Source organism: Gossypium raimondii, chromosome 2 (assembly GCF_025698545.1).
Source record: "Gossypium raimondii isolate GPD5lz chromosome 2, ASM2569854v1, whole genome shotgun sequence".
Classification (NCBI taxonomy): domain Eukaryota; kingdom Viridiplantae; phylum Streptophyta; class Magnoliopsida; order Malvales; family Malvaceae; genus Gossypium; species Gossypium raimondii.
The window spans coordinates 44996173-45068261 of record NC_068566.1 but is presented as its reverse complement, the minus strand read 5'-3'; the positions used below and the strand labels follow the sequence as shown (position 1 = coordinate 45068261).

Here is a 72089-nt window from a genome sequence, read left to right as displayed (position 1 = left end):
ACATAAAAGATCAGTTGTTTGTGATTGAGAAATTGAACTCAGGCATGTGTTTCGTGAAGGGAACCGATTAGTAAATCAAATGACGGTTATAGCTTTCAACCTAGAACTGGGTATTTGTTGTTTCTATCAACCACCGGATGCAATTCTTCGGATTCCACATGAAGATTTTGATGGTTTTGTGGTGCTTAAAATGATGACAATTTAATTCTTGTTGTTTTAGCTACATTTACCCCCCCCCCCCCAAAAGTACTAAGATATTACGATGAAACAAGTTTTTTTGATACTAAGGTATTATGATATCTTAATTCCTAAAGGTAATTTTATTTTTATATCTAAAAATAGTTATTTATCCAAATAAGCATTTAAAAGCCAATTCAAACCAATTAAATTATAAATTGCTTAAAATCGATAAATATAAAAATAAAAATTTATTGTAAAAATCAATAGTTGAATTAATTTAATATTTTTAAATTTTTATACAGTTTTAACTATTTATTTTATTATTGTTGGTTTAGTAATTAAACCGATCAAATCAATTGAATTGGAAATTAGAGGTCCGATTGGTTCAACTACTGGTTCGATTATTAAAACACTTTATGTGACAGTCTAAAATTACACCACATTATCATCTAAAATTATATTTTTTAATTTTAGAATTAAAATGAATTTAATGATCAATTTGAAGGATTAAAGTAAATAAAAAATACAAAAAAATAAAGTAAAATTAATTGCCTCGTTCAAAGAACAAAAAAATTATATTATCCTAATCATAAACTAAATAATAAAGCTTTCCCCCGATATATTTAGTCTAAAACTTATTGGCCTAATTTTCAAACAAAAAAAAAAAAGTTATTGGCCTAAATTATGTGACACTGATACATCAAATCTAGAGGAAATCCAGGCCGTCCGAATTGCCAGTTAAGCCCCCTTCTACTTGGACCCACCACATCATAAAAATCTCATCCTAAAATCAATCAATCAATCCTATTTATACTAAAAAAGCTTATGTGGACGGCCGGCAAAGCGTTTTCCGTGAGAGAACGTTGAAAATTTGTCAAAACATCAAGCGGCTGAATGAAGTGCAAACGTGCAGGCGCGTAGTAGAGAATCAAAGAGGATGACATGCAAGTGGGTCCCACCTTGGCATGACCGGGTCAAAAAGATCCTGGGTTTGGTTTTTTTTTTAATTTCTCGAATTATCAATCGGAACGGTTTAATGCTGATTTTTCGTATTTGGTGGATTCATTAAAAAAATAGATATTAGTTACGAGTTTTAAAATTATTTTATTTCAATGATAAAAATTAAACCCTCAACCGCTAATTAAAAAAAAACAACGTGATTCCCGTAATTTAAGTTACATTTATTTAACTATTAACGCTGCCCTGCGTATCAGGGTTTTGAATTTTTCATTTTCAATAATATATATTTTAGGGAAAATGAAGACTAGGCTTAGGCTTCGGCTTCGGCTTTGGAGGGCTGGACTTCGTCTCCATATGGTAAACAACTACCCGGTCCTACGCCACGCTCTAAATATGCACCTCCCTTCAATTTATGTCACCCTTTATTTTATTTTTTTTATAAATTCCAAGTTAATTTAGGTATTCCTCGTTAAATAAAAAATATTTAAATGTTAAATTTTATCGACACCAAATCAAAAAAAACCAGTTATTTTATAAATCAATAAATTGTATTAAATATGATTATTTTTATAAAGACATTCGCGACGAGGAGATTAGTAACTGTTGTTTGTCGTAGATATATTGAACTTGAAAAAAATAGAATTTTAACCATGAGATGTAAAATGATAATTGCTCACCTCATTCCTTACTCATGTGATAGGGGGTTCGATCTTCGGGGAACACTCGCGACGAAAGAACTAATTACTATTATTAATGATGGATCGAAAAAAATTCAAATATTAAATGTAATTATGGTTTCACAATAATATTTTTGTATTCGAAAAATACTTTTAACCTTATTAGTATATTTTATATTATTTTGTATTGTTTCGTATAAAAGATAAATATGATAATTAGATGTTAATTTTTGTCCCAATGCAATGAAAATTTAATTCATGTACACATTTAGTGATATTCGATCTCAAAAGATGTCATATTTCTTTCGTGTTATATACATTCTCATTGTGAGAATGTATACATACAATCTTGATATTTCTCTCTTTACAGTTTAAAATAAATTTAAAATTATTAATATTTAAGTGTCAAATTATTGAAATTTTCTTTACTAATTTGAAATAAAGAAATATTCGACCAAGAGGTAAAAATTAAGTATATAGGCTCCGTTTGTTTGGTGGAAAATGTTTTCTGGAAAACATTTTCCTTAATTTCCAGTGTTTGTTTCGTGGAAAATGAATTCCTATAGGAAATCATTTTCCAAAACACGGGTAAAACCAAAATCAATTTATGGAAAATGTCTTACCGAATTGGAAGCCGTAAGATATTTTCCCTTCTCTTCTCCCATCCTCTCTGTCCATCATCTCCGTCCATCGTCCCTTCTCTTCGTTGGCCTCACTGTCATCAGCAGCCACAGTCAAGAAAAGAAGACCCAGAAGGTTCCCCTCTCTTCGTTGAAGATTCTCTAAGTGCTTGTACTGAAATTGTTCGTATTGAACTGCGATTGTAAGTGTTAGCTAAGTGGGTATCCACAATTTATTCTTATATCCCCTTCAACAATTTTGACTTTGTTATAGTTAGAAGTAAATCTAGATGAAGCCCAATGTCATTCCCATAAACTTTGGGGTTTATTGTGAAATTTTTTCCATTTATGCAATAGGAAAAGCTTGCAAGTATTAGGAATGATACACTGTTGCTATAGTTTTTTAGATTAAAGTTATCTTATTTAAACTCGATTGAGTCTTAGGTTTAGTTTAAGAATGTTTCTCAAAAGTGTTTTTAGGGAAAATAAATATTTTTTGGGAGAAGTTAAAATTTTCAGCTTATCAAAAAAGTACTTTCGGACCAATTTTTGGTTTGGGAGAAGCACTTCTTCTCTTAAAAAGCAGCTTGTTTAGGAATGTTTTTATCCAAAAATATTTTTTTTATCCAAAAGTACTTACTGAAGCAATACTAAACACACCATTAGCTTGATTAGAATGGACATTATGTGTTGAAACGCATTATCCTCCTATTTATGAGTTAAAAGAGACTATGGGTAATTCTAAACAAAAGAGTCGGTCAGATCGAGAACCAATGGGTATACTACTCCAAACAAAAGGGTTGAACCAATCAAATTGAAAACTGCTCGAAATCGGTAAAAATTAAAAACTAGAATAATAACTAATATTTAAATAGGTTGAACTGGTTTAATAATTTTTTTTTCATTTTTTATGATTTTAAATTATTTATTTAATTATTTTTGGTCTAGTAATTGAATTAAGAATCAGTGGTCTGACTCATTTAACCATTGGTCCAATTATTAGAGCACAATATATGATATTTTAAAATTATACCACGTTATCACCTGAAAATTTATATAAAGTTGATAATTTTTTTTGTAGATAAGGAAGCTAAATACATTTAGCCATAATAGAAATTATATCTGACACCGACATTGTCTTGTAGAATCTCCATATCGATCATCTGAGGAGGAATATCATATATTCTCAAACCAAGAGGAATATTTCTTCCTAATGCTGCCATGAAATTTACAGCCATATTCGTTGTGTGTGGAATGAACATTACTTTTACATGCCAATCCCTTACTAACAGCTCCCTAACAATTAGTACTCTTAATTTTCAGATGATACTGCGACACAATCCCGTAATCTTGTTAAGAATAATTCTTTTAGATTTGTAAATTGGGAATAAAATAAAAGAAAATCATAAGAGTGTCATTATTTTGAGATTTTCTTACTTTTTTTTTTATAGAAAAATAATTCTTTGTGACATTTTCCAAAACTATAGATAAAAAGGAATGGAGTGCAGAATCTAGAAAAAGGAATTAAGAAAAAAAAAACAGTGCGAAGTGCCGAGTCAGCGTCCCATAGAAGGAAGAAGAATCGGTCTCCGTCCCCGACACTCTACTTTCCATTATTTTCTCCCCCTTGTATATAAACCCCTAACATCCCTTTTTCTTTTTTATCCTAAAACGCCTCCATTTCTCCCTTCTCTCATTGTCTTTCCTTGATTCCCCAGAAAATATTCCGACGAAAAATGCCGGCGACCGATTACCAAGCCTCTTTCTTGGGGCGAATCAGTATCAGGCGAAACCAAGTTATAGCCATGGACGGTAATCATGAGCAAGAGCTTCAAGACTTGGAGCTCTTCTCGAAGCATGTCTCTGAGCGTTTCGCTGAGCTTTTATCGTCACCAGACGATATCCCTTTCGATGCCCTTCTCTCGATTTCATGGCTACGCAAGCTACTTGATTTTTTCCTTTGTTGCGAAGCCGAATTCAAGGGGATTTTAATGATGGGTAATGACCCATCTCAGATCTCTAAACCCCCTCTCGATCGCTTGATCCCTGAATTTCTAGACCGGTCCGTTAAGGCTTTGGATGTCTGTAATGCGGTAACTAATGGGTTGGAATCGGTCAGGCATTACCAAAAGTTAGCAGAGATTGTTGTTTCGGCTTTGGAACAAAAACCCATTGGCGATGGACAATCGAGGAGAGCTAAAAAGGCCTTGACTTCATTGATGTCGGCGATGAACGTTGATGATAAAGAATGTTCCGCTGCTAAAGCGACGGAGAGGAGTTGGTCGTTTAGTCGCCGTGGTGTTAGTAGTAAAGATCGTGTCCCGGAACATTTCAGGTCTGTCAGTAACCAAGTGGCGAAGAATTGGTCGGCGGCGAAACAGATTCAAGCCATGACTAACAACCTCGTCCCACCGCGTGGGGCGGAGGGTTCCGGTTTGGCTTCCCCTGTTTATACAATGAGTGTGATTATGGTTTTTGTTATGTGGGCATTGGTTGCTGCGATTCCTTGTCAAGAGAGAAATGGGTTATCGGCGATTCATTTTCCGGCACCGAAGCAATTAAATTGGGCTCAAAGCATCATTGGGTTACATGAGAAAATCGGTGAAGAGTGGAAGAAGAAGGAAAAGAAAGGGACGGCGGGATTATTAGATGAGATGCAGAAAATGGAGAAACTGGGAAATATTTTGATGGATTTCACTGATTCTTTTCAGTTTCACGGAGATATAACAGACCAGAAAGCGGAAGAAGCGGCGGCACGCGCGGCGGAATTGGCTGAGACCTGTCGGAGAATGGAAGAAGGATTGTTGCCTTTACAGATGCAGATTAGGGAAGTGTTTCATAGGATTGTAAAAACCAGAACTGAGCTTCTTAATGCTTTGGACCAAGTTGGGAAATCATCACCGCCACTCTTGTAAAACCATGTCGGCCGTTTTTCACTTGTCGGTCTTTGGTCCGACAAGCCCTTGAAGTTCATACATTTTAAAGGTAAATGGGTTTGATCTTCCCCGGTTCAGTTTTCTTCAGGGGTGTTTCCTGTCTCTATTTTGGCCCTTGAAGATTAGAACCGATAAGCCATACCAAGGTGGGTTTTTTTGGTGTAATTATGGTTTTAGTCCCTCTGCTAAAATATGGTATTTTACACTGCACTTTAATTTGGTTATACTTAGAGTAGAGAGATCAAATATCAAATTTTAGAATTGTAAAGGGACTCAAATTAAAATTAGATCTTTTTTAACAGTCTTCAGCCACTATACTTGTGGTGAAGCAAAAGCATTCCTTTTTCCTTTGTTTAATATGTTAAGACTTGTAATTTGATTAGTACATAAAAGCTTTCTATTTTTTATCTTTCATATTTATTTAACATTTCACTCATAAAATTGGAAATAAATAAATTAGTTAATGTACTTGGGTTAAAAAGTAAACTGAGTTCTGTTAAAATTTTATTTATACCGTTGAAAATTTATCTTTATATGTCAAGATAAGGTACATATGACATTGTCTAATTATTCTATAAGCCATACTAGTATTTAACAGTAATAAAACCTTAACAAAAAGGATTAATTTATTCTTTAATCTTATATACAATGATCAATTTACCTAATTTTTGAGTAAAAAAATAATTTAATTTCTAATATAATATCTCTATGGGTTCTTTTTTTCTATTTGACTTGTTGAGTGTTTTCGTGAGTATCCCATGGAGGTCAATTTCTCTATTTATAAAATACGGTCTCTGGATGTGATGTACTAGGTAGGTCTTATGCATATCAACACATATCATATTTCAAGAACAACACGTGTCCTTAAGTATCGTCTGTATGATAGTGTGAACTCGTATAGATAAACTGTATTGTTTAACTAACTATGAATCTACGAAGGTAAAAGAGGATTGAGTTGATCTTAACCGGATAACGGATCGGAAATGACAAAAACCATTAGATGACACTAAGTAACTTGGTACTTATACACCATCTTCATATGCTATTCATTGCATGACTTTCTTTTAAGCTTTCTTGGCCAGTTTTGATTGGGAAGTGAGAAAAATTTATGGTTGCCAAGTGTCGATCAATTGAATAACAATCTCATAGGTTTATCGGAATAGGAAAAATGATATTAATGTTTATTTGACTGGCTGCTTTAGCAATTAGCGCGTTTAAGCAATTGGAACCTGGGGATGACAATCAGCCAAACAAGGAATGAGTTGACTGTATCGGATTTGGATACTATCACTATTATGTTAGACAAATATATATATAAAAAATCTGATATATTTATAGGATGTGGGACAGACATTTCGAACCTTACACACACAAGAAAACAAAGCCTCAAACAAGGTTTGGTAATTATACAGTTAAACAGCTGTGTCTTTGACAAGTGGTTAACTCTCTAACTTGCAAAGTGTGGTGGAATCTATAAAAATCTACTTTTGGGTTATATTTTTTCACTTAATAAAAAAATTATAGGCATAATTAATTATCCTAAAATAATCTATAAATAAAAAGAAACTTACAAATTGTCCAATAAAAATATTAAGTAACATTGCATTTTGTTCCTTCTACTAAAAAATAGATAAATTAGTTTTTGTACGTTAAATCAAGAAACAAACTAGTCACTTTATTGATAAAAATTAATCCTTATACATCAGCATGATGTACATGTGTAACTATCTGATTATTCTATCAACCACACTAGTTTTTAACAATAAAAATGACTAGTTTGCTCTTTGATATATATAATGACTAATTTACTCATTTTTAAAATAAAGAAATAAAATACAATCTAATTCTTAATATAAGAACCTCCGTAATACTTTTATTTTAACTTTTTTTTCGTCGATTGAGTCTTAGCTTGATTGGCATGGACATTATTGTCAATGCAAGAGACGTGGATTCGAGTTCGCTGAAACGCATTATCCTCCTATTTATGAGTTGGGACATTATCCTCCTATGAGTAGTTCTAAGTATTAAGTCAAAAAAAGCAGATATGACCAGGATTTATAATGAGATTATTAATAATAATAATATTAAGTTTTTTTTTAAATTAACAAAGAGAATAAAAGTGATTAAATAAAATTATATATAATTAAATTGGAGCATTTAATTAAGAGGGTCCAAGCCACCCTTGCCTTTGCCCCTAGGCGGGGATGACAACCATGTAAGTCGGTGGTGTTTTTTTTCCAAATTTGATATGAATTTTTATTTATACATATTTAGTCTATTTTCTCTTGAATTTTATTTAATATTTTACCACTCATTCTGAATTTTTAAATGTTTTATTATATTATATTATGTTGAGATTCTCTTTTGGTCATCATCTCCTCTGAGAGCAATCCTTCCATATTTATAAGACACAGTTACCTGATATGACATGCTAGAGGTCAATTAAGTGTTCTATACATGACATGTTTTCTCAACTAGGTGCCATGTGTATGACATGTTCCCCCTTTATGCTCGACACATACCCTTAGATATATCCTTTTCATAGAAAGGTATTGTCACAGAGAGCGAACAGCGCTCGTGCTCCACCTAGCGAGGTGGTGAGGTCTAATGGGATCAACTCACATGATGACTGCCTTACGAGGTATTGATGGTGTGTGTGGTGCTCACACATTATATCCTCATACTTATTTGGCAAGGTGGTCTCGCGAGGTGGTGGGGTGATCACACCCCGATATCTCGCGAAGTGGTGAGGCGAGACATTGGGTGCGTGTCGCTCACACACCTCACGTGACATCGATGACCTCACGAAGTGGTGAGGTGTAGTGTGTGGACCTTGCAAGATGGGTCAAGTTTCAGGGGCCTAAGAACGGGTTGAATTTCGAGTTGTGAAGTACATTATATTATATTAATGTCTACAAGATTAAATAAAATACATGTGATTAAAGAAGAACACTTGCTAAGTTGGTTATGATTTTACAATTAAAGTTCCAATTGTTTCTTGTGCTTACTGAACAAATTTGTTAAGAGAATGTAAATGGAACTAGAGCCCTAAAAATTCTGTTAGCTTCAATATTTATTGAAACGGATTTTGTTGTGGATGTTTAACGGTCGATGCCAGTGCTAGTGTCGATATCGATGTGATGTCAATAAGGAATATCAGCTCAAGATGAGTGATGAATTAGAGCTGGAGGAATGTGAGGATTTTTTAAAATAACTAATTTTTCAATAATCGGATCAATAGTCGAATCAATCAAATCACCAGTTTTCAATGTAACTAATCTGATTGGTTCAATCGTCCGACAATAATTAAATAAAAATATAAAATTGATTCAACCGCCGATGTTTGTCACATTTTCTAATTTTTATTGATTCTGAACAATTTGCTTAGAAATCGATTTAATCCTTATGTCCAAATTAAAATATTATCTGATTTTCGATCCAACCAAGCTGTTCAGTCCAATACTTATAACCTTTGGAATAAAAAGTTATTGGCATAATGACTTATGTGACCCTCCAATTTTACAAAAAAAAATCATTTTAGCTTTCCATGTAACTTTTTGCCTTTTTAGCCACTAAATTTGCTTATTTTGTCAAATCACTCCAAAATGAATGAAAAAATTAGCGCTTTTTTAACTTTGCTAACATTGCATACTTGTGGATTGCCATGTGGATGACACATCATCATTTAATTAATTTTAAAAATTCAAAAATTATAAAAACTATTTTAAAAATTAAAAAACATTAAGATCATTTAAAATTTTATATAAAAATATTTTTAAATTTGAAAAAATAATTAAATGCTAATAAGTCATTTACGTGGCAATCCATATGTATGCCATATCAAGCAAAATTAACAAACGTTAACTTATAAAAGAATATAAGTAAAATGAGTAAAAGAAGTGAAAATTAGAATAATTTTTTAATAAAGTTGAATGGCAAAAGAATCATTATACCAAGATTATTGGCTGAGGGTGCTATAATTGAAGTACAAGTAACCGTGTTTAAGACTTAAGAGTGAGTCAAAATAAATTAAAAATTATTTTATTCACCATCAAATCCTTCTAAATTACTTTCAATTATCAACAAGAAAATGATAGTAGCTTTTGAAACAAGTGTATGATTTTTCCAACCCTTTTTGTTTTTTTAATTCCTCAGTGATTTCCTTTTGTTTACTTGTTCGAGTAGTTGCAAGTCATTTTTGGTTATGTGTCATTGACCATTTTTTAAGGCATATGTTCTAAAAATTATAATTTTCCTATAGGAGACGTGAGTTGATCGTCAGTCAAGCGTATGTAGCGTGAGAGGATGAAGACCCTAAACCAAGAAAAGACAAACCAGATTGATGTTGCATTCCGTTCAATAGCTTCATTTCCTCAAGCAGAGTGGACTCTGCCCCTACATGAACCAAAGCTCCTTGTTTGATCTTCTCTTCAATGACACAACCCATCTTCTCTTTTACTATACACACCAACCATAAGAACTCAACGCAAAGACCCCACCGAGTCTGAGTCCCCACCTTTGCTCCATCTTTTACAGATGGACAATTTAGCAAAGGGAAAAAAGAAAAGGCCCGATTGGTCAGAAAAGAGAACCTTTTAGCCCCTCTCTCACCCTCAACAACAACAACAGGCAACAGCAGCGGTAACACTAATTTTTTTTTTTTTTATAATTTAGGTTTATTACATGTAATTTATTTAGTAACACTACTATCCAGTGAATATTTTTTTTAAATGTCACACCAAATAATTTAACAGTATTAACGATTAGAATGTTTTGGAACAACACCAGAAGTAATATAGATTATCCGATATCGAAGTTCTATTTTCAAAAAGCACTGCAGAAAGAAATTGGTTTTATCTCTTTTTTCCCCTCATTCCGATTTTTTAATTTCAGTAAACAAATTGGTTTCCACTATTTTTTTTTACCACGTTAGCATTGTAACGATCAAAGATGAAAATTATTAGTCAAAAAGCTTAATTGATGCAATTTGAGAGTTTGAGAATTGAGTGCGTTTTCTTGTGGAGAGACTTAATTGATTTTTTAACTAAATTTTCGAAGCTTATATACCCTGTTAGCCTAAAATAATTATAAATTATAAATTTAAAAATTGAACCATGTTGAATAATATTAAAATACAAGAAAAATTCCAAATGCAAGGATGAGGCCCAAATCACTTCAAGGCCCAAGTCTAGACCAAGTTTAAAGGGCCCAGAGGTCCAAAATTTTCAAGTTCCAAGTGAAGGTCTTTTAAGGTTAGTTACTATTTGAGTCCTTATAAACTAGTCATTAGGATTAATAATTAGCAATATAACCAGCACTCTCTATAATAATTGGATCTTTTTGACACAATATTAGGGGTGGGAATGGGGTTACACGGTTTGAATTCGTGTCAAACTGATGCCTGACAAGAGTTTTAACCATCAATCCATACAAGTCAAGGCCTATACAATAGCTTTAACCACCAACTAGAAATTAGTTCCACAAATTTTGTAGCTCAGTTCAACCAGTTTGTATTGGTTCAAGGCTCAACTGGCTTTTTATCTCTCATCAGACTGATATCCTAACTGGTTTTCGATCCAACCAGTCCTACTAACTGGTCTGGTTTAGATAATATTGAATTTTGGAAATCTTTTTATATTTTTAAAATCATTTTTTTAAATTGTAATTTTTATTTTGAAAAAAAATATTTTATGTACTTTAAAGGGTAAGGATCACATAGACAAAAAAAATATAAATGTTGAAGGCTAAAAATATTATTTTATCTTTGACATCATTATCTTTAATTGCAAAATTAAATGGAGGGACCAATATTTATAATTAAAAAATACATAGATTCAATGTCTCAAAATTAAAATATAGGGACTAAATTTTAATTTTTTAAAAAATATAAAGACCTTTGACAGATTTAACCTATTATTTTTTACGAGGAGAGTTGATATTATGTGGGATCTCATTTTCAATCCCAAATAGAGAGAAAGAGAGAACCTAGAGAAAACGTGTACAAATAATATTCAGAAGTCGATATTTTTTATTTTTCATGTTTGTTTTATAGTTATTGTTTGGAGTTCGTGACCATCTTTCTTAATAATGTCATTATAAAGACTCAAGTCAATGTGCCTTATTAATGCATCCATTCCAACACTTGTTGGCTTTTTACATTTAACTTTGATTTAAAAAAAAAATAGAATTTTCAAAACTACCACGTCGATATTACTTTATTATTGCACCCATAAGTACCATGTCAATAGACGAAGTAAAAGTGTAGGTATACCTACCAAAATAGATTTTTTCAAAGTAGAAATACCACATTAGAAGATTTGATACGGTACATGGGCCAAATATCATTAATTCACTATAATCCCTTTTTTTTTTCAATTTAGAAATTTTAATTCAATTATTATCGTTATGGGTAGCTTTTTCTAAAATTTGTAAATTTAATATTTATTTTTCATCAATTATGTAACACGGCACATTGTAACAACTTAATCAACATGCTAATTTTGTTTTTGGTAAATAAAATTTAAAAAAAAAATTTAAGCTAAGATTACATCAGAACTAATCGCCATCAAACAATAGATATGTAGCGCAATGGGTATCATCATCTAATAAACCCCTCACACTCTTTGGTGGTTCCTCATGAATAATCAAGTGATCCATTTCGCCTAGGGCCTCTTTCGCGACACGATCTATCACCATATCACTCTCTCTCATTATTTGCCGAAATTTCTCTTCCCAATCCTTACAACACCAATCCTGAATGAGCCCAACTTCACTGCAAATATTGTTTGTTGTTAGCCCATTTTGTATAATGGCTACCGAAATCGAATTATCATTCTCATCCTCAAGCTCCACTCTACTGTACCCTTTTGCCCAAGCAAACTTTAAGCCTTCAAGTAATGCTCGAGCTTCAATCTGAAAGATATCCACTAATCCCACTACTATTTCGAAACCCCCAATCCGATTACCATTCAGTCATCTCACCACTCCACCTATGGCCGCTCTTGATTTAAAAGTCGACACTCTACCATCTATATTCACCGCTAAAATTTTAATAATATATTTACTAATTTTTTTCATTCAATAATATAAATATAACATTATATTAAAAGTGTTAATGGAATTGATATAATATGTTAATAATTATGTACTTTTTATTAAAAAATATTTTTTAAAAGTCAACACCCAATTAGATGGAAAAGAAAACCAACCTCCAATATGACTAAGAAATGAATGGAAGATGATGGATTAGGGCGGATGCATTGCAGTCCAAACTGAATTATTGACTTAATTAATAATAAATAAATGATTAATCACATATTAATTAATTAATTTTTTTTTATTTCTATATATTTTCAAATTTATCAAAATGACTCACTAATGCCATGTATCACTTTGGACTATTCCATTCCTACTCCCTTAATTTCATATTATATATAATTATTTAGTATTTTCTTTTTTTTCTATTTTTTAGTAGTAATGCTTTTCAGACATATCTAGAATGAACCTTTTTTTTCTAACATGAATGTTTTGTTTATATGTTTTGACTTAAAATTTTACTTAAAATAAAGAAATAACGTCATTTTAAAGATTTTTTTATTAATTAAATAAAAGGAAAATTAAAATAAAAAATAGAAAAGAAGGAAAGGTCCTTTTGACATGATCCAAGGTTCCAACGTCAACCACGAACGTAGTTCCTTGTTGCATAAGGCTTCAATTTTTTAATATAATATAACTAGTTTGAGTATATATATAATTAAGATTTAACTTTTCGCCTATTAATTATAAATTTATTTAGTTACGAAGTTATTTTGCTATAGTATCATGATTAAGTTCTCTCTAATTACATACCATTACGAAAGCTATTCGATCAGTGCTAATCTAATGACCTTATCATAAGTGTGTTATCATCATAGGATATCATTAATCTATTTGCTATAATCCGTTCTCCCGATACGATCTTATTTCATCTCGTGGTAACCATTATATTCAGGGTCGAAGCCAGAACAATTTTTTAGGGGCCGAATGAAATTTTAATTTTTTATAGTCTATATCTTTATAATTTTTAAATGATTAAATCGAATATTTATAATTTTAGTGAGGCAAAGTACAATTTTACCTTTACTAATTTAAAATTTTAAAAAAAATTAGAGGCCTAAATGATAATTTTTCATTTTAGGGGGCCGGAGCCCATGCCAGCTCCCCTAGAATCGTCTCTGATTATATCTTCCTTCATGAAAAGTCAATTACAATAAAATAGTAATCAAGTCGTTTATCACAAAGACAAATGACCTGTGGCCACATTTATTTTTCATCTATCATGTAATGCAACAAGAAGATATCATTTACTCATTTCTTGGGTTTTGAATTCCATTATTGCAAATGATGCTACATACCGCAGAAGTTGTATACCCAATGCACCAACTTTCGGTTCTTTATCTATTTGAACTCAAGCTTTTACTAACATCTAAGTATATGAGTCATGCATATATAGTTCATCATCTACTCATGATTAAGGTATGTCACACTATGAATGTCATAAGTAAATAAATTCATAAACGGATTCAGGATCTATTTTGCTTGGGTCCTATTCGATGTATTGTCAGTCCAGTGAGTCACATCTATATCTCTATCTTTTAGGAGTCATACGCTCCGATGCTCAATACAAAGCATCTCCTCAATTGGACTTGATAAACAACATATTAGTTTTTCAATCAGTTTGTTTATTTCCGATTAGACTAAAAACATGTTTAGATTCATCTACTAATTATATAAATTGTCTTTCTGTATTATGATCCGACCACGTAATACTGCTTAGTATTAGTTAGACATTAGATAACTAGTAAGTCAATATTTGCTTTTATTTTGTTTTGCGTGCAAAAACTATTGAGAACAATATAGAAAGTGTATTAATGTAATTTATGGATAATTTTATTAAATTAATTTGTTCGAAAAATAATAGTACACAAAACAAATATATTACAGTTAGGGCACTAGATCTAACACGATCATCTTTCCATGTCTTGTAATTGTGCTCGCGAGGTCTAGAAGCATGTCGGGCTTCAATTAACGCGGCTTGATTTGCGTCAATTTTTTCTTTCTTTACTTGAGTCTAACGAGATCAATAGAGTTTGCCAGATCCTCACCATTTTATGTAGTATTTGGTTTCATCATAATTTTCTTGTTTGGAAAGGTGAGGCTCATTCTCCGCAGCATGTTAATTTTGCAAATACCTTTACTTTGCAATGGTTGGAGGCCCAACCTGTTTTTGGTTCTACACAACCAGTTACTCATTAGTCAGACTTTACGACTCCCGGGTTGAAAAGACCATCTGTAGTGTGGATAGTGCTTTATTTTGTGACGAGCAGTGTTCGAGTTTTGCAAGATCTTTTGAGACATAATTGTGCCTTTGTTAAAGGGTTGGTTGACCATGTTAATATTTCTTGCGACCTTTATTTTATCGAGATATTTGCTAGTCATGAAACATTATTATGACAATATTATGATTGAATTTGATTGCCAAAGTATGGTCAATGCTTCTAATCTTCCAAGTATTGATATGTCTGAATTTGATTTTCTTGTTAAAGATTATGTTCATCTCAGTTCTTTGTTCTCTAATTTGTCTTTCCAATAGACAAAAAGGGGGCTAATAAAGCAGCTCATCACCATGCATAGATTGGTTTTATCTTATGCCTCTTTTTATGTTTTTGAGATAACTATGAATGTTCTTTTACCTGTTTTTAATAGGTCTGGGTGTGCGAGGTAAGCTTGGTGACTTGGGTTTAGCATGTTTCCTTCTTGTGTTTTATCCTTTTAGTCTATTAATTTGAAGTGCGCTTTTACCCTAAAAAAATATCATGTATTAAGTATGCTGATGTGTAATTCCACATGTAAAAATCTTTTATTTTTGACTTAATATGCCATTTGGTACTCAAGTTGGATTTTTTTTTCTTTCTAGTATGGTACTTGTGTTATTTTTTGGTTCAATCTGGTATATGTATTTGACTTAAAGTAATATATCTTAGTACCCAAAAGTAATAGTGTTAACTTTTGGTGTTTAATTCAGGTTTTAAAATTGATCGATGAAAGTTAATTGCTAATATTATTAGTTTTAAATTTTCATGATTTTGTTAATAGAATAAATTTAGCATTAATTGTGAATTTGTTTAATTTTATGCTTAATTTATAAAACACATTTAATTTATAAAACACAGTTTGATGAATGTGATTTAATTCAGTTTTAGAGTTGATTTGATGAAAATACATAATTAGCTTATTAACTTTTATCAAATCAACCCTAATACCAATTAAACACTAAAATGCTAGCATCATTACCTTTGGGTACCAAAATATACAACTTTTGTCAAATAAAGATATCGATTTGACAAAATAATAATAATAGTGCCACATTAGAAAAAGTGTCAAGCTCAAATACTAAATTATGTATTAAACCTTTATTTTTGAACATTTTTGTTGTTGTTATTACTATGTCAACATATCCGTTAGTTACTACGGTTAACTTTAGCCAAAAGATTTATTTTATCAATTCTATTCGCTCAAAGACCTAATTGAATGAAAAGAAAATTCAAAAACTTAATTAATTTTTTGAAATATTTCAAACATAAATGAATTTTGTATAAGTCACGTAAATAAAGAGTTCTACTAGCTTAACTAAAAAAATGCATCTTTTCTCAATAAACAATAAGAATGAGACAACAATTTAGATTAAAATCATCTTAAAATGTGATTTTTAGGTACAATAAAATAATTAAAGATTAGTATAAATTCTCTTTGGGTTGATTTAATTATTTGTTTGAGTTAAATTATAAAATAAAATTTTGAAAGTTAAAATATGCTCCAAAGTCTTTATATATATACTCTGTATATTTACATTTTAGTCTCATACTTTTATTTTTAGAAATTTAATTCCTCTACTTTTTGAATTTAAAAATTCAGGTCTAGTTATTATTGTTATTAAAACTCTTTAATAAAAATTATTATAGTGCCATTTTAAAATTTTAAAAAAACTATATTCACTTAGTAGTCATTTAATTATAAAATAATGCTGAAAATCTTGATTAGAATTTTTGTTCTTAAAACACTCGCTTGAACTTATCAGATAAAATAATTTTTTCAGTAGCATTCTTAAGAAAAATTGACATCAACATTTAATTAAATTAACTAACAAAACTAACTATTTAGACTAACTAATGACATTATAAAGTAGAGGAACATACTTATATGAAGAAAAAAAATTGAAGCATATAGATTAAATCTCAAGTTTTAGCATAGTATAAGAGCCAAAATTGAAATTTGACTATTATCTTATAATGTAAAAAATAAAATAAAAACAAAACAAACTCAAAAGAAATAGAATCCATGTGTTAGTCGTTCAGACTTTTAAAGCATCTATATTATATATAATCACATAATATTTTAATAAAAAATTAACGAACTAACCATTTGAACTAATTAATAACATTATAAAAATATAAAAAACTAAATTACGATAGAAATTAAATCATAATAAAAATACCAAAATTGAAATTTAGGTTAGCACCATAGCTATGGGTAGACCCATTCATGGGTTGGGTTACCCGTCCAGGCCTGAAGATCTGCTCGAATTTATTTAAGAGGGTTTGGACAAAAAAATTAGGCTAAAAAAATAGGCCCGTTTTAAATATGATTGGGTTCAAACTTGAACATTCAAGATCCAAGCCCAATTAGACCCGGCCAGTTTTAAGTTTATAATATTATATTATGTTATTTTTATATATTATGAAATTTAGAATATATTTAAAAAAAATCTATACTAAATATATAATATTACTCTAATGTAAATATTAAAATAATGTTAATATGACTATATAAAAAATTTCAATAAATAAAAAAATATAAAATTATTAAACATTAAAATAAAATAAAATAAATATTTTTAAAAAATAATATGAGCATGCCTAAAATGAGCTTAGGTTAGTCATTTGCAAATATGGACGGATTTAGACAAAATTTTAAACCCAGATTTCGGGTTAGTCTGAACTTGGGTAAATATAAAATATATTAATATTATACTTAGACTCAACTTGACTCAATCCATGAACACCTCTACCAATGTTAAAAAAGGACTCTTTTAAAAATGGTCCCACAAGTATTAGTCCTAAAAAAAATTAATACTGTCCATCTTCTTTGCTTCTTAGACAAGGAATCGGTCAGAGTTCAAAGTTCTACCCCTCTGACAATTGACTTTTATATATATAGATATGTATATATATTGTCTTCTTCTCTGTCTTACAATTTGCTTGTGTTTGTAGTTTCAGTTTATATTATTGTTTAGTTTCTTAGTCTGGTCTTGAAGTCTTCAATGAAGGTGAAGTTTCCTTTCCTTAAATCTTTTTCATCAATTGGCTTCTAACATAAAAAATCTTTTGTTTATTGCTATTTGCTGTTTTAATATTGGGTTTGCTCTTACAGAAAGTTGTCTTGAAATTGGATTTACATGATGACAAAGAGAAGAAGAAGGCCATGAAAGCAGTTTCTGGTCTATCAGGTTCTTATAATGTAAACCATCTTTTTATATTCATGTTAATCAAATACTATATGGTTTTAATTGTGTTTGAAGGTATTGATTCGATTTCCATGGACATGAAAGACAAGAAAATGACAGTGATCGGGGGTGTTGACCCTATTAAAGTGGCGAGCAAGCTTAAAAAACAATGGCACACACAGATTTTAACAGTAGGACCTGCTAAAGAAGAGAAGAAAGATGGTGGGAAGAAAGATGAAGGTGGGAAGAAGGATGATGATAGTAAAAAGAAAGAAAGTGAGCAAATAGCTGAGCTTATAAGAGCTTACAATGCTTACAATCAGCACATGGCTATGTATTATCGGTCTGATGAATATCCCAATTCCTGTATTATTTGCTGAATTGGTAACTAAGGGTTTGTAATGTTTATATTGCTATCTGTGAATCAAACTTTGAAGATTTCAACAACAAAAATGGATTTTTTTTCAATTGTATCATCAACTAATCCACAATAAGAACAGATTAGTTATGTTTAAATTAAAGGGATGTGGGCCATTGAATTAGTGTGGTACAAAATAATTTGACTTGGGATGAGAAGGAGATAGGGGATTGACATGGAGATGATTATTGTTTTGTGATTGGGAGAGTTGTTTCTGGGTCAAGTCGGATCGGGTTTAAATTAAGTCTAAATAAGGGATTTTTAATTTTTCTTTTCTGCTTGTTCAGGACTGACTTGACCCGAAATATGGACTTGATATTTTGTTCAAATTAAATATTATATAAAATGGGATAATTCGAACCTAACTCACTCTGTTAAAAAATATTCTATAGTTTTCTCATTATATCTATATGATCTCATGTTTCTCTCTTTGCCAAACTAGGTAAATCTTTGCATTCCAAGCAATCTCTAGTATAGCCGCTAATAAGCTTTTACCCTTTCCTCCCAAGATGCAAACATACTATAGCTTGCAGTTTTACAAGACTCCATAACTAGATCCAATACTTCTCTTAAATAGGAATAACACACAAAAATGTGTTCTTTGTCTCCAAATCTTCGTTACAGAAAATATAATTTTTTTTAAAGTACCTATCAGAGTGAATTAAGTAATTAATCTTTCGTATTTTGTAAGCTCATTAAAGGATAGATATTGGCTACGAGTTTTAAAACTACTCCATACCCAGGACGAGAATTGAACCTCAACCATTGGTTAAGATAGGAAAGCCCCTTACCATTTCACCGAACTTTACTGAAAAAAAATGTAGGTAAAAACACTTGGAAACAAACTCTAGCCTAAAGCACTCCCTGCATGTCATTTTGATGCATAAAAACACTTACATACTTCAGAAGTCACAAATTTATAGGTGGGTTTTCGAAATTTTTTAAAAGTAACATGAAAATTTTTATAATCCTAAATTGTATTTTAATTTTTTATTAAAAAATGAATAAATTGGTTTTTGTACGTTAGATGATTGAGTAAAATAGTTCTCACGTTAAAATTGTGAGGTTAAATGCTTATTTTGGTATTTTATATATAAGGTATAATAATAAATTTAGTCTTCAATTTTTACAAATTTATTCAATTTAACTCTCTTTATTAAAAATAAATTAGAAAATTTTGAAATCAATAAGACTAAAAGGTAAAAAAAATCAATTAAAAATAATAAATTAAGCTAATTTAAAATTTAAAAGTTATTAAAAATTTATAAAATTATAAACAACATTACTAATTTTTTATTTTCCTGTTGTACCACTAGAGGGTGAAGAAAAGAATCAAGCAATTTCTGGAAAAGTTGGTTGGTGAGATCGATGTTGAGAAGCGGACGTGGCTTGATCTGGTGATCGCTGATATCAACGGTGAAGGATGGGTCGGCTTGATCTTGTTGCTCTTTAATTCGGATGGTTGAATAAGAGGAAAGGATTGTGGTGATGAACAGGAAGCAGCTTTGGGTGTACATGCGGTCGATAGCATGGTAGCAAATTTGTCCTTGGAATTGGTGTTGCTGGTTCGAAGTTCGGAGTCCACCATTAATGGACATTGATGAAGACCCAAGAACAAGGAAATAAACATTTAATGGTGTAGTTATCCTTCACTAGCAATGGTGGCATTAGGGATAGCTTCCATCTCTTTTTATTCTTTTGTGATAAAACCTTTCCTTATCTCACGAGATTAAAAATTAAGTTTGACAAACAACACAAAGGATCTCGCAATTTATACACATATTTCAGATTCTTTAGGTTCATTTGGAGTCATTCAGCTCAACAAGATTGACTTATTGTTTGGAAGAGACTTAAAGCTCGTCTACTGGGATACTGGTTAAAATGTAAACACTCTAGTAACTTGTATTTTTACTAGAATAATTATTGTAAATCATAAAGGATAAGAATGTATAGAATTTAAATCCCTTAAAAATCTCATATTATAGATAGACACTAATCTCAATCATTGATGAAACACAATCTGCACCATTGGATTTAGGGGAGCTCAACTATAAATAGAGCTCTCCCCCTTCATTTGTAATCACTTCTGGAGTTAAACAATATATTTGAAAGCATTTACTCAAACACCTTATGTGCATTACTTTCTTGAGGTTTTTCTGTTCAATTTGAGTTCCTTCGTAATTTCCTTTGAAAATTCTCATTTTCGAGAGTTAGATTGACTTAGGTGGATTTGAAGTAAAGAAATTGCCTAAAGCCATACGATTTGCGAGACTTAAGCTCTAGCCCCGTGACACTTGTACTAGGATTCAAATTGCATTTTGCCTCCTTTACTTAAAAAATGGGCAAACTAGTCCCCGTAAATTAGATTAAAGATCAAATTGATCCCTTCTATTAAAAATTCCATCCATTTGTATTATTGAAAACTAGTATGGTTGATGAAATAACCAAACAGTGACATGTGATGTGTCACGTGTACCTCATGTTGATGTATAGGGATCAATTTTTAATAGTAGAAATGGATGAAATTTTTAATAAAAAGGCTAATTTGCTTTTTGATCTAATGTACAATGATTAATTTACTCATTTTTTTAGTAGAGGGGTAAAATGGAATCTAAATCATAATATAAGGACATCTATATTACTTTTTCCCAACTTAAGTATTGAAGAATTGAGAGTGACAAACTTCAACTTCCCATAGCTAACTTTTTCTGTCCATAAAAAATCAAATTAGAATATCAAATTCTAAATTCCGCACCAATAGCCTAGCTCTCTCTTTATAAAATACCCCCAATAATATTGTTTTCATAATCGGATTAGACTGGCCGATTGGATACGGGAACTAGCTTGGTATTGATTTGAAATAAAGGGTTAGATTTGTTGGCTTAGAATTACGTTAAAAGAACTGTTGAACCGACAATTGAACTAGTTAAGTTGTTTTTCTCTATTTTAATTTTTTTATTTTTTAAATAATTTATTCAAGTTAAATTGAATCGAATAAATCAATTGGACTGATCGAATCAATCAAATCAAGAACTAATGATTTGATCAGTTTAACTACCAATCTAGTTTCAAAAACCTTGCCCAACAATATATACGAGTCCATTGTATTTTGACACCAATTTACAGTTGTCGAACCAATTAAATTTGTTAATTACAACAAATCATATAAAAATTTACTATCTAATCACCTGAACATATAACCAAATTTAATACATGATTTCCTATTTCAACAAAGAAGTTCAAGTTCTCAAATCTTCCAAATTTCGTGAGTCAATGGCAGATAAAGAATTATATTAATGGATTTGTTTGAGTTAAGTTCCTAAACTATTTTTTGGTTGTATTATGTTACTAAAGTTGGTTGTCGTTAGTGCCGTTAAAAAAAAACATGTTAGCCAATCAAATTTCGTCATGTCATCATCTCACTAAAATATAATTAAATAATAGCGAGAGGACGATAAGGGAGAGGGAGAGCGAGAGGAACAAAGCTGAGGGGAGGGGAGGCAATGGACGACGTGGGGAGGAGATGAGAGGTAATTTTATTTTTTTTAATATTAATTTAATTATTTTTATTTAATTATATTTTAATGAGATAATGACACGATAAAATTTGATTAGCTGACATGTTATTTTTTAACGGCATTAACAACAGGAACCAACTTCAGTAACAGAATCAAAGTTTAAGTACCAAAATCAACCAAAAAATAATTTAGATACCTAACTTAAACAGACCTAATGGTTTAGGTACTTCTTGTTGAACTAAGCCAAAATAAAATGATGTATCTTTCCTAATAAGCAATAAAAATTAAAAGACATAAGATAAAAAAATTCCCCTATTAGTCATAGGGGTTATGTGAGATGGCAAAATCGAGAGTTGCGGTTTGGATGTTGTTCACTCCTGAGTCTCTGAGATCTACTAATACTTGCGCATGGAATAAACAAATCGTATATTAAGTGATAAGACTTAGTGGTACTTCCATGATTCAAGTCATATAAACGAAAACATTAACATGATAAAAATATAATCAATACACGTTCAAGTTTCAATCATTTCAAATTCACCTATTCATGTCATATGTACCTATTCATACGCCACCACAATTGGCAAATAAATATAACATATCATGTATTACTTTCTACTAACAACAATACATTTATTTCCATTTCAACTCATACCATTTAATTATTTTGTTATCCTATTTCCATATTGAATTTATTGATTCGTTTTGTTTCCATATTGACCTTCCATATTCGTATAAACTGTTTTGCGCGATCTTTCCCTACTGTCTTTAGTCACATTTCACATATAAGCACATGTAATACCAATTCATATAATCTTTTCAATTCAAATATCATTTATCAAGTTCGTATTTTATAATCCCTATTAACCGAACATGGACTTAGGATGGATACACGGATCATCCGACCATCACACTAGTATGACACCTAGTGCCACATCAAAACGTCTGAAGTATAATTTACACCCAGTTCTCATCGGTATAATCGAAATAAAACGTGTACCTAGCACTCATCGAAATGTTCGAAGTAATTTGTGCCTAGCGCTCATCGGTATATAACCGAAGTTTAACCCGTACACAATCTAATCTTATGGCATGCCAACAATATCTAATTTTGCCCAAGACAGTTAATAGTGTAATCAACAAATCAATCCATATATATTCGGTATCACATATCATAGTTCATGCCATTTTCATCATCATTTTGTATCACGAATCATTTAGCGAGTTCATAATCTGTTCGTTTATGTTATGCACATCTCAATTCAATTATCGACATATTATCATCAAATACGAATCAATTCATATGACAAGTATTGTAACACCCCTAACCCGTATACGTAAATAAATTAGGGTTACGAGGCGTTATCGGACAAAACGCAACTTAACACAGACATTCAGTAGAATTCAAAAATTTTACATCTATGTTAAATTAGTCAAATATGAAGTAAGTATAATTATAAATTCTACTTTAATAATTTTAATTTTTTTTATAACAAAACATAACATTTCAGTTCAGTTAAACCATAAGAAAAATAAGCTAATTTCGTATGGCTATTAATTATATATATACAGACTTATTAAAGTACGACTCTCAAAATATTATCTAGCCTATACATATATATTTATACGTTTTCAATACTACCCATATATATATGTAAACTTAACATCCATATCTTGAGATATGTTTAAGACCTATTCGAATGTATACATATATGTTTCAACTCACATTTAAACATTTATTCAAATTTACCTATGCATATGCAATATACACACTTTTAATCCATCCCAAAAGTTATACATGAATGTACATGTATATGTTCGAATCTTATGTTTACATTTACATTTCTCATATCATCAAATATTTTCAAATAAAAACATAAACATATAGATATATATTTAAATATTCAAACAATGTATATATATATATATATATATATATATATATATATATTTATCTATATACCATTCGTAACTATATTAAATTCCAAAACTTATATAGGCATATATCCATTTAGCGAACATAGCTTATACACAATTTCTATCCATATTTCAAATCTATTCAACCAAAGTATACTTGATTATAAATCAATAATAATTCAATATAGATTCGTACACACATTTATATACTAATTTAGTTCTATTTATAAGCTAGTAGACTTACCTCGGACGATGGAAAATCGAAGTCGGACGATTATTCGACTATTTTGGGCTTTCCCCAATCTAACTCTGATTTCTTTGGTTCTCGATCTTAATTTTTAATAGGAATTGCCGAAACCCTAAAAGCCATTGATGAATTCTCCCAAGTTTAACATTCTGCCAAGGTAAGAATGTTTTGTTTTGTTTTTTTTTATGCTTTCTTTACTTATTTTAATTATATGACAAAATTTAATAAATTACTAAATTAACCTTATATAATAAATATATAAAACATATATATAAAGGACAATGTTGTCATATGTCACCCACTAACTATATTTTGGTCTAATTACACCTTTAGACCTCTCACTTAAAAAGACAACAACAAATAGACACTTTCATATTTAACCATTAAATTTTTATTTTAAGCGATTTAATCCTTTTATTTAATCGGACACTCAAACGACGAAATTAAAACACAAAAATTTCACACAATTAAATTCACACATAATAAACACACAAAATAATATTAAAATATTTTTTTGACTCGGACTTGTGGTCCCGAAACCACTATGTCCAATTAGAGTCGAAATCGGGCTGTTACAAGTATAACCTTACCTCAATAGCTAACTTGCAACAAACATGTATATATGTATAATGAACTCAAATCATAAAAGTAACTCAAATCATAAAAGTAAAAACCAAGTTTTCGTCACTCGTCTTTCCCTTCTCCTGCGACGACTCAACGTCTTTAGCTACATTCAATAATTCAATTGTAAAATAATGTCAGTTCACTTCCCAATCACATTAAAATACATAGCCAATATATTTTTCATTTTATTCATTTTAGTCATATATCCGAGATACTCATATTTTTCTGTATCTAACATCGGATCAAAATCCGATTTCACATTCACTACACCAAAACAGGGTTTTAGCGGCACTTTTAGTGGCGTTTCGATAAAAAAACGCCGGTAAAATTCAGGAATTAGCGGCGCTTGACAGAAAACGCCGCTAAAAAATGAGCTTTCGCGGTGTTACTAAGAAAACGCCGCTGAAAATATGCATTAGCGGGGTTTTTGTCAAAAACGCCGCCAAAAGAAAATCCCAACGACGTCGTTTGGTAGTCTTCGGAGGGCTTTAGTGGCGTTTTTATATTTGCGCCACTAATGCTTTTACTTTCAGCGGCGTTTTTAGGCTCTCGCCGCTAATGGTCGGGGGTTTTAGTGGCGTTTTTAATCAACCACCGCTAAAGTTAAGGTATTTAGCGGCGATTTCTTTGAAGCGCCGCGAATATTTGGTCTTCTAGCGGCGTTTTTATATAAGCGACGCTAAAGTTAAGATTTTTAGCGGCGATTCTATGATAAGCGCCGCTAATGTTAGGGTTTTAGCGGCGTTTTTGTTGAAGCGCCGCAAAAAAAATATTTTATCTTAATTGGTTTATTATTTAGATTAATTAAATAAAATTCAACTTAAATCTAATTAAATATTTAAAATATTCAGAAAAAATAACACATAAAAATAATTTGAAATAAATCACATGGAAAAAATTAAAATACTATTATTTAAAATAATTTTTAAGATTTTTGGATACATGATTAATATATACTTGCTTATTTTTTATATTATTATATATAGTAAAATTTTTTATATAATCGTAAAACAGATATAGTATGATTTTAAATTTAAAATATTGAATTAATTAATTATCAGTATAGTTAATTTAGGGTTTAATTATAGGTTTAAGGTATATATATATGATTATTAATTTAATATAGTATTAATTTAAATTATATATTGTGGATGTGATCAACATCCAAAAAAGGTTAAAATTTTAAAATTATGTTTTTATTAGGATTAAAAATTTGATGGATAATATATATTATTTAATTTAAATTCAAGGTTGAAATAGTACGTAATACTCAACTAATTATAATATTTCATGACAAACATTTAATTAAATACTTAAATCAAATTGTGAATTTGAATTGATCTCATTCAATTAATTAAAATATATGCATATATATACGTCCTAACTTGCTATCATTCCTTTTGTTATCACTTCATCAATATTAAAGAAAAATGCCATGTATATATATATATAGTTGTTCGTCCTTCTTGTTTTTCATTTATATATCTATTTGAGAAATTAAGAATATAATAAATTTGTTAATTAGAGAAATTTATTCAATATTTATCAATAAAATAAATTATTAAAAATTCCATACTTTATATAAAAATAAATTTTATAAAGAATAATATTGTTTATTGCTACTTTATACAAAATTTTTAACTATTAATTATTGTTTAATCGATTTTAACTGCTTTTTATGATTAGTAAAGATTTAGGAATTTTTGGAAGGTATATATGTAGGGGGTATATATGATTATTGGGGTTTGGGATATAAGGTTTAGGGGTTAGGGGTTAGGGATTAGGAGTTAGGGGTTAGGAATTTAGGGGCTAGAAGATTTAGGGGTTAGAAGTTAGGGATTTAGGATTTAGGGTGTCAATTAAGGGTACTACTCAAGTTAGGGGCTAGATTAATTAGTTTTATTAATTTATATATTAAATATGTTCTTATATGTTTGTAAAATATATAATAATTAATAAATTTAATATTAAGTAGTGACCGTCCGGTTTTGTTTCTCCAAATTTTTGTCACTACTCTACAAAATCTGGTTCAGCCTTCTAATTTATAGTAGAAAGGATCGTTCTAAAAATATTTATTGATGAATGACGAGATTTGGAGGGTTGGAAGCTAGCAGATGCCCCATTTCGGTATTTTGGCAATGTTCCTAGGGCACCGATAACACATGTCAAGAATCCTACAATTGGGGGAGGGTTCGGTGATCATTTAAGATATTTCAAAGTATGTATAGTATATATTATTAAATTAATTAGAGATATAATATATATATATATATCACTTAATTTATATATGCATGTATACCGAATGGTGAAATTAATTAGGGTTTTGGTTTATTTTAGATGACTTATTAAATGATACATTTAATTACTAAAATTTATATTTAAAAATATTTAACATTAACAATTCAATATTTTATATATATATAGTAATTACTTATATTTAATTTGGATAGGATCAAAATATATGAAAAATAAAATAATATAAAATGAAATAAAAAACTAAAATTTATAATTTTATCGATAGTTTTAAACATTACTTAAAATTTTAATAATTAATTAATTAAAATTCTAATGAAACATAGAAGAAAGAAAGAAACAAATAATACTAAGTAAAATATGTGAGATTTAGCGGCGTTTTGAGCAAAAACGCCACAAAAGTTATTAATAAATTGGTAAAAACGGTGTAGTTTTTTGCTGAGAATTTAACGACGTTCGCGGCGCAAGGGCAAAAACGACACTAAAGTTGGGTATTAGAGGCGCTAGGAAGAAAACGCCGCAAAGTTGCTCTGTAGTTTAATCAAAACTACATGGCGATGAAATCATCGAATTAGTACCAAATCGATTCAACTTAATATTTAATCGTGATTCTATTAAAACACGAGAAATTAAAAAAAACACAAAATTTTTGAATATTTTCAATTTTTAAAATGACGTATCGAGTTTAACGCAAACCGGTGATATTCACCCAACATAGCGATGAAATCAACGATTTTATGTTAAATCGATTCGTTTCTTTATTTATTAAAATTATTTAAAATAAATTAAAATTAAAATTGAATTAAATTAAAAATATAAATACAAAAATATAGAAATACATAAAATACTAATAATATTAAAACAAAAATATATAAAAATACGAGCATTAAATTAAAAGAGGAATAAACGAAATTACCGAAAAGATCTCAAAACACAAGCTTCGTCGAACGGGTTACACAAATTAAACCCTTTTTTTCTTTTTTTTTCTTTTTCCTTTTTTCTTTCTTTTTTTCTCTCTGCTGGGCCGGCCAGTTGGGCCTGCTTCTGCTGGGCTGGTGCTTGTGGGCCTAGCCTGCTGGTGCTGGCCTGCTGGGCTACACTGGGCCTGGGCTGGTGCGCAAATGGGCCTGCCGTTGGACTGCTAAAAATGGCCTGCTACCTTTTTTTTTTTTTGCTTTCTTTCTTCTTCTTTTTTTTCTTTTTGGGCTTCTCTTTGGGCCTGCTGAGCTGGGCTGCTGCTGGGTCGGGTTGGGTCACCGGATCGGGTCGGATTGGACCCGGATCGGGTCGGGTCGGCCCGATTTTTTTAAAAAATTCTTTTTCTTTTTTCTTCTTTTTTCTTTCCCCCTTTTTTCTTTCTTCTTCGTTCTTCCTTCTTCTTCCTTTTTCTTCTTTTTTCTTCTCCTTCGACAGCAGCCCCTTGTGTTGCCGACGACGTCTCTCCGCCTTGTTCGACGGCCGACGGTGGCGCGCACGGAGGTATGCTCTCCCCCCTTTTCCTTTTTCTTTTTTCTTCTTTGCTCTTTCTCTTTTTCTCTTTTGCTTGTTTTTTCTTTGTTTTTGTTTTTTGCGTTTAGGACTCGACGGTGAGATGACAATGTTGGTGGCGCGACGGACGTGGTGGCGGTGGACGCAATCGGCCGGATTGAGGGCTTTTTTTTTGGGGGGAATTTCTTTGCCTTTTTTCTTTTTGGCTTTGAAATTTTTTTTGTTTTTGTTTCTTGCTTGGCTTGCTTGTGTAGGGGTGACGGTGGTGGTGCTGTCACGGTGACGGTGCGACGGCGGTGGTTGCGAGAGCGCGACGGCGGTGAGGGCCCTTTCGTTGCTCTTTTTTGTTTGATTTTTTTGCTGCTGTTTTCTTAGTTTTCTTTCTTTCTTTTTGCCAAAAAAATGAACCCCCCTCTTCCCTTTCAATTTCCTCCTTTTAATCTCCTCACTTTGTCTCCTTTCTCTTTGTTTTCAGGTGGCAGAGGAGTAATCATGGCCTAGGGAGGCTGCTGGAGTAGCTCGGCTGCCGCTTGGGTGATTTGACAAGTCCAGAAGGACTAAACTGTAAAGGGCACAAAGTTTCTGGGGCAAAAGTGAAATTTTGGCAAAAATATGGGGTTAAAATATAATTTTTGAAAAATTCAGGGGCTAACATGTAATTTATTTGTGTGCATTTTTATTTATTTTATTGTTTTATTAATATTATTAAAACATAAATAAAATAAAATAAAAACAATGGGCCAAAGCCCAAACAAGTCCAAAATTAAAATATTTAAAACCCAATTATCCACCCCACATGCCCAATCATTGGGTCCATCCAAGGCAAGCCCAAAAAGAAAAAATCATGATTTTAAATATATATATAAAATAAAATAAAATGAAACACGAAAAACAGATTGGACAAAATTCAGTGATTACAGTTCAGATTATGATTCTTAAATCACTTTTTATATTTGAGTAATTGAATAAATTATGGGCGATTAGTTTATTCGGTTTAATGTGAATAAATTATCGATTTTTGATTTTATGTCAATGAATAAATTATCGACGTTATATGTGATTAATTGATTGAATGTTAATGTTTAATAATCTATGTTTATTCAATAAATTGATCGATTAATTGATTGACTGTCAGTCAATTGTCAATGAATGTCAATGAATTATTAATATATATATTTTAAAATTTATAACTTACATTACTTAAATATATTAATCACTAAAATTTACTTAAATATATTACTTAAATACATTACTTACTAGAATTTACTTAAATATATTACTTAAATACATGACTTACTAAAATTAAAGTATATATTACATTACTTACATTACTTACTAAAATATATTACATTACTTAAATATATTACTTACAAAAATTTATAACTTACATTACTTAAATATATTACATTACTTAAAATTTATATATATATATATTAAAATTTATATATATGGTATGGATATATAACCTACATTTCAATTTTATTGTAAATTATTTTTATAATTTTAAAATAATTGTAAATGTTATTTTTAAATATTAAAACCTATATTTTTAATATATCGCCCCATATATGGTATGGATATATATCCTACATTTCAATTTTATTAGAAATGAATTTTATAATTTTAAAATAATTATAAATAAGATACATAAAAGTGAAATACTTACATAATATAAACTTATATATAAACTTGCATAACTTACATAATAACATAATAACTTACATAATACACAACTTACATAACTTAAATAACTTACATAATACATAACTTTGATAACTAACATTATACACAACTTACATAATACATGACTTACTTAACATACATAGCCTACATAACTTACATAATACACAACTTACATAACTTAAATAACTTACATAATACATAACTTTGATAACTAACATTATACACAACTTACATAATACATTACTTACATAACTTACATAATAATAACTTACATAATACACAACTTACATAGCTTACATAATACATAACTTACCCGTGCAATTTATTGTCAACGTCAGACTTCAAGAATTGAGATATGGACCGATCTTGGATGAATTTGTCAAGGGTAAGCAACGGTTATCGAAACAGAGTTGAGACTTTTCTAAATTTTGCATTTCAATATGCAAGCCAAGAGAACATGATTCTTTGCCCATGTAAGAAGTGTGTGAACATAAACTGGCATTATCGCAAAAGTTGTATACGAGCATCTAATTGTTGATGGGTTTGTTCGGGGTTATAAAAAATGGCTTTTTCATAGAGAATGCCCGCCTAGTACCTCCTCTTCAACGATGGATGTATCTTATCCTGGTACTGCTTACCATCAGTTTGTTGGAGGGGATGACATGGAAGGTATGTTGCGGGATGCATTTAATATGCACAATCATGGTTTTCAGCCGCCATTCCCAACTGACTTTATGGCATCTGATGATTGTAATGTTGGTGCAAATGCTTTTACCGAACCGAGAATAAGTGTACCTCATGAAGAGCCGAATGCAGAAGCGGCGAAGTTCTACGCGCTACTTAATGAGATGAACGAAGAACTATATGAGGGATCAAAATTTTCAAAAATGTCTTTCTGCATTCGTCTTTTCCAGTTAAAATGTTTGGGAGGGTGGACCGGGAACTCATTGACAATGCTGTTAGAGTTTTTGAGAGAAATGTTTCCGTTTGCAAAAATCCCTCAGTCATGCAAAGATATGAAGAAAATGATAAAAGACTTGGGTCTTGGGTACAACAAAATCCATAGTTGCCCAAATGATTGCATGTTGTATTGGGGCGATCGGAGAAACCAATAGTGCTATCATATATGCGGTGAATCCCGTTGGATAAATAGAAACACAGAAGATGGGAACGACGATGAAAATGATGCACAACCAATAAAGAAGCCGGTCAAGATTTCGCGGTATTTTCCGCTGATACCAAGGCTTCAAAGGCTTTTCATGTCGTCAAAGACAGCAGAGTCAATGACGTGGCACCATGAAGGACGAGCCGATGATGGATTATTAAGGTATCCGGCAGATTTTTTAGCTTGGAAATCATTTGACAATAAATTTCCAAGCTTTGCAAGCGATCCCAGGAGTGTGAGGCTTGGCCTAGCATCTGATGGATTTAATCCTTACAAGATCATGAGTACTGCATACAGTACTTGGCCAGTAGTGCTTGTTCCTTACAATCTGCTTCCGTGGATTTGCATGAAGCAATCTTACCTTATCTTATCTATGATTATCCCTGGAGAGAAATGGCCCGAGAATGATATCGACATTTATTTACAGCCACTTATTGAAGAGTTAAAATAATTATGGGCTGGTGTCGAGATATACGATGTGCTAAGAAAGGAGAACTTTAATTTACGTGCAACTTTGATGTGGACCATTAATGACTTCCCCGCTTATGCCAATTTATCCGGTTGGAGTACCAAGGGTTGTTATGCGTGCCCTTGTTGTGCTGCACAAACATGTTCGCAATGATTATACAATGGGAAGAAGTTCTCTTACATGGGGCATCGTCGGTGGTTACCGGAAAATCATAGATTTAGATTTCAGAGTTCGACATTTGACGGTACTGAAGAGTTCAGAGAAGCTCATTCGCAGACAAGTGGATCTGAAATCTTGTTAATGTTGGAAGATATGAATTTCAGTTATGGGAAGATAAATCAACCGGCAAACACGCAAAGAAATAGAAGATCAAATGATGAAGCTGATGATAAATCCGATGAAGAGGATGATCCTAATGAGGCGGACTTGTAAAAAAAAAAGAAGTATTTTTTTGAGTTGCCTTATTGGGAGCACCACCTTTTACGACACAATCTTGATATTATGCATATTGAGAAAAATGTCTGCGAGAACATTGTCTGTACAATTTTGAATGTAGACGGAAAATCAAAAGACAATCTTCAGAGTCGACTTGATTTAGTTCAGATGGGAATTCGACCTAATCTTCATCCGAATCCACTTCCAAATGGTAAATATCAGTTGCCGCCTTCTATTTTCTCAATGTCGAAGACAGAAAAAGAAGTGTTCTGCATGGTGTTGAAGGATATAAAGGTTCCAGATGCGTATGCATCAAATATATCTCGATGTGTTAGTGTTAAAGATCGAAGACTATATTCGCTAAAATCACATGACTATCACATCTTGATGCAAGATTTATGTCGTTGTTTCACGATGTTGTATTTCAAGAAGGTGACGTCTTGTATAATTGAACTATCCAATATAATGAAAGCCATTTGTGGCAAAGTTTTGGATGTTCAAGAACTTCAGAAGGTACAGGATCGAGCCGCTTTAACTTTATGCAACGTGGAGAAAATCTTCCCACCTTCTTTCTTCACTGTTATAGTTCACTTAACAATCCATCTCCCGCATGAAGAAATTCTTGGCGGACTCGTTTTCTATCGATGGATGTATCCCATAGAAATGTATTAATTACAATTTTTAAAATTTTCCTTCATTCACCTATATGCCTTTAGTTACAACTTTTGATAATGTTGTATATCGTGTTTAGGTTCCTATCCAAATTAAAGTATTATTGCCGCAACAAGCGTTATCCAGAAGGATCGATTGCTGAAGGCTACTTGGCAGAGGAATGTATGACCTTCTGTTCAAGATATTTGGAAGATGTTGAAACAAGGTTGAACAGACCAAATAGAAATGCTGGACTCACGGATCATAACTTTGCCGATAATTATTTGTTCCAAAGTTTTGGAGAACCAATCGGTAATGTTGAAATTGCAGAATTAGATGATTTATCGTGGGTACAATCACATCGATATGTTCTATTTCACCACGAATCAGTGGAACCTTTACGCAAGTAAGTTCTAGAAATTTGATAAATATTCATCATTTAAAAATTGTTTATAGTCTAACAAACTGAACATATTTTTAACATAGTGAGTACAAACAAATATTGAGATCTCGTTCGCGCTCTCGAATAACACAACATCGAGATATCAATAAGTTGTTTACAGAATATTTTCATGAATGGTTAAGCCAAACGGTATGTAATTGGAGCTTTCACCGACAAATAATAATATTTACTCAAAACATTTTTAATTACTCAGTTTACTTTCCATTCAATAGGTTTGGAGTGGGAAGAACATCACCGGCGAAGTTAAATGGTTTTCCCAAGGTCCAAATCGGGTGGTTAAAAGATATAGTGCGTTCCTCATAAACGGATTCAGATTTCATACAAAATATCACGAGAGATTGAGGAGAACGCAAAATTGTGGAATAGTTGTTAATTCCTCAATTACAAGTTATGCTAGTGCTAGGGACAATAATCCTGTGGAGGGAAATGTGGAATATTTTGGACTTCTTACTGACATAATTGAGTTGGATTACTACGGCAAATGGAAAGTTGTCTTATTTCGAGGTGATTGGGCCGATGTTAATACTACACGTGGAATCAAGCAAGATCAATTTGGTTTCACAATGGTGAACTTCGCTCGATTGATTCACACAGGATAACAATTGATTGATGAGCCGTATGTATTTTCTTCTCAAGTCAAACAAGTTTTTTACTCAAAAGATCCAACTGATGAGGGTTGGTACGTTGTACTCCGTAACATCCCTAGAGACTTGTTTGACATGGGCAGTGGAAGTATAGATGACATTGACGACAGAATACAAACTTTGCCATTTCCAGAACAGAACTTAAACGAAAACATCCCTAGTACTAGTACACAATTTCAATGGGTCCGCCAAGATACAGATGAAGATATTTACGAATTATAATGTAGTAAGCTTTTACCATTATCTAATTATATTTACGAATGAAGATATTTCAACTATTTTATATGTTATATTATTGTTGTAATTGTATACAAAGTTTTCAACTAATTTATTTGTATTGCAGATAAAATGCCTAGAAGAAAAGTGCGATCTCACCGCATTGTTCAAGGTACTCCAAACTCAAGGAAACAAACAAAGACCTTGAACAATGATCGCTATTGGATCTTCGAATGTTCCGGTTACACCTGAGGAACCTATAGAAGTTCAAAGTAATTTAACATTTAATTTACATATGTGTTGACTTCTTGTTTATTTTTTTTAAATTTCGTATATTACAATACTTTTATTTTTCAGATGAAACTGGTGGGACGCGGAGAGTTCGCGGACGTACGGTACTGAGCGATTTATACGAGCTAGATCCAGTCGAGCGTGTCCAAGTATCCAGTAATAGCTTTGGTCAGCCTGTTGGATCAGAAGCTCGCCTTTTAGCAGGATACATGGGCATTCTAGCACGGAATGCAAATATGTTGCCAATTAACTTCGAGTCATGGTATAAAGTGCCCGAGAGTAACAAGAACCAAGCTCTCGATAACATTAAGGTAACAAAACGTGTATGTCATTTATAATACTTGGGTTTAAGTTTCGTTTACATTTACTTTCTTAAGTTGTGTTTTTTGTAGGCGAGATTTGCTCTAGAGGTCTCCAATGCTTATGTAAAGAAGGCATTGGGAAAAAGATTGAGAGACCATAAGAGCACTTTAAAGAAAGACTATTTTAAGACAAAAACAACACTCGACGAGAGATTACAAAATGTCCCGCCGGGAATGCTGAGGTACCAGTGGGAAGAGGTCGTTAGATTTTGGACTTTGAAGAAAGGAGAGGTATGTGTAACTTATAAAATTTTGTAATTATTTTGGTGTATAGTATTTCCTAATTAACGTACTAATAATTTCATAATGTAAGATCATGAACGAGTTGGAAAAAATAGTAGGCAGCAACAAAAATTCACTCACACAGCTGGGTCGAAAAGTTTTGCGTGTGTAGCTCATGCAGAGGTATTTTGAATTTTTTAATATTGGCAGATATTTATTACTTTCTATCAATTAATATTTTTACTATTGTATTGTAGGAATTGTCGTCCGGTCAAAAAGTTGGACGCCTTCAACTTTTTGACATTACACATAGGAAGAAAGATGGAAACCCTATGACTCCTGAAGCTGCAAAAATTATGGTACGTTTGCTTAATACAATTTCACTTGTTTTAATTATTTATAGTGTTTAATTTCTAATGGTTTATTTCATTTATTGTAATGCAAATATTGTTAAGTTATGTTGCATTGGATTTTTTAATATATATTGAGTTCCTAACTATGTGATTTATTTTTTAGGAAAAATTAAAGGATAAAAAGGCGGAGTACGAAGCGATTGCTTCCAGTGATAGTTCTGTTCATATTGACGACATTGATAACCGGATTATCACTGAAGTTTAGGGTCCTGAAAGATATGGTCGGGTTCGATTTCAAGGATCTTTTGTTAACCCATCCCAATATTTTGGATCTAGCTCGCAACAATATATGCCTTCGAGGAGTCGAGCTGAAGCTGAAGTTCAGAGGTTAAGAGACCAGATGGCTCAAATGCAAGCGACAACAACTGAGCAAATTACACAACTTAAAGCGGAGGCAACATCGAGAGAAGCTGAGGTTCAAAAAAGATATGAAGAACTCCAGCTACAACTTAAAGCAGATGCAACATTGAGAGAAGCTGAGGTTCAACGAAAGTATGAAGAACTCCAGCAGCAGCTTAAAGCAGATGCGGCAGCAAGAGAAGTAGAGGCTATAGCGAGGGAAGTAGAGGCTGCAGCGAGGGAAGCAGAGCAGCGTCAAAAGTTCGATGAACTCCAGCAGCAGCTTCAGAGTATGATGAAGATGTTTCAAAGAATGCAATACAATTACCGCCTTAGACTATCGTGTAAATATACTTCAATTTTGACTTTTAATTATCATTTTAACTTTTAACATTTTTGTAAGAATAATACGAATTTTATTTTATTTATTGATATTTATTATATTATTTACTGATCTATAGATTTGTTACTTTTGGCTGGTTTAGATATGATTTCTTCTGATTTGTTTTTACAGGAGTGCTGAAAATATAAAAAAAATTATTTTACAAATCAGCCAAATTTAGTGGCGTTTTTTTAAAAAACGCCACTAAAGGTGTTGGCCTTTAGCGGCGTTTTTAATAAAAGCTCCGCTAAAGATTTGGTTCTTTAGTGGCGTTTGTGGTCGAAGCGCCGCTAAAGACCTTAATCTTTAGCGACGCTTCTCGCAAAAACGCCGCTAAAGACCCTGATCTTTAGCGGCGCTTCCACTAAAGCGCCGCTAAAGGTCTTAGTTTTCAACGGCGTTTGTGCTTGAAGCGCCGCTATAGACCAACACCTTTAGCGGCGTTTATTTCTAAAAACGCCGCTAAAGTTAGCTGCGCAGTCATTAGCGGCTTCTGTTGCGGCGCTAAAAAGCGCTGCTAAAGGCCTAAAAAAGCGCCGCTAAAAGCTTGTTTTGGTGTAGTGATTCTTTCATTAGGGACCTTATACTTTTCACCTACAACATAATCTCATGATAGTTTTCAATTTATTTAATTTAGTCTCGAATGTTATAAAGTTATCTAATAAGTTTAACTTACATTCTAATTTAGTCCTTATCATAATCTAGATTTACCAAGTATTAATTTCTTCAAATCAAACTCAAACTCAAAATCATCAATTTCATTTTAATGACAATTTGTTAAACATCAACTAATTGAACAAATTAATATATCGGCTAACTAAATCAAGCTCTCATAATTATGAATCTATAAAAATTAAAAAAAGATAAAAACTTGGTTAACTTAAGAATCTTAATGGTCGAATGATGCTCGAAACTTTGAGTTTTTTCCTTTTCTTTCTTTCTTTAATGGTGGACAATGGAGGAAGAAGGATGAATCAGTTCATCTTTCCATCCACTCACCATTATATATATACTTTAATTAATGTTTTAATTAAACTAAATTTTAACTAATTAATTATACTTAATATAATTTTAAACTAAATGGAATCATCATCACCATCCACTATTTCATGCATAAAATTGGTTAATTAATCATTTTAGTCTTTTGGATAATTATTATTTAGGTCCCTAAGTATTTTTTAACTTAAAATTTAATAGCGATTGGACTTTTATAATTTAGTCATTGAGCTTTAATTAATAATTTTGTCGATTAAAGTACTTAACTGATCTTCAATAAATTTTCATAATAACTCCGTAAATATTTCTATTTTACCTTTACAGACTTGATTTACAAAAATGAAGTTTCGAAATTGTATTTTCTGACATCGCATACAAATCGAGTTGTTACATGTGTAAGCCCTCATTGGGTAAGCTCAAATGTAATATTGATGGAGCTGTTTTCGTAGACAATAACGGCATTGGTTGGGATGCAGTAGCACAGAATGCTGTGAGTGACTTGGTTCGTCGTTTCTGGCTTTACGAAGAGTGTTGTAGACCCTTATATGGTGGTGAGGTTCTTTCTTGGCTTAGATAAGATTGTACTGGAAACCGACAATCAATGCCTTCGGCACGCCCTTTCTTGTGGCAATTCTAATGCTTTGGAGTCAGGTTTGTTACTTCAAGGTTGTTTTCTCTGTTTTCCAATCTGTGTCCTCTCATGCGAGCTACTCTGAACATGTTATTTGCCCCCCTCTTATTACAAATATGTTATTTATTTCCTGATTAGTCTAATGTTTCAGGTGGAAATAAGAAGAGTCACCTTCGAGTTAATTTATTAAGCCTGTTGGCTTTGGGTAAAGATAGTCTCCTCTTTTCTACTGATTTTGTTTGGTGGTTAATGAGGTTTCAAGTTTTTCCTTTAAAAAATTATTAATATGAAGATAATCTTGCTTAAATTTCTAATCTAGATTAAGATAATTAATAATAATTAAATAATTTTATAAGTGATTGCGGTAATTGATTAACCAACTTTTTTGCTCCATGAGAAAGACCGTGAATGCGGTAATTGTGGTTGTGGCGTGGGTTGGTCATCTGCATGACAATTTGGTGGGGACAATAGGGTGCAAATGTAAACGTGGGATGAAGTCATTGGAAGACAGATAGAACCGCAGAGGAAGTAACCGTAGGGAAAAGTCAAGCAGAGGGAGGTGTGGGCTGATGTCCCCAACCATTTTAGGCGGAGAAATCGATCAAGTACCGACAGTAACTCTAAGCCTCGTTTCCATCGACTTCTTCTCCATATCTCCATTCCCTTAACACTCACTCTCTCTTTCACTACACCTCATTCTCTCATTCTTCTTCAGCTCATATTCTTTGGTATCTTTCTTTCTAGCTTTCCTTCTCTGTGTTCTGATGCTTAGCTATGTTGTGCGCTGACTGTGGCTTAAATGGGTTTTTGTTATTGCAGGCATTTGTCGCTATGGCATTGGATTCTTCCATGACTATGTGCAAATCCGTCACCTCACCCCCTGTAAATTTCTCTGCTCTTTGGAATCAGATTTTTCTGTTTTTGAACCTTCATTTTGTTCCTTCTGTTGGATGCTTAAATGGTTTCTCTAAAGAACTTGATTTCATTCTTTCTTCTGTATGGTTTTGGAAATTTGGGTCTACTTTCCTGGATTCCATTCTGCTAAAGCTCCAATCTTTTCAGATGTTGTTAAGCATAGACATGCCTTCCTTTTATTTTCAAGTGTTGTTAATGTTATTGTTTTCCAATTGAAGGGCTTATTCTTGCGGAGAAATACAAGTAGTAGGAGTTTCCAATGTACCTTTAAGGTGGGAAGCAGGATCAACTTTCCTAGGCAGAAAGCTCAGGTAACCCAAGTTAGATGTAAATCCAGTAAACGTGGAGGAGCCCTCGGTGCCACATGCCGTGCTGAGAAAATCCTGGTGGCAAATAGAGGAGAAATCGCTGTTCGGGTAATCCGAACTGCTCATGAGATGGGAATACCTTGTGTTGCTGTTTACTCAACCATAGATAAGGATGCACTTCATGTAAAATTGGCTGATGAATCAGTTTGCATAGGGGAAGCACCAAGCAGTCAATCGTGCGTAGTTATAACTTAAGCCTCTATGGGTTTTTAATCAGCTTTTATAATAATTATCTTAGCTTCTTCCAACGATGTTTACTGTGAAATTTTGCTTCTTACTTCCTACATTTATGCATTTATTCAGTTTTATCAGTGATAAGTTGATAACAGCATAATTTTTATGTTGAACTGTCTTTGTTCAGGTATTTATTGATACCAAATGTCCTATCTGCTGCACTTAGCCGTAATTGTACTATGCTTCATCCGGGATATGGTTTCCTTGCTGAAAATGCAGTTTTTGTGGAGATGTGCAGAGATCACAGAATCAACTTTATTGGGCCTAATGTAAGTACTCAACTATTAATTCGTTTATTATTTTTCTAATTAATTGGAATAACTAGTTCAGTGTGGCTTTTCATGTTCAGAGTTAATGAATGTGAATAATACTTTGTCTGTATGATGGATAAGATATTGATATTTAGAATTGCAACCTGATCTTTCTAAGGAGGCCGATGAACCTTAGTTTGGTACTAAAATGATACCTTATAATGACATTAACTATATGCTTACTAAGGAGCTTCCAGAATATAGAAGTGTTCTCAGGTTTGAAATGGATACTAAAAGCAAATTTTGCTCTAAACGTATCACTACACATTTCAGTTAGTTATGTTTACATGCAGTTCATAAATCTTTTATGAGAGGATACATCCTTTTTCTTTTTTAATCTGTTGCTGTTGGCTTTGCTGCCAATTTTTTTACCCTACATTTTCACTTCTGGTGTTTTTGATATAGAACATTACATTGGCTTGGAGGACTGATGTTTGGCAGAATCTTATGGCTTAGTTTTGTGCAGTTATTTTAGTCTCTTCTCTTTCTTGCTTATAGCATTTAATCAAAATTGACCAATACAAAATGAATTATCTGTTGCAAGCAGATCACTAGACATGGTATCCTTTTTTTGTGGCTAGATTTTTTTTTCTCTTTTAATTCGTTTTGGTATTAAAATGCATAGTGAATGACTAAGTTTATGTATGTGGTTGTCTTAAAGTAGACACTGTTGTTATTCTTTTAGCTCATTCTTCTAGCTTGTATACCTTTTGGTTTTTTTTCTCATCCTCATTCCTAATTCGAAGAATGAATCTTGCTATGCTTTGGCAGCCTGACAGTATTCGTGTTATGGGTGACAAATCAACTGCCCGAGAAACAATGAAGAATGCAGGTGTTCCTACTGTTCCTGGAAGTGATGGTTTGTTACAGGTATTATATTTGGTGAACTGTTTGTATCAGTATATGAAACTTCAAACATAGCATTTATACGGTCAATTTGCAGTTCCATGGTTAACTTTCTGTTTATCATAGAGTACAGAGGAAGCAATCAAGCTAGCACATGAGATTGGCTTTCCTGTGATGATCAAGGTGATTATTCTGCTCTCTAACAATAACAATCAACATATGGTCTATTATCTTTATAATTTATTGTCTGAACATGGAAATTTGGCATTTTTCTAGCTAACATAGATTTTGTTTAGAAAAATTGTTTTGTTTTCCGGTTATTTTTTTTCCTTGTTTATTCAATTAACTGTTCAAATGGAAACAGATCTACTGGATGTGCATGTTGTCAGAAAAGCAACCTGAAACCCTAAAATTATTTCAGACTTGTTCATAGGAGAATTGACATTAATGTAAAGCAGAGTTCATTTTTTCGTTAGAAAAGACTTTCTTGGTTTTTGAAGCCTTTCCACTCATAGAGTTGACAAACCTCGCTTTTGCTCAGGTTGTAACTTCTTTAAAATCATTGCAAAATCTGACCTCTTATTGATCAGTTTTTGAACATAATTAGGATTTAATTGTTGCAAGGCATTTTTGTGGTTCAATTGTGTTTCTCTATTAAAAGATGCAGCAAGAATCTTGCATTCTTTTACTGACATTTACTGCCAAAATGAAGCTATGAAATATGATTTTTGAATGTCAAGAGGATATTGTTGTTTGTGAAGCTGCATTGAAATTTGTCTTATCCAGTAACCTTTTAATAGTTTACATGTTTTGTTGTTTCTTTTTTATTCAAGGCCACAGCTGGTGGTGGAGGGCGTGGAATGCGTCTTGCTAAAGAACCTGATGAGTTTGTGAAGTTACTACAGGTATTACTTCAAATATCAATTGCTCCTATTTTAGTTGACATTTCTCCCTTTAGAAGCTTTTAGTTGTGCGTCATTTATTTAAACATGTCAATTACATTTGGCTCATGAGTCGCGACTTCTCTTTTCTTTTACCTTATGTGGACCCCTGTCATACCACCAAACTAAAGGACTCAGTAAAGAGTGCCTTCATTTTAAGAATGGTATTTAGCAATCTTGTCCTATAGGCCCAAATCCCCTTGCTAGGAATGGTTAAAGTCACTAGGCAGTATTTTGCTACTCCTGAAGGAAGCAAACCTAAAAGCCACTGGAAGACAGCAAAGTAAAAGAAAAAAAAAAGTTAGCTCTTTCTGAAAAAAGACTTAGCTCTTTCTATCTCTATCTCTCCCTCCCTCCCTCACACACACACACAGGGAAACCCTAGTAACATTAAATATTGTTTTCTCAAATCTTTAGTGCTTCTAATCCTATCCCATCTCTTCTAGATTTCATTTACTAATTAAAAAGAACCTTTGTTTTCTCTGGAATGTTTCTTTGTTCTACTAAATAATTACTCAAGACTTTTTGACATTTTGCATCAATTCACAAAACAATATTTTATATACTTATGACATGAAAATTTCAGCTTATTTTACATGTATATCATAAAATACTAGTTAGATCTCATGAATTAATAAATTAATGTTATTCAAAAAGATTGGAGTATGCAATATCTAAATGAAATGTATGTACTCAGTTTTTATTTGTTTTCTGCATCTTACAGCAAGCCAAAAGTGAAGCTGCTGCTGCATTTGGAAATGATGGAGTTTATTTGGAGAAGTACATACAAAATCCTAGGCACATTGAGTTCCAGGTAATTACTCCTTGCTTGTATAATTTCCCATCTCTTCATGAGCTGAAACTACTCTTAGGAATGTAATTCTGGAGAACTAGAATGCTTTGTGCCCTGTTATGGCTAGGATGTTTTCTTGGTAACGTTATATAATTTGTAATATGTAACATGATCTGGGAGAAATGCTTTTATTTCCTTCTGCTATCATTGATGGCCTTGTCTGTTGGAAGACTTATGGCATTAATTGGGTATTGACCTATGGTTAAGCTGTACTGCCTTGTGCTTCATATTCTCTGCTAGAGTATAGACTACGTGCAAGTTTTTTATTTTCTCTCACTATTTTTATGGTTTTGCAGGTTCTTGCAGATAAATATGGTAATGTTGTTCACTTTGGTGAGCGCGATTGCAGTATCCAGGTACTGTTACCATGCTTACTTCTCTCTATCTTAACTACATCTTGTCTCCTCAAACCAATTCATAAATAAACCACTTTTAACCATAAGTAGAAAAGAGTAGGGGTGAGAACAAAATGGGTCAACCCGATTAAACTGAAGTGAATTGTACCTAGTTAACTGAAATTAGTCAGCTTAGTTGGTTTTCCGGTTTATTTGGTCGTTTTTGGCATTGAATTTGCAAACCAAATGAACTAATTATTATTTTTATCTAATAAACCCTAACATACCCAATACCCAAATAAAATCCAACACAACTCAACTAAAAATATAAATCTAATTACCTAAATAAATTCCCAAGTAACCCAACCCAAAAACTAAAATTAGAACTTTTAATCAATTTAATTAATCTAAAAGAGAAATCTAATGTATAAATATGTACATAATCTCAATAAACTTTATAATTACAGTGGTAACTTCTGTTTTTAATAAATAAAGAAATCTTAAAAAGGAAAAAAATAGAAAAGCTCAATACCAGAAAAACCAATCAAACCAAACTGAACTTTGGCTCAGTTATTTGGGTCTTGGCAATAGAGTCGGTTGGTTTGGTTTAACTTTAATAGGTTAGTCAGTTTATTCGTTATTAATATATGGAAACCGAACCAACCAAATGCACTGGAAAAAGGTTACTCAACTTGAATGCTGAAGTTCAATGGAAGGGCAAAACTATATGTATCTACTCGTTTGGATTTTTTAAAGTTTCTCCTTTCCTTCAATTCTTTGTGATGTAGGACATATTTGAAAAGCCTTGCCTGGGGGTTGGAATCTTAAGACTTGTGGCTCTTGTAAGAATTAGGGTTAGGATTTAAGGAATCAAATTGGGTTTGAATCAATTGAGTTTTTTCTTGAAAGAATGGAAAAACTGAAGAATGGTTTGCTCTAACATTCCGGGAAGCAAAGACAATAGGAATGAGATATTAGTAGTTAGTTGAGGTGTTTGGCTGTTGGAAATTAAAAGGAACTTTGGGGCTAGAATTAGGGTTGAAAGTTTTAAGAAAGAGATTATACTTTTGGATGAATAAAGATCACTGGTTCTGGACTTTCATTCCTAGATAAACCAACATACTGAAAATTTTAATTATCAAAACCATACTGGAATCTAAAAATCTCAATTATGATGGTTCTAGTCAAGGACTAAATCTACTAGAACTTGGATTCCTACTTCAAAGTTTAAACTAGTGAGAAAGTAATAGGAGAGCACATGAAATTCAATGACTCATTGCAAAAGCTTGTTGTTGATCCTAGATTCTATTAGATTAGGATGCCTACGGGAAACTTTATCCTGTAAAAAGGGAAGGTTTTGTTTGGTTGTAACTTTTGCTACTTGGTTTTGACACAAAGCAAAAAGTACATTTGATTGTAAAGGTAAGCAAATTCTTGAAGAATTAGAAGATAAATTTTGATTTCCATTAGTAACGAAAAACATGATTTTACTGTTAATGAGATGACTTTGTTTAAATTGAGGTTTCATTTAGAACTCTACTCATTATGAGCAAATATATTCTTCTCTTTTAGTATTTTTTTTTATATTTTATACCAACTTTAGGAAAGTAAAATAAGTAGCCAAAGTAACACCTAAATGGAGCCTAAATAACAATTTAGACTCAAGGAAAAACTTTCCGGCTAGATACCCCCAAGAAAATCTGAACTTGACATGTTAGCCCTTGGATGCATAACTTGGAAAATTGTGAATTTTCCTCTATAGAAGAAAGTAGCTAAAGTTTTAAAACTGAAATCATAAACATGAAAACAAATTAGTTTAATTTTGTATGGCATTATCAACTCTGATTTCAAACAGATCTATGACCATTTCCTGTTGGAAATTAAAGCATCTTAGTCGTGATAATTGCCTCTAAATATTGCTTCCTTCTCTTAAACGGTGCAAATATGCTTACAAGGTGACTGGTGACTATTACTCAAATATTTGCTGCAGTATGTGGATAAGCTAAATATACCAATCTTTTGGCAGCAGAACATTATTTTCCCCACTTTCCTCTTGATTGTTAATAGAAAGATAACTAGATTATTGATGTTAAATGTTGTTTAACGTGACCTACTATACAGAGGCGTAATCAAAAACTTTTAGAAGAAGCGCCTTCTCCAGCATTGACTCCAGAGTTGCGGAAGGCCATGGGTGATGCAGCAGTTGCTGCGGCAGCGTCTATTGGTTACATTGGTGTAGGAACTGTTGAGTTTCTTTTAGATGAAAGAGGTTCCTTCTATTTCATGGAAATGAACACTAGAATCCAGGTTAATAAGGACTGGGAACTCTGATTCATGAATTATCTAGTAGTGGATTAAATAGAAGCACTGCTAATCATGTATTTTCATCTAATGAACTCAGGTGGAGCATCCTGTAACAGAGATGATTTTCTCTGTTGACTTGATTGAAGAACAAATTCGTGTAGCTATGGGAGAAAAACTTCACTACAAACAGGTACGAAATGAAATGTTTCAGCTAAAAGTTTTGGAGCATCAAACACGATTGTATTCAACTGCTCATAAATAATGATTTGCAGGAAGATATTGTGCTCAGAGGGCATTCAATTGAATGTCGTATCAATGCAGAAGATGCATTTAAAGGGTTCAGACCTGGGCCAGGTATGCATATCTATGTTTAGTGTTCATGTTAAATTACTACTGCAGTAGGTTCATTTTTGGTACTTGCTACCATCAGAGCCTTTATAGTGTTGCCTTTGAAAGTTTCCATTATGCTGTACTACAAGCTTTCATATGCTTATATTAACATTAGAGAATATATTTTGTACTTTTTTCTCTTCTTTTATGTTTTAAACTTTTGAAGTTTATACTCTCATAATTCTTACCTCAATTTCTATAGGATGTGATTTTCAAACAATCAAAAGAATAGGGAATGAAAGGACTTTGTCTATAGTTTGATATTTTAAACACTTGCTCTGCATTCCTAATGACAGGGAGAATAACATCATACTTGCCATCTGGAGGCCCATTTGTTCGAATGGATAGCCATGTTTATCCTGATTACGTAGTTCCTCCAAGCTATGATTCATTACTTGGAAAGGTTTGTAATATCTGTCTTATACTATTAAGATTATGTATATATGAGCAATTCAATGCAAACTCAGGAGGTCAAAAAAAGTTATTATGGAAGAGAAGGGAATTCTTAAAACCTCGTTTCAGGAAAGAGTAATAAGAATACCATAGTTTGTCCTTATTTCAAGGTGTATATAGTAAACTGAATTATCTTTCAATTTTTGCTAAGGTTAACATATTCATGTTTGATCTTTGTGTTTGAAAATGACCATGCTTATGAGTCCGCTTTTCTAGCTTTGACATTGTTCTAACTATTTACTCTGTTGTAGCTTATCGTATGGGCTCCAACAAGGGAAAAAGCAATTGAGCGCATGAAAAGGGCTCTTGATGACACTGTAATTACAGGTACTTGGTTATTGACTAAGAGTTTACTCAGCTTTGTTGTTTTTTATCATTTACATCTTGGTCACATACATGACGTTGCATGGACATGGCAGAAGAAACCTTTAACTAGAAAAAAGTGATTCTCAGCATCTCCCATTGACCATAATCAGTGTGGTTTCTGTTGGTGCTTCATGCCTGTAACCGAATATGTTTGCACCAAAAGGGGTTGCTATAATTTCTTTGTTCAGTCTGGTTTTGTTATCCAGCAAAACTCTACCCCTCAAAGAATATCCTAATCCATATTCTTTTTATTGTTTTGTTTTAGGGGTTCCTACAACCATTGAATACCATAAACTCATCCTTGATATTGAGGTTGGTGGTGCTATTTTCTGTGTGTTGGATAATATTATACATCAAGGTTCACAATTTTTAATCTAACATGCAACACTTCACAGGACTTCAGAAATGGAAAGGTTGACACTGCTTTCATTCCAAAACATGAAGAAGAGTTGGCCGCGGTACTTGCTTTGCTTTAATCTCTCCCTTATGTAGATAAGTAGTTCCAAAATGCAAAGAGCTTAAAGATTTTGTTGTGTGCCTGCAGCCACAGAAAATGGTATTAGCAACTGCTGCCAAAGAATTGACTAGTGCGAGTGCGACCGCTTAGAAGGTTTAGTATTCTTCTTCTTGTTCTACTTCTTCAGCATACTGGTATAAGCCATGTAGCAGTCAGCTTGTTGGAAATGTTAGTAGGTGATAAGTCATTCATATTCATTGGTGATTCGTGGACATGGGGTTCATCAAGATCCTGTTGTTCAGCTGACATTCTAATACATCGTTTATTATCCTTGTGTTTTTTCAACTGTCGTGTTATTCTTGAAACGCAATTAATAATTTTCTTCATAGTGGTTGGAATATACATCCCCAAAACCCGGAATTTGATATATTAGTCATTTAAGTTTCAAGATTTTATGGATACATTTTTCAAAATGAAGAGGAATTATATTTTTACAAGCTATCATTGGGATATATTAAAATGACTACAAAAACTATACTAAGATTTTCCTTTCCTACATACGATAAGATTTAAAGCTTGGTGAAATAAGTTCTCTTTCAGAATGGACAAGGAAGTATCATCTATCTATTTGTCCTTAGAGATGCTGAAACTGAAACGGAAAGCCTCCAAAATTCTGCCAAGTTGCCCATCTCCTTTATTTGTTTGTTTATTCATTAAGTATGATGCAGTGGTAGAAGTTATGCAGCGGCGACCTCGGAAAATAACACGTGTGGGGAAGACTGGGAGCAATCAAGCGCACATATTTGTTTGTGATCATCACTTCTAATTTGCTTGTCACGGCAATCCGCGCTGCAAAATCCTTCCTCCCCTCTGCCCAATCCAACCAGATATTTTATTCATGGCAGAAAATCAACACCCCAGAAGCTTTATGTCATCACCATTATTATATGTCAAAAAATATCTCAAGCAATTGGGGTTATAAATTCTCATTTAAGTGCTATGTGGGTCAAATAAATATCCGACTGACATGTAGGCCTCAGTCTCCAAATATTTACACTTCTCCTTGAGTCCAACTACAACTACCAAAAAGGTTTTCCATCTAGAAGACTCAACAGAGATTGACTGCAGTCAATAACTGATATAAAATTGACATCCAAAGACATTTCATACCCGAAATAGGAGCCAAAACACTCCCAAGACAATTAAAAGTGATTGAGCAAATTCATACTGAAACTTGGAACCACGAAACAGCAACATCCAAATTTTATGACATTTCAATTTCATCTTCCATTGGAAATAGTAACAATTCACACGATCATATGGAACAAAAGGAATGGCAAAACCAAAATCAAGCATATCCCCAATGGTGATGGTTGATAAAGCAGAAAAAGTTAGCATACCGTAGTGACTTCAAATATACAGCAAGCACTATAATACATCTGCAGTGTTCAGGTCTAGAACAAATTTGCCATTCATATTTGTTATCATAGCACAGAATCGTAACACAACTTCCAGTAACACATTTGCACAATGGCTGCAACTTACAGACAGCTTACTATACAATCCCAGATGGCGGAACCTAGGGGAGGGGAGCCACTGACTTCAACTACCGTCCATGTAGGATGTATACTAGATATGACCAACCAGCCATCCTACCTCTTCTACGTTCTTAAAGCCCCCCATTGACAGAATTACTCTGATTTGGGGCTAGAATCAATCCCAGTTTAGGTAGATTAGTATTTCCAATAAAATCACATACACCATTGGATCTTAGATATATTTACAACAGACAAGAATGAACTGTAAAGCTCTGACCAAAAGATTAATTTCTATTCTCTACTCAGAACGGGGAATAAAAGCATTTGCACCCCAAGAAAACAAATACAGAATCACATCCAAGTAATCATCAGATCATTTTAAGCATCAATTCAATTACAAGGAAAAAAAAACACTCAACTGGAAAACATCATCAAGAATCAAAACTTAAAACTTAAATCAATTAAAAGATGAAAAAAGCGAGGCTAATACCTGTACATGAAAATATCCAAACCATGTAGTTCCTTCTTGCAAAGATGACAAGAAGTCAAAAAGCCATCACTCCAAAACTCCCTCTTGAACTGACCCATATTTTTTTTCCTAGGCGAAGGAGCAGCAGTAAACCCACTGCAATTCTTGTTGTCATCTCCAAAACCGAACTGATTCTTGATCAAATTATCGCTAAAATGAGAAATTACACTAGTGTCGTTGTCAGATAATTCATCAAACTTCTCCAAGTTAAAGCCACCTCCGAAACTGGGAGCTGCTTTAACAGATGAGACTATAGGTATGGGGGTGGATCTTGGGGATGGAGCAAAGCAAATAGATTGGTGTGTATGGGTTGAATCAGTCATAGCTGCTACTATGCCTAGCCCAACCACACCATATTGAAAGTTGCTTGGGGGTTTTGTGGGGTTTAGACAGAAAAAAGAGTGAGATAAAGACGTGAAGAGGTTGAGATTGATGGCGGGTCTCTTTTTTCCATAAAAATTATGCATGTTGTAGGAGAATTACAGCCCCTAAGATTGTTGGGAGGGGATTAAATTCATGGGGGTTGTTGGACCCTAATTCCCCCAAGAGGAGAGAAACGAAAGTAGTGAATCAGAAGTTAAGAGACTGGGTTCTGAAGAGAAAGAGAGAGAAGAGAGGATGGCTTGTTTCAATCAGCGCTCCTTCTTCTGTTTATCACCCTTTCTCTCTTCTCTTCTTCTCTCCTCCTCTTTCTGGGTTCGCACGCGCAATATAAACAGTTTGCTGCATTAGTCCACAGGGTAAATTGCACTAATACTCACCTAAGTTTCCATTTTATCACGAAATGGTCACCCAATTATCAGTATTTTTTTTATCACTCAACTATTCAATTTTATCTTTTTTTTGTTACTCAATTATCTTGGATTTTTGAGTTTTTTCGACTAGTGATAAAAAAAATAAACTTTTCATAGTTGGGTGGCCAAAAAAGAAATTTACTAGTAGTTTGATGACCATTTTATAACTTTTCATAGTTAGGTGACAAAAAAAATATACTAATAATTGAATGACTACTAATGTAATTTACTCGAATCTATAATATACCTATAACTATTTATAAAAGTGAATGTACGTGGCATGTCCCTTTTGACAGGAACTTATTAGATTAGTCGTTTATTATTAAATGAATCCATTTAGTCCCTGTACTATTAAAAAATTAAATAATACTAAATTGAAATAGAATTAACATGTACCGTTTAAAAATATAATTTTTGTTTAACAAAGTTAATATTTTTAAAGTTTTTATTCAGTAAATGAAATATTTTGTTTGGAATTTAACTGTAATTGAAAAATATAATTTTTAGGACATTTTTATACAGTAAATGTCAACTCCGATTTGGATTGATTTGATTTTTTTAATGGGACAGGGACTAAATTGATTTGATTTAGTCCTATAATAAGAGGACCTTTTTAAGTACTTTAACCATTGTAAAAGTAAGGTCATAAGGGTTTAACTTCATGACACGTTTACTACCTCCTCTTTTATTTTCCTTTTGCCATTAAAAGGATAGTGGTAAATTTTCAGTTTTTGGTCCTTCAACTATGATCACATTTGAAATTTAATTTTAATATTTCAATTTGACATAATTTAATCCTCTAATTTTACAATAATAATAGTTAATTCAAATGGTTGTTATCATTGACTATTTTCGTTAAAATGCTGACATAATATCAATGTTGTCTAAATCGGATCGATTGGACCAAGAACTGGTCGAGGTATCGGTTTAGAGAGAGATAAAATCGATTGACTCACGAATCAGTATGGATTGGTTGAATCAGGCTAAAAAAACCAGGTGAACGGTTTTTATATTTTTTAAAATTTTAAATAATTTATTTGCTCTGAACTAGTTGTATCAAGAACTAGTGGCTTGATTGATTCAATCACCAGTCCTATTCCTAAAATATTAGTTAAGATTACAATCAAATTTACTCTTAGAAAGGGATAAGAATGCCATGAGCATGGTTGTTTAAACCGAACCGAATCGATCAGTAGGTATATCGGTCCAAAGAAAGATATTTAATTGGTTGACTTGTGAATCACGGACCAAAATTGATAATAAAAAAAACCAAATTTTCTTCATTTTGGGCCAAACCAAGAAAGAAAGAAAAGCCCAACCCTATTCCTTAAAGTAATCCATGTTGTGGGCTCATCTTCTTTGGTTTTTAAACCTAACCCAATAGTCCCAATATAGTGATTGGGAGTGACTGAGCGTTGCTTACAGAGTCGATAGAATTTTGGATTTTGAAGATTATTGAGTATTGAGACAATCTTCAAAGTATGTATTGGAACGAGAAAATTAATTTTTCGTATTCCATAGATTTATTAAAAGAGTAGATACTGGTCACGAGTTTTAAATATCAGGTCTGATTTTTAAAGCTTCGGTAGTAAGGTATTTCTTATTTAACACATGTTAAATAAACATTTTTTTTTATTTTTTTAAAATTATATAATAATTTTCAAATTTCAATATTGGTCTCCATACTTAAATTAAGATCTATACTTTAATTTTTTTATATAATTTAGTCACCCAATTTTACTAATACATTTATGCACATTAACTGTAGGGCCTAGAAGGGCTCGACCGATCCGGGCATTTCACGTTGCCTACGTCTTGTGAGTGCGCCCCCAACCCTGGCGGGTTTGGATTTGCTCCCCCCTTGTGCACGAGGGAGAGCATTAGCTTAGTCATTCAATAACCACCAAGTCGGTTCATATATATAAACATATTCTACACTTGATATCTAACCAATGTGAAACTAAGCTTTCCATTTTCCTCAACATAATTCATAAGTGGCTTACTTTAAGCATCAATTTCCCATTCATCACTCAATCATTTTGAGCATATGATATACCGTTGTAAAGGCCTCATGGGGTAGAATATAAAACTATAATTTTATGATTCAAAAATCCACCTTTACCAATTAAGAATATACCTCAAAGCTTCCCAAAATTTAATTTTCCAACAAAAGTCATATTATCCGTAACATTTTAAATGAAAAAAAAAAGAATTTAGAAGAAAAAAAGTCACAAAAGAATGAAATTTTAGTGACGCTTGTGAGGTAATGGCTAAAACATCACGGAATATAGACTTTCATGACGCTTTTGAAGACCTTTCGTAACACTTTGAAATCTCACCATATTAAACTATTTTTGGTGATGCTTTTCACATTTTTTCATGACCTTTTGAAGCTTCAAAAATAAAAACATTTTTTTGTGATGTTTTTTTTTCACATCTTTTAGTGACATTTTTAAACTTCACGAATTTAAAGTTTCAAACAAACAAATTTTATGAACATTTATAAATTTTTGAAGTTTTGCATACTTATAATTTTCAAAACTAAATTAGGGCTTTTTATTTTTTAAAATTTATTATTTTTGAAATTTTAAAGATTTTTTAGTTTTTGTATAATTTTTTAAAATTAAGTGAATTTGAAATTATTTTGACACCAAGTCACTGGTTGATTTATTTTTTTAAACGAAATTTGAGTTGGAGTATCAAGACTATAGAATCAAAGTGTAGGAGCTAAACGGATACTAAAAATAAAATATAAAGGTCAAATTGATAAATAAATAATACGGATACTTTAGTAATAATTTAGATATCGTACAAGGGTAAAAAAAACTATTAAACCTTTATTATTTATTGATTTTTATTTTTTATACAATATTAGGATGGAGATAAAAGTAGGACAAAACTTTAACAACTTAACTAACATGACTCAAACTCAAATCACACTTGAGACTGTAAACACCCTAACTATTAGACCACCACGAGCTTGATATAAATCTATAGTAAATGAGTAATTGCTTCGTTGAAATGAAGGCTAAACTCACATGGTATCACAAGCATACTAGAATTACTTGGAAAAATCATTTTAAAGTGAATACCGTTCTGGTTAACCAGTCATTTTAGAACACGTTTTAGAATTGCTTATTTTCAGTGCATGGTTGTATAAAGAGGAAATCAGGTGGTGGCAGTTGATTGGCATATGAAGACTGTTGGATTGATTGGGAAACTCGGTGATCAAACCATTTGCTACCAAATTTATTCTCATTTACTCACTCAGATCTCTACTCTAAACCCCTTTATAAAAATCCCACTAAACCTATCCATCCATTCATCTTCCTCATACCAAAAAAAAAAAAAAAACCCTCTGCACTGCAGGTCACACCTCTTTGGATATCTATTGCTTGCTCTGCTCCTTTCAAATGGTACGTTATATCTTTTACATTTTCCATCTCTCTCTCCTTTCATCTACACACACATGTTCGTTTCGAGAAACGACGCGCTTTCGTTCTCTTTTATTATGATATATGACTCTTCCGCTTCTCATAATTTCACAAAACGGTTGTTTTACGGTTATCTGAAACCGGATTTCCATACTCAAGGCTGTTTTCCGGTGATATTTGATCGTTCTTTTTCATAAAATATATATATATATACTCCCTGCTTGATTTATAGAATAATACAATATTGTTTGTTATGTTGATATCTGTGCAAATTTGAAAAAGGAAAAAAAGTCGCGTAAAGTAATGGCATCTTTCTTTTTCTTTATATATACAGTTGTTAAATCGATCTGAGAAAAGCTTGGCTTAAAATGCAAATGATGTTAGCTCTCTTTTTGGGGGGGATTGGGGGGGTGTTTGTTTAAGTTTTTCGTCAGCTAATTTGATTGGTGAATAATGTAGAAGGATGGGAATCCATTTTTGCCTAACACTCCACTCCAAACTAGTCCAGGGATTTGGTTAACCCAATGATTGCTTACGCCAATTTCTCATTTATTTTATATTCCCAAAGCTTTTCCTGTACTTTAATTTGTTTCTTCTTCCATAGACTTTCTCCAAAATGTTTTGGTTAATTTAAAAAGTAGCCCTCGAAGTATACCTTTTTTAATGGGTTAATTTAAAGTAGCCCTTGAAGTATACTATTATTTCTATTTAAAAAACTACTTCAACTGATAAAAACTAAACTTGTCACATATTATTTTTAAATTTACGTGAAATTAAAGGTATATTTTAAAATTAAATTAATTTTTTTATTTACCCTCTTCTTCAAATTATCCATGCTTTTCTTTCTTTCTTTCTTTTTTCCCCATTTTTCTTTGTTTTCATTTTCCATTAAATCTGGGAAAACCAAAAATGTAATAAAAATAAAAAATTGTGATGGACCTCAGATTTAATGAAAAAAAGGAAAACAATGGGAAAAAGGTGAAAGAAAAGGCAAGGAACAAAACATGAGTTGTTAAAAGGACAAGTAGAGAGAGAATGAAACTGAAAACAAATTTAATTTAATGCAAACATAATTATTGTAAAATTATAGTTTAAATATTTTGTTGGATTAAAATATATTTATATATTTAATTCAAAAATATATAGTTTAAAGGTTATATATTAAATTAATTTCTTTTAATTGTAAATAGTTGGAGAAAAAAGTCTATATTTCTCAAATTTGCTTGATTGTTGGATATATCATTCTTTCTATATTTGAAAAAATTATTAAAGGTTATTATTGATTAATTAATTTATTAAATTAATACATTTAGATAATTAGGCTTAAATGATGTTAGTGATATCAATAACCTTAGATAGAGAATTTGGGTTCAAACTCTTAAAAGATGAATTTTATTAGTAAAATTACATTTTAATACTTCTAAAAATTATAAATTTTGATTTAATCCTTTATATAAATTATTAAAATATAAAATTATTTTTTATTTTAAAGATATACAATTTAAATATAACCTAATTTTTATTTTTTTGCTTCCTCTTAACTTTACCCAAACCTAAAAAAGAAGGTTAGAGCAACTTGATCAAACTAGTTTTTAATCTTCAGAATTAGTCAAAGAAAAACTATTCATTAAAGATGTACAGTTGGGCCATTTATTAAATAAGTACAAAAAGATATTGTTTTAGGTTTATTTTCTTGGTTGGAAGACTTTTTAAGTTAGGCAACTTGATCAAACTAAGTGTTTATTTTTAGAATTTGTCCAAGACTATATTCAATGTTCATTAATGGCGTAAGGCTGGTAAGAAAAATTTTATGTAAATTTTAAAATTTTAAATTAGTAAGTATAAAATTATAGTTTGATTTTTTAAATGATAAGAATTTAAATTAATCTTTTAAATTTTATAAAGATATAAATTATTAAAATGATGAAATTTTATTATTATAAAATTATAATTTAATTTCAGTCCATAAAAAAATTAATTGTGCCATTTATTAAATACGTTCATAAATTTGAACTTTTTAAGGTTTTGCTTTTTGTTCGAAAACTTTCTTTTAAGTTAGGTAACTTGATGAAACTAAGTTTTATTTTTAGAATTTATCAAAGAATAATGTATTCTAATAGGGATATAAAATTAAGGTAAATTATATCATTAGTCATTAAATTATACGTAAGTTTTTGTTTTGATGATTTTATTAAAAAGTTATAATTTGGTTATTGAAGTATTTTAAAATTTTCATTTAAGTCATTGGACTATTAATATGACTTTTTATTGTAACACCATTTGTATCAATCGAAAGCTCTATTTCTCTTTTATATTTTAATTTTTTCTTTAAAATGACTTTGGGCATCATGAATTTATAAACCAAAATTTATTTAACTTTTTCTTTGATCTCGACATTAGTTGTCAAATCGACTTAGATTTAAAATATGTTATTTTATTCGTCGACGTTATTAATTTACCATACTAATTGTTAAATTGTCATTTGGAGCTCGTTAACAAAATTTAAAAAAAACGTAACAGTGAATTAAATAAAAACATTTAAATAGTTTGGTGTTTTAATTTTTTTGAATTCTTTAATAATAAATAATATAATCTATCTTAAAATTAATTGTGATAGGCTACAAAGCCACTTCTCTATATTATTAAAAATAAAAAAGCCACTTGTCACCGGTAGATAATATATTTCAATGTCACCGATACAGTAGTGAAATTCCTGCGACCGTACTAATTTATCGTTTTGTTACAACTATATTAGTAAAACTGTAAAAAGTAAATTTAGAATAAAAATTATATAAAAATTAAATGAGTTAATTGGTTGAAATAGTAAAATTGAAATATTAAAATTATAGTATTTTAAGTCTAAGTCAAACCATCTGGAGGTTTTTATAGATTTTATATAAATACATTTTATACTTAAATTCAAGGTTTTATAATTGAATTGGTTGTCAAATTGATCAAACCATTAGTTCTTTATTTAATTGTTTTTGTTCAATTGGTTCGTTTGGTTCAATTTAATAAATTATTAAAAAATAAAAAATAGAGAAAATAAATTCAATCGGCGTTTTTAGCTTAGTTTAACTAGTTTGATCATTAGCTCAACCAGTTTGGATTGATTCATGGGTTAATCAATTCAATTTCTTATTTTACATTGATATCTCAATTGAATTTTGGTCTAATCGATCGGTTTAATTCTAAAAAACAAATTTCATTAATAATATTTTATTTTTTAATTAAAGTCTACATTTACGGCAACAAAGCCTTAGTAGTTTAGATGATATTGAAATTATAAGATTTTGAGTGTTCATTGTTGAGTTTCATTATGCGTATTTATGCATGTGTAAATTCTTCGTTTATATTTTATTTTATTTAAGTTTCACAATATATAAGTCTGGTCTAAACATATTCTAGTTCCTTCATTTGCAAATTTAGTGATTTGATTTTGGTGGTAATTATATATATTCACTTTAATTGTAATTTTGTCAGTGAATTGTATTGATGAATTATTGATAATCATTGATTTGGACAGTTAAGAAGAAGCGAGAATGAAATAAAAATAGTTCTTACAAGACCATTATCATTAAATGGTGAACTCGAAGCTGATTACAAGGCGCCCAATTTGATCCACAGGATATTAAGTCTTTTCAAGAATGTACGTCCAGGCTCAGATCTCACTCATTTTAAGGTTTGTCAAACTTCAATTTTTATTTTTGTTTTTTTTAATTTAAAAGAAAATTAATTAGGCAACAACATATTAATTAAATTCATAAGATTGTTTATATTGGTATTATTTTCTTATTTGCAATTTTATTATTATTAATAATTTATTAAATAATCATTAGTCAATATATGCTGTAATTTCTTAATTTGATATAAATTATGACAATTACACATTTAAAAATAAATTTAATTTAATTTATAATTATTAATTATTAATTAAAGAGTTGTGTTAATTTTAAAATAGATTTATTACTTGAATATTCTATGCTATAATTATAATTATGATTTAAATTAAAATTATTAATTAAAAATATTGATGTAAAAAGAAATTGTGCTAATTTTATTGATGTAAAATAAAATTAGTATTTCTATAAAATTCTAAATATATTAATTATACATTCATTAATATTAGAATTAATTATTATTTTAAATAATAATATTTTGAATTAATCAGATAAAGTAAGGAAAAAAACGAATGCTAAGAAGTAATAATAAAAAATAATAATTAAATAACTAATTATGTGATTGTGCAGCTGCCGCCTCAGTTCAACGTTCCCAAGTCACATCTTCAATGTTATGGAGAAACAGTGTACTGCAACGGCAGTGACATGTTGAGGCGATGTAACCAGGCCAACAATTCCCTCGACAGATTCATGTCGGTTGTGGCTTGGAGCATTTCCACGTTACGCCCTCTCATGTTTGGGGTTGCCCCTTACAATCCCATCCTCGGTGAGACTCATCACGTCTCAAGGGCTACTCTCAACGTCCTCCTCGAACAGGTGGCCTTTCTCAATTTATTGCTCCTCTCAAGTCATTTTTATTGCATTAATTATCTTATCTCTCATTTTGCTGAAACTTCAAAATAACATTGATGATTTTGATCGTCCAAATGAAACACATGATTTTATTTTACAGATTTCTCATCACCCCCCAGTTTCTGCTCTCCATGCAACCGATGAGGAACACGATATTGAACTCGTTTGGTGTCACCAATGTGTCCCCAACTTCAATGGTTTGGTCTTCTTCCTACACCCATTTTCTTATTTAGAACGATTGGTGGGTCTGGTGTTTAATTAATGAAAACAATATTGGTAGGTGCGTGGGTGGAAACTGAGGTGCGAGGAAAGAGGCAACTTAAGCTACTGAGTCGAGGAGAAACATATGAAATGAACTCTCCCAACCTCTTGATAAAATTTCTGCCACTGGCAGGAGTGGATTGGACTGGAAACGTTACAATCAGCTGCAAAGAAAACGGGCTTGAAGCTGAATTACGATATGGACCCAAGTCCTTTTTTGGTCTTAGAGGAAGTCATAGATCAGTTAAAGGAAAGGTCTATGAAACAGCAACCAAGAGGACCCTTTTCCAACTTAATGGTCATTGGGATAGGTATTCAACATGTATTATACATATATATATTATTTTTAAACCATCTCATGAATGCAGCTGTTCTAAATCTAATGATTATTTAATTCAGAACGGTGACAGCGAAGGACAATAATAGTGGGAAGTCGAGGGTGATATACAATGCAGATGAAGTATTTTCAGGGCTGAAAACCCCTGTCGTTAACGATCTGAAGGTAAACTCCTTGATGAATGAGAATGAACAAATTTGCATTTCTGTATTAAAAGGATGATGATGGATTGTTGTATTTTGTGTTGTTAGGGAGTGAGGCCAACAGAATCGGCAGCAGTGTGGAGTGAGCTAAGCGAGGCCATAATGAGCCAAAATTGGGAGAAAGCAAAAGAAGCGAAGAACGCGGTGGAGGGAAAGCAGAGGGAGGTCTTGAGAGAAAGGGAGTTGAAAGGAACACCATGGGTTCCCCAGCATTTCAGTGTGACTTACACCAAAGATGGTGGTTGGGAATGTTCACCTATTCAACAATGGGTTCCACCTGCTCCAATTGTTCTTCCTCTTTCATAGCCTTATTTAACAAATATTTAAAGATCAACACTATCTTAAGCAGCACCTTATACTAAAATTCATACTGCAGCTGGAACCAAACCTGCTTCTGAACAACATTATATGCTTATACATGTCATATAATATGATAAATGCAAGTTATATTTACTCAACAAAATAAGTTTCTAGTATTAATTTCCATATAAAACACAAAATGAATTTTAAAGGTTGAAATTAAGTCTAACAATAATAAATTAAGTGTATGAGTAATATTAAAATTTTCAAAATTTTAAATATGGCATCTCTTGCTCGGATCTATTATATTGATTTGGGTAAGGAATGTTATATTTATTGGTATCAAATCTTAGATTTAGTCGATTATGGACTAAATCAAGAATATGAATTGAACTTAAAACTGAGTCATAAAAAGAAGAAAATGTGATATGATAATTGTCGAAATCTTTTTTTGAAAACAAAAATTTTAGTTGTCGACTTTAAAAATGAAACTGGAGTCGCCACCGATCCTTTATTAAGGTGTGATCGGCTCACCTTAAAAATTATTTTGGTCTACGAATTTTGAGAAAACGAATTCGGGAGTCAGTTACGCACGAGGAAGGGTTAGCACCCTCGTAACGCCCAAGATCGGTACCGAATTGATTATTTGATGTCTTAGTGTCGAAGGTTAAAAAGATTTTAAAATCAACTCAAATGATGAAATTTGAAAAAGGATAATCAATTGTTCAAGTCATGTAAAGAAATCGAGTCCCAATACGTTAGGGTACAATTCTTCATAATCCCCGAACTTTGAATATCACTTTTATTTTATGCGAAAATCTTCATTTCGAGAAAGTAACAGGCCACACCCAATACGTTAGGGTACGACAAGTTAAGTTTCCAAAGATGATTTTTATGCTCATGCATTTTGAATAAAGAATATTCTCGGTCATTTAAGATTGACAAAGAAAATCAGAACCCAATACGTTAGAGCTCAATTTCCCTCGAAAATCCCAAACTTCAAATAATGCTTTTATCCAAAAAACCTTTAAATCAAGAAAATAACTTTGATGAATGGTTAAAACCAAAATATATTTTTAAAAGGGTACGTTAAAAATAATGTAAAATATGGTATGATACTTTAATTCACAACATATACGAATAAATATTTGCAAATATATATATACAAACACAATATAACAATAAAGTTGCAAACATATGTACACATATATCAAACACATATACAAGTATACATGCAAATAGAAGGAGTGAAATATATCCAATAAAACAAACAAAAACATGTATTAAAAATAAAATAAAAGTATATAAAAAATGCATATGTATTTATTTACGAATAAAATGTATAAGTGCATATATAAAAAAAGAAAATAAAATAAGGATATAAGGAAAAACATATGTATAAATATATGCATGTATATATTATATAAAACAAATGCGCATGCATGTATTTTCTGAAAAAACATTTTTGAAAATGAAATTCACAAAATATATATGTTTTGTAAAAAAATATGAAAGGAAAAAAAGAAAATTCTATATATAAAATGGGCATGCTAAAAAAAACCAATATATGTATATATATATATATATAAATTATAAATTATAAAGATAAAATAAAAAAATCAAATACCCTCTGCTAGGGTTTCGTTTCTGCGCCGCCGTCGCCCTTAACCAATCGGCCAGTTCGGATCCTGTAAAAGGGAGCGCAATAGCTGACTTTCTGGCTAGCAAGGCTTTGGAAGATTACGAACCGTTAAGCTTTGATTTTCCGAATGAGGACTTGTTGTATGTAGCCGCTATTGAAGAAAATCCCCAAGAGGATCACAGTTGGAAGCTAAACTTTGATGGAGCCTTGAACGCTGTGGGCAATGGAATTGGGGCAGTCTTGATGTCCCCGAATGGTGATTATTATCCCTTCACTTACAAATTGGATTTTGATTGTACAAACAACATGGCGGAATACGAAGCATGCATTATGGGTATTCGTGCAGCCATAGAGCGAAGAATCAAAGTGCTAGAGGTCTATGGAGATTCAGCATTGGTGATATATCAGCTCAGGGGTGAATGAGAAACGAGAGATCCCAAATTAATCAGTTATCGAAAGTTGGTCCTCGAATTGATTAAGGAGTTTGAGGATATCACTTTTTGCTATCTCCCACGAGATGAGAACCAGATGGCCGATGCACTAGCTACTTTAGCCTCCATGATCAAGGTGAACAGACATGAGGATATGAAGCCTATCCAAATGAGTATCTATGAAGACCCGGCTCATTGTTACAATATTGAAGAAGGAGAAATCGATGATAGTCCTTGGTATTAAGATATACTACGATATGTAAAAAATCGTGAGTATCCTGGCCAGGCAACGGAGAATGAAAAGAGAACTCTGAGAAGACTAGCCATTGATTACGTCTTAGATGGGGAGATCTTATACAGGAGGGGAAAAGATCAGGTACTGTTAAGATGTGTGGACGCCGTGGAAGCAAAGAAAATCCTGGAGGAAGTCCATGAGGGCATCTGTGGAACGCATGCCAGTGGGTTCACAATGGCTAGATAGATTATGAGATTCGGGTATTACTGGTCCACCATGGAAGGGGATTGCATCAATTACTCCAAAAAGTGCCATAAATGTCAAATCTATGGTGATAAAATGCATGCACCTCCTTCGCCTTTTCACGTCATGACTTCTCCATGGCCTTTCTCCATGTGGGGTATGGATGTCATCGGGCCAATATCGCCGAAGGCTTCAAATAGGCATCGTTTCATATTTGTGGTTATTGACTACTTCACCAAATGGGTAGAAGCTGCTTCGTATGCTAACGTTACAAAGTCATCAGTCAGTAAGTTCTTGAAAAGGGAGATCATATGTCGATATGGAATGCCTGAAAGAATCATATCCGACAATGCGCTGAACCTAAACAACAACTCAATAGCAGAAGTCTGCAGTCAATTCAAGATCAGACATCACAATTCATCACCGTATCGCCCAAAAATGAATGGTGCAGTGGAAGCGGCTAATAAAAATATAAAGAAGATTGTGGGGAAGATGACTGAGACCTACAGGGACTGGCACGAGAAATTACCGTTTGCCCTTATTGCTTATCGAACGTCAATTAAGACCTCTACTGGGGCAACGCATTTCTCCTTAGTTTATGGCATGGAGGCAGTCTTGCCCATCGAAGTTGAAATCCCTTCCCTCCGGGTTTTGACTGAGCTACAATTGGATGAAGCAGAATGGGTTCAATCTCGATACGATCAGTTGAACTTGATAGAGGGAAAAAGGCTAAAGGCTATTCAGCATAGTCAGATGTACCAGAAAAGAATGATGCGAGCCTACAACAGGATGGTCCGAACCAGAAAATTTAATGAGGGGGACCTGGTGTTGAGAAAAATTCTTCTTCTACAAAAAGATTTTAGGGGGAAATGGATGCCGAATTGGGAAGGTCCTTATGTTGTAAAAAAGGCCTTTTCTGGAGGAGCCCTGATCCTGGCTGAAATGGATGGAAGAAACTTGACTAATCCAGTAAATTCAGATTCAGTCAAGAGATACTTTACTTGAATAAGGGAAGGAGCCAAGGTGAAAACCCGCAAAGGGCGCTTTGATTCCAAAAAATAAAATAAAATAGAGAGGCTAGGGTGAAAACCCGCAAAGGGCACCTTAAGACCAAAGGGGTTTGAGTTGAAAACCTGACAAGGGCAACTCAAAGTCTGATTGAAGCACGTGGTAGTCTTGTTGTACCTGAATCGACAGAAAGGAATAGACGAAATCTTGGGTCATCAACAAAATACTATGAATCTCCTAAACACGTGTTGAATTCAGAAGGGTCCTCAGAAAGTTGTATAGAGCAATTCAAGCAAGGATATCTGGGGCACTTGTCCATAATTTGTGTTTCTAAAACACTTCATTCTTTTTCAATATAAGTGTTTTAGTCAATTTCTTTTTTCGACTTGTTTTCATTGATAATTTATTGCAAGTTATGATCTCAAGTCAATTTCGTTTTATCTATCGTTATGGTCTTTTCGAAAGCATGTTGCATTAGAATAACGATTAATAGACTAATAAAACTTTCACAAGGGAATTTTTTCATATTACTCTGGAAATTTTTAAATAATACAAGAGCCTGAAGCAGGACTATTGTTTAGACTTCACCGGGTTAAAAGGTCGAAGATATATAGGAGTAAAAAGCCGGATCAAGAATTTGCGAGTTTTTTTGAAGCGCTGTTATCACAAAGGAAGCCTTAATGAGTAATAACGACTTCAATATTTAGCATTAATAAATCATTTTCATGACATATCATTTAGATGTCATTCACACATGTCTAGTTAGGAGCATTTGATTCATTTTGATCATGTCATCCTAATCATTAGGCATAATTAGGTCCATCACACAGGTCATGTTCCACAGAGAACAGGTCGGTGGAATCATAAAGCCTTATCTCCCTGAGCAGCAGTGGAGCAAGTTGAAAGATAGCGGTTTTTGTCTTCATGTACCAGCGTGAAGTAGATCAGAGATAACAAATCTTCCTTTCCATACTGGTGGCAAAGCAGATCAAAGAAAGCAGATCTTGTCTTCATGTACTGGCGTGAAGTAGATCAGAGATAACAGATCTTGCCTTCCCATACTGGTGGCGAAGCAGATCAAAGAAAGCAGATCTTGTCTTCATGTACTGGCGTGAAGTAGATCAGAGATAATAGATCTTGCCTTCCCATACTGGTGGCGAAGCAGATCGAAGGAAAAAGTAGATCTTGTCTTCATGTACTGGCGTGAAGTAGATCAGAGATACCAGATCTTGCCTTCCCATACTGGTGGCGAAGCAGATCAAAGAAAGCAGATCTTGTCTTCATGTACTGGCGTGAAGTAGATCAGAGATAACAGATCTTGCCTTCCCATACTGGTGGCGAAGCAGATCGAAGGAAAAAGCAGATCTTGTCTTCATGTACTGACGTGAAGTAGATCAAAGATACCAGATCTTATCTTCCCATACTGGTGGCGAAGTAGATCGAAGAAAGCAGATCTTGTCTTCATGTACTGGCGTGAAGTAGATCAGAGATTACAGATCTTGCCTTCCCATACTGGTGGCGAAGCAGATCAAAGAAAGCAGATCAAAGAAAGCAGATCTTGTCTTCATGTACTGGTGTGAAGTAGATCAGAGATAATAGATCTTGCATTCCCATACTGGTGGAGAAGCAGATCGAAGGAAAAATCAGATCTTGTCTTCATGTACTGGCGTGAAGTAGATCAGAGATACCAGATCTTGCCTTCCCATACTGGTGGCGAAGCAGATCAAAGAAAGCAGATCTTGTCTTCATGAATTGGCGTGAAGTAGATCAGAGATAACAGATCTTGCCTTCCCATACTGGTGGCGAAGCAGATCAAAGAAAGCAGATCTTGTCTTCATGTACTGGCGTGAAGTAGATCAGAGATAATAGATCTTGCCTTCCTATACTGGTGGCGAAGCAGATCGAAGGAAAAAGCAGATCTTGTCTTCATGTACTGGCGTGAAGTAGATCAGAGATACCAGATCTTGCCTTCCCATACTGGTGGCGAAGCAGATCAAAGAAAGCAGATCTTGTCTTTATGTACTGGCGTGAAGTAGATCAGAGATAACAGATCTTGCCTTCCCATACTGGTGGCGAAGTAGATCGAAGGAAAAAACAGATCTTGTCTTCATGTACTAGCGTGAAGTAGATCAGAGATACCAGATCTTGCCTTCACATACTGGTGGCGAAGCAGATAAAAGAAAGCAGATATTGTCTTCATGTACTGGCGTGAAGTAGATCAAAGATAACAGATCTTGTCTTCCTATACTAGTGGCGAAACAAATCGAAGAAAGTAGATCTTGTCTTCATGTACTGGCGTGAAGTAGATCAAAGGTAACAAATCTTGTCTTCCATACTGGTAGCGAAGTAGATCGAAGGAAGAAACAGATCTTGTCTTCATGTATTGGCGTGAAGTAGATCAAAGACAAAAGATCTTGTCTCCCCATACTGGTGGTGGAGTAGATCGAAAAGAATAGATCTTGTCTTCATGTACTGGCGTGAAGTATATCAAAGGTAACAAATCTTGTCTTCCCATACTGGTGGCGAAGTAGATCGAAGGAAAAAGCAGATCTTGTCTCCATGTATTAGCATGAAGTAGATCAAAGACAACAGATCTTGTCTCCCCATACTGGTGGTGGAGTAGATCGAAGAGAACAGACCTTGTCTTCATTGGCGTGAAGTAGATCAAGCGCAGCAGATCCCATTACTCTGAAGTCGTAGAGAGCAAATTATATCTGGTCTTATCTCCCTGAAATTGCAGTGGGGCAGACAGAAGTAACAAATCCTATCTCCTTGAAGTTGCAATGGTGTGGATTAAAATCACAGATCTCATCTCTCTGAAGTTGCAGTAGAGCAGATCACGCCAAGATTTATCTTTAAGTTGTAGTAGAACAAATTGAAGCTACAAGTCTTATCTCTCTGAAGTTGCAGTGGAGTAGATTAAAGATAGCAAATTTTGTCCTTTTAAGCTACAGCATACGAATCCTATCTCCCCGACATTACAGTGGAGTAGATTGAAGCACCAGTTTCTGTACCTCTGAGGATGCAGTAGGAAGGAACGAGGCTGCTTGAAGAAGGAAAAGCACTGAAGAAGTTGAGGCTCAGTCAGACCAGGCACAATTGGGCCTTGTAGTCTTTGCTCTGTTCCCGATACACGACAACGAGCAAAGAGGGGCAGCTGTAATAGGCCCAACTGGCCCAAAACAAAGCACACAGCCCAAATTGGTTAAAATACAGGCCCATATAGCCCAACACAATAAAACAAAAGCCTAAACAAAAAGAAACCCTAGCAGCAGGTAACGCCGTAGCCCCCGCCTCCAGCAAGGCCTCCAGCCGCCGCACGTCTCTGGGCCGATCCTCCACGTGCTCTCCACGATACCTACAAAAACGGGCTCAAAGAGTCCGGAGGAGAAAAAACAAGCAAAATAAGTTTATTTTTGTTTCTTTCTTCGGCCTATAAAAGGCCATTTTTTAATATGTAAAAAGGGGGATAACAAGATGATACGCAAGAAATAGAAAAAAAGCACTGAGAATACAGATTGTTTTTCTTGTTTCAAAGGTGAAATCGAGTTCTTTTTTTTGTTTTTTTTTCTCTTTATTTCATTTGTGTTTTTAAAACAAATAATAAAAGGAAAGGGAAGAGGCTTACCTGCGTGGTCTTACCGATGAAACCCGAAGTTCGCTTCGCCTTGAACGGCCAGGATCCGAACTGGCCGATTGGTTAAGGGCGACGGCGGCGCAGAAACGAAACCCTAGCAGAGGGTATTTGATTTTTTTATTTTATCTTTATTTATTTTCCTCTCTTTCTGCTGTTTTTTTAACAAAAATTGTTTTAAATAACAAAAGTGAAACGGCGCCATTTTAGCCAGGTGCGACCCGCGCGGTGACCCGACCCGGAGGGCAGGATCCGCACGTTCTGACGTCAGAGGGGGAATTTGCGCGATCAGTCCTCCCTCTTTTGCGCCATGTCTTATTTAGCCAATTTTTGTTTTTTTAAATTTAGCCCAAATGTTTCTATTTCTGTTCATTTTAGCCAGTGCCAATGCACAGCGTTTTGGGAAATTGGTTTATTGCCAATCTGGTCCCCCATGTCATTCGCGTGTGGCACTTTCATCCTTAATTTTGTTTTTAATCCCATTTGCTACCCGCTAACTCAATTTCAATCACAATGTGACCTTTCTTTTTACTCAATTTATTACCCTTTCGTATTATTATTTTTTTATTACCATTTTTTGTTTTATTCCCGTAATTAATATGTACATTAAGTCTCATTTGTCTTCTTACATATGTATATTACTTTATAATTTTATATATATATATATATACATATATTGGTTTTTTAGCATGCCCATTTTATATATAGAATTTTCTTTTTTTCCTTTCATATTTTTTACAAAACATATATATTTTGTGAATTTCATTTTCAAAAATGTTTTTCGTAAAATACATGCATGCGCATTTGTTTTATATAATATATACATGCATATATTTATACATATGTTTTCCTTATATCCTTATTTTATTTTCTTTTTTTATATATGCACTTATACATTTTATTCTGTAAATAAATACATATGCATTTTTTATATACTTTTATTTTATTTTTAATACATGTTTTTGTTTGTTTTATTGGATATATTTCACTCCTTCTATTTGCATGTATACTTGTATATGTGTTTGATATATGTGTACATATGTTTGCAACTTTATTGTTATATTGTGTTTGTATATATATATTTGCAAATATTTATTCGTATATGTTGTGAATTAAAGTATCTGTACCATATTGTACATTATTTTTTAACGTACCCTTTTAAAAATATATTTTGGTTTTAACCATTCATCAAAGTTATTTTCTTGATTTAAAGGTTTTTTTTGGATAAAAGCATTATTTGAAGTTTGGGATTTTCGAGGGAAATTGAGCCCTAACGTATTGGGTTCTGATTTTCTTTGTCAATCTTAAATGACCGAGAATATTCTTTATTCAAAATGCATGAGCATAAAAATTATCTTTGGGAACTTAACTTGTCGTGCCCTAACGTATTGGGTGTAGCCTGTTACTTTCTCGAAATGAAGATTTTCACATAAAATAAAAGTGATATTCAAAGTTCGGGGATTATGAGGAATTGTACCCTAACGTATTGGGACTCGATTTCTTTACATGACTTGAACAATTGATTATCCTTTTTCAAATTTCATCATTTGAGTTGATTTTAAAATCTTTTTAACCTTCGACACTAAGACATCAAATAATCAATTCGGTACCGATTTTGGGCGTTACGAGGTGCTAACCCTTCCTCGTATGTGAATCGACTCCAATTCGTTTTCTCAAAATTCGTAGGCCAAAATAATTTTTAAGGTGAGCCGATCACACCTTAATAAAGGATCGGTGGCGACTCCAGTTTTATTTTCAAAGTCGACAACTAAAATTTTTGTTTTCAAAAAAAAGGTTTCGACAATTATATTATGAAATAGTAAAATAAATTATAGGTATTAAAAAGGATTGAGTTATGATGGTAAGAATGAAATGTGTGAATATGGATATGTGAGATAAATGTAAGACGTAATTATGTATATTTGATGTGATTTGGATTTGAATTAAATATTAAAATGATATTAAGAATGACGTAAAAAATGTAAAATATGAAATGACTAAAGAAGTTGATTCAAACAAAATAATCAATCGGTGATGAAAGTGATACGTGAACAAATGATCCAGTGGGACTTAGAGGAAACAAGATTGATTACGGAAAATCTTGGTGAAAGGGGGATGGGAGCTGTAGTGAAATAACTAAAAATTAGAATATATTGTAATGTGATAAAAAATTAGTAAGTGTTAAAAAGAATAAAGTCAAATAATATATATGAGAAAGTAGAGTAAGATAAAAATCTTGATGTCACTGATAGTTGCATTTTAAAAGATAAACGGTAAGATTTATGAGAAAGTAAGAATTATTAATCAGAGTTAACTTAGACATTGGGAAAATAAAGTATGAAGGGAGAATTTTTAGTAAGGACTAACCTGAGGATTAAATGTGTAAATTTACTATAAGAAGAAAAGGTGGTGTGACAAATAAATATTTTTTTTATGACTGTGGAATAGAATTATATTGATGTGTCGAATCGGAAACCAAAGTATGCACTAAGTTGAATAAAGTGAAAAAGTTGAAGGGTTAAAGCTAATTTTACCATTTTATGCGAAAAGGGTTTAAAAGCAATTTTTCCATGATTAGATTCCAACATAATGATTGGTTTGGAAAAAATTATATATATTAAGTGATAATATGGAAGAAAAAAAAAAGAATGGTACTAGTATGGAATTTGGATGAATTTGATTGGTTGGTAAAAATTGATGGTTGAAAGTTAAAGAAAAGGAAGAAGAAATTTGGACAAGTAATCTAAGGTGGTGGACGCCAACAATGAATTGATGACATATACTGTGACACCTCACACTCTACTTGATCGTCGAGTTCGAATGTAAAACACCACATTCATTGCCAAAACAACTTGGGCTAGCTTTCTTTCATAAACAACACAAGCATCAAGCATTTTCATATTATACAAAACCATTCATATTAATTAAAAATAGATTCGAGTAATTTTAAACACTTCAGAAACCTTTTAAATCGAGTTGTAGGTGTTTGGGGATGATTGAAACCAAGTTCGAGTCATTTTAAACACTATTTTGCCACACCTGTGTCGGTAGAAGTCCCTACCACAGTTCATTTTTGGCTATTGACTTATTTATATTGGTACACCTGCCACTTGTATCGGTAAAAGTTTGTTAAGACCCAAAAATGACCCGAAAACACACCTAGTTTGATCCAAAATAATACCAAATCATTTCTAAACATTATGGAACATTATAAACAAGTTCTAAACACCATTTTAAGCATACTTTAACACATTTAAGCACATGATCTCAACCAAGAACATAACATCACCAACTCAAGCATCAAATTCACTTACTTGGTATGTAAGAATCATCAAAAGCATGGTACAAACATAGTAATATAGGCATGCATACTATCATAATCTTAAGATTACATATTATACACAACTCCATACTTATATAACCACAATTTATTTACAAGTCTCAAGTATGATAGGTACCAAAACTTCAAATTGAACCCCAACCAATTTATGACACTAGGCATGCCAACCTCAACAAAACATATAAAATAACTATACACACTTTGTTGAGTCGAAAATTGAATTACAGATATTGTCGACCTCTCTAAAACCTCGAGATCTAATTAACACCTGCACACAAAATTAAACAAACAGTTTGCTGAGCAAAGGAACTTAATGGTGCTAACATAATTTGAATTAAAGCACATAAACCTAAAACAATGTGACATAACATTAGTATCAAAGTTTAATCATCAAACTAATTCAACATAACACATTATGATTCTTAATTCGAATATTAATGTATCACAGTGCGCTCTACGCTTTTCATCTTGATCTCATATTTCAACATAACATAAAGTATAATTACTTACCTTGTTCACTTATCATGTCTTGTGTTGTTATTTAGCTTTCATATTACTATGAGGCTATCAACAACATATGAGACAAGTCATGCTTTCATTCATAAAAGCACGGTGTCAACAATTAAACATCAATTTAAACATAAAATAAGAACATATTAAGTTAGCACAAATCGAAAACACTAGTAGTCCGTCGCCTTTTCTTTTCCTTTCGCCTTCGAAATTCCAGCATCGTCTTTAACTACGTATGATAAATTTGTTTACGAAAATGGTACTAATACACAATCCACAAAGACATAGTCATCAATTCAATCATCGATGTATATTTTACAATTTGGTCCCTTGGAACCCTAATATCCGAATATTCTGTATCTTTCGATTTTCCCAACCAAGTTCGAATATGATTTCGCAAACATACTACAGGGACCTCATTCTATCATTACTTGTTATCAACCCTTGAAATTCCTATCCCTTACATTTAAGTCCCTGCTACCACATAATTTACCATATAATCTAAAACCCAACTCATGTTCACATCAACATCATCCTTTATACTTCTAACATGATCTCTACTTATCCAAACTTATACAACCAAATATATTATGATTTCAAGGTCCAAGTTCTTAATTTAATTACTCGACAATCCAATAATATATTCTCATGCTAAATACATTTTTATTTTTATTTTCTTCTGCCACGTGTCTTCCTTGTCCTCTCTCTTTTCTTTTCTTTTTCTTTTTTTATATTTTATAGAAATTGTTATTTTCTGTTTTGGTCCTTCTATTATGTCCCCCTTCCACCATCCACAATGTGTCCCCCGTTGTTCTCTTTTTTGTTACATTTTAGAGAAATGGTTAAATTTTATTTTTGGTCCCTCTAGTATGTTTAAATTTGAGAGTTAATCTTTATACTTTAATTTATAACATAGTTTGGTCCTTATATTTTTAAAATATTATTAATTAGTCCAAATAATAAAAACCTTTAACTTTTCTATTAAAATATTATATGGTTATATATAATTTGAATGACATATGAGCTTTACAGACTGATACGTGGCTTCCTATTTCTTTTAGGCTCGCATTGCATTTTTACATTATAAGATAATAGTCAAATTTTAATTTTAGCCCCTGAACTATGTTGAAACTTGAGATTTAATCTATATGCGTTACTTTTTAACACAATTTGACCCTTTACTTTTATAATGTCATAAGTAAGTCTAAATAGTTACTATTGTTAACTATTTCAATCAAAACGATGACATCAAATTTTCTTAAGAACATTATTCCAACAAAAAATTATTTTATCACGATAGAATTTAATGGGTGGTTTTAAGGAAAAAAATCTTAATCAGTATTTTTAATACTATTTTTGTTGTTATATGACTATCAAGAATGTGTGTGTGTGTTTTAATTTCAAAATGTGATACCAAATAATTTAATAAAATAATTTTAATAGTGATAATAATTGGACCTGAATTTTTAAATCTGGAAACTAGGGGCACTAAATTCTTTAATATAAATGTAGGGGGACTAAATTCCAAATGTAAAAAATGTATAGGGATCTAGAGTATATTTTAACCTTCAATTTTTTACTCCATAATTTGGCACAAACAAATAATCAACCTAACGTAAAGTGTGAGCTAGGAACCATACTAATACTTATATATTAAAGAAGTTCAAAGGACCTTCCTCATGTTGACACGTGGCACATACCCACCATGTTTTTCTTTTTCATTTTATAAAAATGGTTAATTTTTTTAATTTTGGTTCTTCTAATATGCTTAAATTCAAGATTTAATCCTTATAGTTTAATTGTTAACCTAATTTAGTAATTAGATCAATATTTGATAGTTATTAATTAGTCCAAATAGTTAATATAGTAAGCTTTTCAATTAAAATGTATGTTAAATGATTATTTATATACCTGTATATTAAAAGAATGTCATTTCTTCTTTATGCTGACATGTGGCACACACCAACCAAGCTTTTTTTTTCTTTTGGAAAATGGTTAATTTCAATTTTGGTCATTCTAATATGTTTAAATTGAGATTTAATCCCTATATTTTAAATTAAAATATTTTTAATGTTATTAGTTAGTTCAAATAGTTATTATTGTTAGCTTTTTATTTAAAAGGTTAAGTAATTATATATAAATTGAAAGCGGATTTTTAAATCCAAAAAATAAAAGGACCAGTTGGTTCACGGTCGTTTAAACTAGACTTAGAGTCATGGTTGTTTGAATCAGATTAGTTGGGATATCTGTCCGGAGAGAGGCATTAGATCAGTTGATTCACAAATTGGTACGGACCGATTGAACCAAGCTAAAAATCTGATTGAATTGTTTTTTTTAATGATTTTTAATGATTTTTTAATCCAACCATACGAACCAGTGGCTTAACCAGTTCAACTACCAACTCAGTTCTGAAAACTTTGCTTAGAGTATATTTTAATCTTCTAATTTTTACTCTATAATTTGATACAAACAAATAATCAACTCAACGCGAAACGTGGTTGAACCATACTAGTTTATTATAAGAAGATTGTCCAAGTGTCACAGGGCTAGAAATTGCGGCCCGTGACACAGTTGATGTCTTTGTTTGACACCTGTTCACTAGTG

General features: G+C 32.2%; 7 protein-coding genes across 14 annotated transcripts; 6 read left to right on the top strand and 1 right to left on the bottom strand.

Moving 5' to 3' along the window:
- Positions 1 to 3964: 3964 nt before the first annotated feature.
- LOC105789090 (protein ROH1) lies at positions 3965 to 5710 on the top strand. The gene has a single exon (XM_012616322.2). The coding sequence runs from the start codon at positions 4174 to 4176 to the stop codon at positions 5350 to 5352; it is 1179 nt and encodes a 392-aa protein (XP_012471776.1). The 5' UTR covers positions 3965 to 4173; the 3' UTR covers positions 5353 to 5710.
- Positions 5711 to 17589: 11879 nt separating this feature from the next.
- Positions 17590 to 20369, top strand: LOC105789899 (heavy metal-associated isoprenylated plant protein 39). 4 transcript variants are annotated; one of them, XM_052623766.1, is made up of 3 exons: positions 17590 to 17737; positions 17842 to 18308; positions 19649 to 20369. In XM_052623766.1, exons 1-2 carry the CDS (start codon positions 17732 to 17734, stop codon positions 18292 to 18294), a joined length of 459 nt encoding a protein of 152 aa, XP_052479726.1. In that variant the 5' UTR covers positions 17590 to 17731; the 3' UTR covers positions 18295 to 18308; positions 19649 to 20369. The 4 variants fall into 4 exon arrangements, with proteins under 4 accessions (XP_052479726.1, XP_052479732.1, XP_012472659.1 ...); XM_052623772.1 differs by lacking the exon at positions 19649 to 20369 and having other exon boundaries at positions 17842 to 17917; positions 18020 to 18382; XM_012617205.2 differs by lacking the exon at positions 19649 to 20369 and having other exon boundaries at positions 17842 to 17917; positions 17990 to 18382.
- Positions 20370 to 27851: 7482 nt separating this feature from the next.
- On the top strand, positions 27852 to 29052 carry LOC105789089 (uncharacterized). Of its 2 annotated transcripts, none has more exons than XM_012616321.2 (3): positions 27852 to 28370; positions 28634 to 28698; positions 28855 to 29052. In XM_012616321.2, exons 1-3 carry the CDS (start codon positions 28039 to 28041, stop codon positions 28878 to 28880), a joined length of 423 nt encoding a protein of 140 aa, XP_012471775.1. In that variant the 5' UTR covers positions 27852 to 28038; the 3' UTR covers positions 28881 to 29052. The 2 variants fall into 2 exon arrangements, 1 of the variants encoding a protein (XP_012471775.1); XR_001132225.2 differs by having other exon boundaries at positions 28120 to 28370; positions 28469 to 28698.
- A 9207-nt stretch (positions 29053 to 38259) lies between these two features.
- On the top strand, positions 38260 to 46941 carry LOC105789087 (biotin carboxylase 2, chloroplastic). The gene is made up of 17 exons (XM_012616316.2): positions 38260 to 38469; positions 38561 to 38623; positions 38875 to 39200; positions 39386 to 39527; positions 40341 to 40439; positions 40542 to 40598; positions 41249 to 41320; positions 42081 to 42170; positions 42506 to 42565; positions 44666 to 44851; positions 44946 to 45038; positions 45121 to 45202; positions 45535 to 45641; positions 45943 to 46018; positions 46323 to 46369; positions 46453 to 46515; positions 46602 to 46941. Exons 2-17 carry the CDS (start codon positions 38573 to 38575, stop codon positions 46662 to 46664), a joined length of 1614 nt encoding a protein of 537 aa, XP_012471770.1. The 5' UTR covers positions 38260 to 38469; positions 38561 to 38572; the 3' UTR covers positions 46665 to 46941.
- LOC105789088 (FCS-Like Zinc finger 14) lies at positions 46002 to 49276 on the bottom strand. Of its 4 annotated transcripts, none has more exons than XM_012616318.2 (2): positions 48543 to 49276; positions 46002 to 46595 (listed from the first exon to the last, which is right to left on the bottom strand). In XM_012616318.2, the coding sequence occupies exons 1-2, from the start codon at positions 49046 to 49048 to the stop codon at positions 46484 to 46486; spliced, it is 618 nt and encodes a 205-aa protein (XP_012471772.1). In that variant the 5' UTR covers positions 49049 to 49276; the 3' UTR covers positions 46002 to 46483. The 4 variants fall into 4 exon arrangements, with proteins under 4 accessions (XP_012471772.1, XP_012471771.1, XP_052483584.1 ...); XM_012616317.2 differs by lacking the exon at positions 46002 to 46595 and adding an exon at positions 46915 to 47384; XM_052627624.1 differs by lacking the exon at positions 46002 to 46595 and adding an exon at positions 47294 to 47438.
- Positions 49277 to 52520: 3244 nt separating this feature from the next.
- On the top strand, positions 52521 to 58608 carry LOC105789085 (oxysterol-binding protein-related protein 4C). Its single transcript, XM_012616315.2, has 7 exons — positions 52521 to 52791; positions 56336 to 56491; positions 57060 to 57305; positions 57442 to 57538; positions 57622 to 57913; positions 58002 to 58104; positions 58191 to 58608. The coding sequence occupies exons 1-7, from the start codon at positions 52789 to 52791 to the stop codon at positions 58446 to 58448; spliced, it is 1155 nt and encodes a 384-aa protein (XP_012471769.1). The 5' UTR covers positions 52521 to 52788; the 3' UTR covers positions 58449 to 58608.
- A 1375-nt stretch (positions 58609 to 59983) lies between these two features.
- LOC128034577 (uncharacterized) lies at positions 59984 to 60759 on the top strand. The gene is made up of 3 exons (XM_052623137.1): positions 59984 to 59987; positions 60080 to 60480; positions 60565 to 60759. Exons 1-3 carry the CDS (start codon positions 59984 to 59986, stop codon positions 60757 to 60759), a joined length of 600 nt encoding a protein of 199 aa, XP_052479097.1.
- Positions 60760 to 72089: the final 11330 nt, after the last annotated feature.

Excerpts from the sequence above, each read along its gene's own strand:
- LOC105789085 (XM_012616315.2), top strand. Across the intron at positions 57,539-57,621 it reads ATGTGTCCCCAACTTCAATG|GTGCGTGGGTGGAAACTGAG; the intron begins GTTTGGTCTTCT and ends CAATATTGGTAG. Across the intron at positions 57,914-58,001 it reads CTTAATGGTCATTGGGATAG|AACGGTGACAGCGAAGGACA; the intron begins GTATTCAACATG and ends TATTTAATTCAG.
- LOC128034577 (XM_052623137.1), top strand. Across the intron at positions 60,481-60,564 it reads TCTATGGAGATTCAGCATTG|GAGTTTGAGGATATCACTTT; the intron begins GTGATATATCAG and ends GAATTGATTAAG.
- LOC105789087 (XM_012616316.2), top strand. The coding sequence starts at position 38,573 with ATGGCATTGGATTCTTCCATGACTATGTGCAAATCCGTCACCTCACCC. Across the intron at positions 40,440-40,541 it reads GAAGTGATGGTTTGTTACAG|AGTACAGAGGAAGCAATCAA; the intron begins GTATTATATTTG and ends TGTTTATCATAG. Across the intron at positions 46,516-46,601 it reads ATGAAGAAGAGTTGGCCGCG|CCACAGAAAATGGTATTAGC; the intron begins GTACTTGCTTTG and ends GTGTGCCTGCAG.
- LOC105789090 (XM_012616322.2), top strand. The coding sequence starts at position 4,174 with ATGCCGGCGACCGATTACCAAGCCTCTTTCTTGGGGCGAATCAGTATC.
- LOC105789088 (XM_012616317.2), bottom strand. The coding sequence starts at position 49,048 with ATGCATAATTTTTATGGAAAAAAGAGACCCGCCATCAATCTCAACCTC. Across the intron at positions 47,385-48,542 it reads TTGGATATTTTCATGTACAG|AGGGGAGGAAGGATTTTGCA; the intron begins GTATTAGCCTCG and ends TGGATTGGGCAG.
- LOC105789089 (XM_012616321.2), top strand. The coding sequence starts at position 28,039 with ATGGCCTGCTACCTTTTTTTTTTTTTGCTTTCTTTCTTCTTCTTTTTT. Across the intron at positions 28,371-28,633 it reads CGACGGTGGCGCGCACGGAG|GGGTGACGGTGGTGGTGCTG; the intron begins GTATGCTCTCCC and ends TTGCTTGTGTAG. Across the intron at positions 28,699-28,854 it reads GTTGCGAGAGCGCGACGGCG|GTGGCAGAGGAGTAATCATG; the intron begins GTGAGGGCCCTT and ends CTTTGTTTTCAG.